Source organism: Fukomys damarensis, unplaced genomic scaffold, assembly GCF_012274545.1.
Source record: "Fukomys damarensis isolate Sample0158 unplaced genomic scaffold, DMR_v1.0_HiC HiC_scaffold_16, whole genome shotgun sequence".
Taxonomy (NCBI): domain Eukaryota; kingdom Metazoa; phylum Chordata; class Mammalia; order Rodentia; family Bathyergidae; genus Fukomys; species Fukomys damarensis.
Genome location: NW_022900928.1, coordinates 94,221,270 through 94,290,624, shown reverse-complemented (window position 1 = coordinate 94,290,624; position 69,355 = coordinate 94,221,270). Strand labels below are relative to the sequence as shown.

General features: G+C 44.8%; 4 protein-coding genes across 7 annotated transcripts; 3 read left to right on the top strand and 1 right to left on the bottom strand.

Moving 5' to 3' along the window:
- Positions 1–8,696: 8,696 nt before the first annotated feature.
- Positions 8,697–10,579, top strand: Tmem139 (transmembrane protein 139). 3 transcript variants are annotated; one of them, XM_033764485.1, is made up of 3 exons: positions 8,697–8,835; positions 9,681–9,951; positions 10,160–10,579. In XM_033764485.1, exons 2-3 carry the CDS (start codon positions 9,698–9,700, stop codon positions 10,560–10,562), a joined length of 657 nt encoding a protein of 218 aa, XP_033620376.1. In that variant the 5' UTR covers positions 8,697–8,835; positions 9,681–9,697; the 3' UTR covers positions 10,563–10,579. The 3 variants fall into 3 exon arrangements, with proteins under 3 accessions (XP_033620376.1, XP_010605966.1, XP_033620375.1); XM_010607664.3 differs by having other exon boundaries at positions 8,697–9,199; XM_033764484.1 differs by having other exon boundaries at positions 8,697–9,199; positions 9,666–9,951.
- Positions 10,580–11,474: 895 nt separating this feature from the next.
- Positions 11,475–26,710, top strand: Casp2 (caspase 2). Of its 2 annotated transcripts, XM_010607665.1 has the most exons (11): positions 11,475–11,747; positions 13,896–14,046; positions 14,320–14,487; positions 14,631–14,712; positions 15,298–15,392; positions 15,653–15,829; positions 20,093–20,221; positions 20,345–20,435; positions 24,080–24,229; positions 24,379–24,488; positions 24,630–26,710. In XM_010607665.1, exons 1-11 carry the CDS (start codon positions 11,674–11,676, stop codon positions 24,759–24,761), a joined length of 1,359 nt encoding a protein of 452 aa, XP_010605967.1. In that variant the 5' UTR covers positions 11,475–11,673; the 3' UTR covers positions 24,762–26,710. The 2 variants fall into 2 exon arrangements, with proteins under 2 accessions (XP_010605967.1, XP_010605968.1); XM_010607666.1 differs by lacking the exons at positions 24,379–24,488; positions 24,630–26,710 and adding an exon at positions 20,521–20,581 and having other exon boundaries at positions 24,080–24,157.
- A 5,084-nt stretch (positions 26,711–31,794) lies between these two features.
- Positions 31,795–61,385, top strand: Clcn1 (chloride voltage-gated channel 1). The gene is made up of 23 exons (XM_010607663.2): positions 31,795–31,974; positions 34,390–34,510; positions 34,903–35,034; positions 35,573–35,701; positions 35,881–36,014; positions 37,169–37,246; positions 38,210–38,288; positions 43,618–43,743; positions 44,055–44,139; positions 44,359–44,460; positions 44,766–44,850; positions 45,094–45,243; positions 50,445–50,514; positions 50,712–50,822; positions 52,442–52,655; positions 52,891–53,024; positions 54,799–55,043; positions 55,396–55,507; positions 55,770–55,849; positions 56,054–56,092; positions 59,003–59,107; positions 59,189–59,275; positions 59,816–61,385. The coding sequence occupies exons 1-23, from the start codon at positions 31,795–31,797 to the stop codon at positions 60,188–60,190; spliced, it is 2,973 nt and encodes a 990-aa protein (XP_010605965.1). The 3' UTR covers positions 60,191–61,385.
- Positions 61,386–61,956: 571 nt separating this feature from the next.
- On the bottom strand, positions 61,957–68,889 carry Fam131b (family with sequence similarity 131 member B). The gene is made up of 6 exons (XM_010607661.2): positions 67,828–68,889; positions 67,458–67,493; positions 67,060–67,153; positions 66,589–66,786; positions 65,004–65,147; positions 61,957–64,820 (listed from the first exon to the last, which is right to left on the bottom strand). Exons 1-6 carry the CDS (start codon positions 68,014–68,016, stop codon positions 64,348–64,350), a joined length of 1,134 nt encoding a protein of 377 aa, XP_010605963.2. The 5' UTR covers positions 68,017–68,889; the 3' UTR covers positions 61,957–64,347.
- Between the last annotated feature and the right edge of the window lie 466 nt (positions 68,890–69,355).

Sequence of the window (69,355 nt, the reverse complement as noted above, 5' to 3'; positions counted from 1 at the left end):
CTAAAAAAGTCAAATTTAACATAAGTAAAGAGGAGAATGGTGGTTACCAGGGGAAGAGGTGGGGGCTGGGGCAGGGGATTAGGAAGATGTTGGCCAAAGGGTACAAAGTTTCCATTAATCCTGAGGAGTAAGTTTTTAAGATCTGCTGTACATCATGGTGATCATAGCTAACAATATATTGTATATTTCCAAGTTGGTAACAAAGATAAGAGTGATAAAACTTATTACAGTAAAAGACACATTGCCCAAAAAAATGGGATAAGTGGGTTCAAAATATTTTGAGGGATTAATGGCAATGTGTCTTGTACTGTAATAAATGTTTTACTAAAATATTCATTGCATTTTTGAACACCCCCTTGTTGAATCAAAATGTTTATGGCAATTTCTGTCAAATAAATAGATTACATGGGAAGAAAGTGTTTAAATGTGAAGGGGAAGAAGGGAGGAGAGAGGGAGAAATGATGAATAAACAAGAAAAAAGGTGAAAATAGGAAAAAATGGAAACAAACCTGTTGTACAGACGAGGGGGCTTGAGGGGGAATGGGATAAAATAAAATTTATCAAATAAATAGATTACAGTGTGTCTTTATCCACCTTATTGTCTGGATCTGGCACCATGTGCTTCTGACTCTTCCCCACAGTCAAAGTGACCATGAAAGGGAAATGTTTTGAATCAGTTCAGGACATCAAGACAACCACAACAGCACAACTCAAGACATGAAGGAGGTCTTCCAGAACTGCTTCAGAAACTAGCACAAACGATATACTGAATGTGTTCAAAACAGGAAACATTTTGAGAGAGATCAATGGCAATGTGTGTTTTACTACAATAAAAATTTTAAACATTCAACATATTTTTCATTACACCTTATATATTAAAGGTTCTCGTTACATAAAAGTGATAAGTGAAGTGACGGACATGTTATAAGCTCAGTGGCATTTCCATAACATACGCATATACATGAAAACACTCTGTGCCCATAAACACGATTATGCCAAAGATCAAATGCTAAATTAAAAATAAGTATGACATAAGTACTGTCAGGAAAAGAGGGTCATGAGATTTTAACTGATATTCCACACTTAACACCCTGTCCCCACTCCACTGTGCACACAAGGCCACCTTTATAGGCTTGGAATTACACGTTCACACAGAGCCTCACAACTGACTTACCACTCACTAGCTCTACACTGAAATCCTTTCTAATTACTTGTGGAGCTGCATTTTCATTTTGCAGTGGACTCCACACATCACGTGGACAGGCCAGATCCTTGAGCACAATGTACATTTTGAATAAAGGTTTCTAAGGAAATGGAGCAAATATTCTCCTTCTAGTATCTTCCTGAAAGTGTTAAAGACATCATATTACAGTGACATGTGCATACTGCCAACACATGAAGTAAATAAAAATTAAATACAAATAGAGCAAATGACAAGGTGAGAGAAAATAAAAAGAAACAGCCAGCAAAAAGAAGGCAGAGATAGTAAGAGCAAAAGGAGAACGTCACAAAGTATTTGAAAATTGGAGTGGAGATTCCAGGAAGTGGTGCTGCTGTGAGGGGTACTTGGTAGTTAAGGTGGTAGACAGGAGCATGGGGCCCTTACTTATATTTTCTTTCAACTGCTATTCCCAGGCACAAAAACAAGCAGAAAGAAGCTGCCCCTCAGGCCCTAGGAGAGAGGCCAGGAGGACTGGGAGGCCAGCTAGGTTCTCAGGCACTGCCCACTGCTCTTCAGCCCAGCCCAGGGAGTCCTTTCCAGGTCTTTGGAGGAGAACTAAACCTCCCACCTGCAATCAGACAAATTCCCTTCTGTTTTTTTATTTTTCTATCATTTTAGGTGCTAATTTATACAGTTTGAATTTTGAAAGCAACTTTAAATAACATGTAGTGTAATTCTATTTTCCAGATAAAGATTAATTCATCTATAGATCTAGAGTTACAACTTTAAGATAACAGAGACACATGATATTGATGTATTTACAACAAGAGTAATATAAAGTCTGCAATTAGATCAGAGTATTTGCCAAGGTTATCTATGGTTGGTAGAGCTACACTTTATAACCTTCTTTATAACCTTTTTTTACAGTATACATTTATTACTAATGTTTTTTTTTAATTGAGGACAAATAAAATGAGGCCCAATAAATTATTTTTGTTTGTCTTTGTTTTTTGAGACAGGGTCTCACTGTGTAGCCCAGGCTGGCCTTGAACTCATGTTGATCCACCTGCCTTAGGCTCCCAAAGGCTGGGATTGCAGGTGTGCACTTCACCCAGCTCAGCTCCATAGATTCTTACATGAAAATTATATATCATTTGCATGTAATATTTCACTAAAAAAAGCTAAGAAAATTGAAAAATGTTCTAGTTTTAATTACAGACACAAGCTGGGTGCGGTGGCACACGCCTGTAATCCCAGCACTTGGGAGGCTGAGGCAGGAGGATCAATGTGAGTCGAACCAGCCTGAATGGCATAGTAAATTTAAGGTCAGCCTGAACTAAATAGCAAGACCCTATTTAAAATAATAAATGATAAATAATAGATACAGTGAAACTATAAATAAAATTATTCTTTTCAAGTTAAAATGAAGATATTAATTTATTATAAAAGAGAAACATGGGAATTATTTACATAATGGAAGATTTCCAAACTGCAATGGAAGGGGCCCCTTTATGTGATGCCATTTCAGTAGTGATATATTTCTACACTAAATAAGAAATTTGTATTCATTAATTCTAATACTTATTTGTTGAAATGTGTATTTATTAATTCCAATCCAATGCCTATTTGTTGAATCTTAGTTTGAAATAAATCCCTGATATGTAAATCTACATATTTTCTGAAAATATTACCATCTCTAAAGAAATAACCCTAATTCTTCTCAACCAAATCCTTGCCCTGGGGTGTGGTTGCTTCTAGCTGGCATCATGTTAGAAAAGATCTGGAAAGGGTAAAGGAGGTGGGGAAACAGCTGATGAAGGAGATTCAAGGGGCAGAAGATTGTGAGTCACTAAAACAGTATTCCTTAATTATCAATAAATGATAGCATGAGTACTTATTCCCTAGTCATGCCTATGACTAAGACAGGCATCAAAAAGAGTGCAAATAAACCCTGCTCTCTCCTTGAAGCATTCCAATCCCCACCTACCCTTCCCAGCAGTCACCTCTGAATCCCAGCACACTTTGCCCCTCACTCCCAGCACTTGGCATTTTGTACCCTGTCTTTTAATTCCTTGCAGTGATAATGGCTTTCTGGACTGTAAACTCCTTGCCTCTGAGCTTCATCTCTGATCCATTGTAGCTAGTGTAGGATAAAAAATTTTTGACTTTAAATCACTTACTTGAGCTCAAAGAAACATACCATCAGGTAAGGAGAGTTGGAGTATGAACTGCTACAACTTCTTTGGTGGACAGTTTGGCCATATCTATTAAAAACTTTAGGCCTGGCATGGAGGTGTATGCCTGTAATCCCAGCATTCGGGAGGCTGAGGAAGGAGGATCGCAGTGAGTTCAAGGCCAACCTGGGCTACATAGTTCAGGGACAGTATGAACTACAAAGTGAGACCCTGCCTCAAAAAAAAAAAAAAAAAAAAAATCAGGCACACACCTGCAATCCCAGCACTTGAGAGGCGGAGGGAGGAGGATCACAGTGAGTTCAGTCTGGATTTCAGTCCCTGTTTCAAAAAAACAAACAAACAAAAAAATTTCATTTGGAGGAATTTTTTCCTATTTCAACATGTAAATAAACACAAAGTCATATATAAATAGTAATTGCAAAATCATGAAAACAATATAAATGGTTACTGTTTGGAGAATCATTGAATAGTTGTTCCCTGATATAGAATAAAATCAAATATATATTTCAATACATAAATATACTTAAAACATGGAAAGAAAACAAAGTTTGCCTGTGGAATTGACTGAGAAGGAATATGAGGGTCTTTTCTGGGTGATAGTAATATTTTGTGTTTTAGCTGGTTTTCGAATCATGAAATTGTATGCTTTTGTCAGAACTCAAGGAATAGTACACTTAAAATCTCTGTGTTTAAACAGCAAGCCAGGCTTGAGGAGTAGCTAAGTGCAAAAGCCCTGGACTTAATCACCAATACTGAAGGAAAATATAACCTATGTGTTCATTGTAGGAAGATTTTATTTCAAAGGAAAAAAATTAACAGAAAACAAATATAGAATTGTACTTTTGTGCATGCTGAGGTAGGGAGAAGTGTATTGATGTCTGCAGACTCCTTTGAAATGTACCAAAAAGAAGATGCACTAGTGATAGAGGGATAAAGAGATGACAGACCAGTTATAAAGCAAGTGTAGTATAATGCTAACTGTAAAATTAGGTGGTGGGTTGCCAGAGACTCCTGCAGTAAGTCTCTAGTCTCCACCTGTCCAGTGTGTGACTCAAGGTTGAAGACAAATTTAAGACAGAGTTAAAAAGAAAGTGTGAACTGAGACAACCAATGCTCCTTTGGCAAAAGGCACTGGCGTGCCTCTTCCACTGAATTTTATTATTCATCAATCAGGGTAAAGGTGCAATATGTGTATAGATGTGCAGTATGTGAAACTGCCGTGGAAATAATATAGACAAGGCATTAAAGAGAAGTCAAAGCATTTTCAAATTAGAAGCAAGATGGACAAAATATATGGTTGTAATTGGAGCACTGTCCTTCAAGCTATGAAGGCAGTAATTGTGGGAATGGAATTTGGGTGCAAGTACTCTGACCTCAGCTATAGCTGTTATCTTCTATGGGCCCCACATCTTTATAGGCCATTGCTCTGGTCTTGGCCATGGCCCTTAGCAGGGAGGTCAGTTAACCTGTGCCTTACCGCATTGCTCATGAGATACTTCTGAGAGTCACAGAGCTTCAGTCAGACTCGCTTCTTAAAGTAAAGCCAATCAAGGGATTTAACTCTTTGCAGCCTGCACCACTAACAGCATGTTTCAGGCATAATCAATATTGTGAGTTCTAGCAGTGGGTATAAGGATATTCACTGGAAAGTCTTTCTGCAATATTTTAATACTCAAAAGAAAATAGTCTATACATGCTGATACACTGCTCTACACATATTGATAAAGGATCATCTCCAATATATATTGTTAGGTGGAAAAATCAAAACATAAAGCAATATTATGGCTTGCTTCTGAGGGTATTCAGGAAGTCCATTTGGATGACTCTGGCATATTCAGGACGCTCTGGGTGGGGTGACGGTTTACACAGAAAACCAGAAACTAATTCAGGAGTATACAAGACACTTGCTTTTTACTATTATTCTCTTAACTATTAGCTTTTATACCATAACTATAGATTATTTTTAATTAACTACAATAATTATATTTTAGTAATATATTTAATTTTTATATTTTTAAAATATTGTACCTACACATTGATACTCTCTTACTGTCTCTAATCACTGGGTATTTTATCTCTCCAACCGTATCACAACACCCCGAAGACCAAAATCAAATGTGTCATCTCTCCCGGGTAGATACACTTAGAGGTTAGCACCTGACTAGCACAATGTAAACAATTGATCCACAGTGCAATCAGCCGCAATAACAGGACGGTGCCCCCTGCTGGTGCCACACAGATGTACCCAAAGTCTGGCTGTGACTGCACGCAGTTAAACTGAAGGAGCAGAGTAGGAAAGGGGTGCTAAGGAGGGAACACCAGAGGAATTTCACAGGTGTTTTGTTAAACCATCCTGAGAGGGGAGACAAAGTCTTTGGAGAGGAAATGACACATGGTTAAGAGCAAGGTCTCTGAGCTTGGATAGTGGGTTCACCCATATTCCTTGTTTCTGATATTATATTCATAAAATGGACATAATCAACATAATTACCTATTATATTATGCATATTTTAAGTTACTTAATTTATGTATTAAGCACAGTAAAGCGGTATATAACCAAACACCCCACACAACTATAAGACAAATCCAGATTCAGAAGCATTGAATCACATATGTGGCCATAAAGAAAAGCACACAGTGGGAAACCCCCCAAATCTCACAGTAAGTCTGGTATCACCTGTTTTCTTTATTGCTGTGCCCCCCACTCCTCCCCCATCATCCCCCAAGATGAGGTGGCAAGAGTGGGGAGAGAGGCATGCATCAGCCTCCCACAGGTGTGGCAAGGGCAGGCAAGTAGAAAGTGATTGATTTAAGTGGTTCACTCGGGTTTTATTAAGGACATTAAGTTGATAAAGACAGAAAAGAAATTAAATCCCTTGGGAAACTGCTATCTGTATTCAAAGCAATAGGAGCTTCCATGTTGCTTGTCTCTCAACGATGCTGTATCTTAGAATTCTTCCCCCTCTTAGAATTCATCATTCAATCCAAAAAAGGTATTAGCTGACTCTATAAACAGCTTATTGAATTTATAAGCAGCTTTATCGAGCTATGTTTACCCTTTTAAAGTATACAATTCAGTGGAGTTTGTCCTGCAAGCATCACCACTATGTAATTCCAGAACACCTGGTTAATCCACAAAGAATCCCATCAGCAATTACTCCTCAGTCCTCCCTAACCCAGTCTGGCCTTAACAACCACTGTAACCCACTTTCTGTGTCTTAACAGCAGCATTTTTAATGACCAAGAAAATTAGATGAAATAAGCTCATAAGGATATGCTATATTCAGTCAATAAAAATATTGCGTGGTTCTCAGAAATTACTATAATAGGGTTGGGATGCAAAGGTCAGTAGTAGTGTAGGCTTAGGGTATGCAAAGCATTGGGTTCTATACCCAATACCAAAAAAGGAACAAAAACAAATACTAAAACTTAGGCTATGTCAACAGGTAAAATATATACTGCATAATGTTTAAAACATTTTAAAGATAAAAACCAATGAGTATTCTCTGATCTCAACCAGAAGCAAGGCCCACAAAGAATTGTAAAAAGTTTAAAGGGCCACATTAGAGATAATCACAAATCATTTGTTCTTTAGCTTTTAAACATTTTGTAATATTTTTTAACAAAGGCAAAATTCAGAAATCAATCTAAAATTATTGGGATAGAGAATACATTAAAGGGAATGGCCAGCAGGCAATTCAGCCTGATTTGATCTGCTTTTTATCTCAACTCACAGATCTCTTTATTACACCTTCCTCCAGCAACCAAGAGATTTAAACTACAAAGGTCCCAGCTCTCCAGGACAGCACATTGTGCTGTGCTGCCGACATTCAGGCCAATGCCCTTTTGCCCCTTGCCTCCTAGCCTACCGTCCCCACTCTTTCCTCACTCACTTTTCAACAAGTCTCCCTAGCTTATCACACATGCCATCAGTACTTGGCCATTCTCTTCTTCTCAGATACTAACCAAAGATCAAAATCCTAGCCGGGTGTGTTGGCGCACGCCAGTAATCCCAGCACTTGGAGGCTGAGACAGTTGGATCACTGAGAGTTCCAGACCAGCCTAGGCTACATAGGGAGTTCAGGTCAGTCTCAACTACATAGTAAGACCCTGTCTCCAGAAGAAAAAAAAAAGAAAAAATCAAAATCCTGATTCCAGCCATGCTTTCCCTCATGAGTTGAATAGTAAGGAGATTGGTGGAAACAAAAGAACCACCAGCTAGCTCTTCTCCCACTCATTGCTTCATCCCACTCCATGCTTTGTGTAGTGACATACTTCAAGTAGACACCACAGCCTGTCGTGTCTCTTCCCACTCTGCACGGCAGCCTTCGACAGAGTGTCGTTGCGACACCCCATCACTACCCACAAATGCTGCTACAGACATGTTCATTCTCACTTGCCTCTCACCCTACACACACACACACACACACACACACACACACACACACCAGAAAAAATTTCCACACACTGTTGCAGTGGCCCTGGCTAGGTTCCTATGACTGTCATACTTGGGGACACCGGATTTATGCGCGCATCTGTCTGCACCTCCCCTCAATCTATCCAGTGCTAACACACTGAAAGGAGAGCCCAAACTCATCTGGCCCAAGGACACAGTACACCTCTAGTCACTCTTCACCTCTCAGCACCTCGTTCCACAGCCCCACAACTAAAGAGTAGCTCTGGGACCATGGAAGACAGGAAGACCCCTTCAAGGGTAGCTTCTAATAAAAGCAATGACTCTATTGAGCAGATACTTACCCAGTGTCAGGAAATACATAGGTTTCAGGGATTCTTAGACAACTGAAACCAAACACTTGCCTTGATAATCTCACAGTGGGGAAAAAAAAAGAAGAAAAACAAAAAAAACAGAAAAGTACTATATACCCAGGGACTCACAGAGGAAACTAGGGATGCCAGGAATACACTGGGCAAAAAGACCCTACAACAAGGGCCTTGAAGATGATTTTTGAAGAATGGAGAGTTAACTGAGCCAGAAAGCATAAACAGACACACACACACACACCTCTAACAGATCTGCAGGAAACTGGGACTCCACAGAAATGGCAGCAGAAACAGGACAGACCACTCCCTGCCCACATCATGGTTCACTGTGTGCAAGGCCTGGGTGAGATCTACAGAGATTAAATAAGGCACTTCCTCTGGCCTCTGCTTCCAGTCAGCTGCGAGAGTCAGGTACAAAATAAATTACGCACATTGAAGATTGTGACTAACCTCCAATGCTGAGAAAGGAGAGGGAAAGGTTAATTGGAATTCAAGTCCTAAGTACAAGGATCATTACAAGTGGAGAGAGCCCTCCCACAAGGACAGAGGAGTGAAAATAGAGGTGGGGCAATAGGAGGAGGCCATCCTGGAAGACAGAAATGAGGAAGAGTGGGCAGGACAGGGATTGGGCCAGTAGGGGTTGGGGCCAGTAGGCTCCGCCCCTGCACTCCCCGTGACTGCTTTGGTCTGAACCAGGTGAGCAGGAACTCCTGAGACAGGCAAGGAGCAGGTTGGGAGGTCATGCAAGGCGGGCTGTGTGCCTCGGAGTTGTTGCTGTGTTTCTGAGAAAAGCCTTCCCTTGCCCATGGGCCTCCCAGACTGTGTTGGCTCCTGACAGAAAACTGGAAATCTGAGTTAGTGAATTAGAAGGCACTTGGGTGAGGAGGCACATCTCGCAGACGTAGGGTGTAGAAAAGGTCAGGAGTGATCCGGACCAGGCTTTTGTAAAACCTAGCATAAGTAGTTGTCTTTGAGGCCCTGTTCAGTCGGTAAGCAGTTTGTCGCTCCAGCCAGAGAATGGACTAACTGTAAGGGAATCAGAAGACACAGGGCTCACAGGGTAAGTGACGCTTCAACCCACTTCTCTCTCTTCAACCCCCTTCTTTCTCCCAGGGCCAGTCTGAGGGCCTCCAGAGGGAGAGGTAAAGGGTGGAGGTTCAATCAGAACCATAACAAGGAAAGGGAAGGCCCTCCCCCAGTCCCTGGATTCCAGAGATGCCCGTGTGCGGAGGCCTGAGGCAGGTGACAGGGGCTTGATCTGGGATCCTGGAAGGGAGACTGCAGGGAGAAAGACAGAGGGAGGCAGAGCCCTGACACAGTAAATTCACATAAGGGCTGGTAGTCAGAACTCTGGACTGCTTTCCCAGCTTTTCCACATATACTGATAACCTAGAGTGAATTATGAAGCTGGTCATTTATTTGATTTGATATTGAAGAAACAAAAACCCAAACAGAGGAGTAGAATATGCTTACTTTGGCATCTAGCACAGCTGTGATGTCAACTGCTAGTTTATACACAACAGCAGTGTGTCTTTTTGCAGGCGCCCCGGGAAGGGCCATGGTGCCAAGCCAGTTTTGGGGGAAACTGAAGAAGCCATTTCTCTTCCTGAGCAGCGCCTTCCTCCTCCTGGGCCTGGCTTTGCTGAGCATACGGCCAGACATCACCCCTGTTGCTTATATCTTTCTCATCTTGGCTGGTTTCTTCTTGTTTGGGTGCCTCCTGGGTGCTTTTCTGGAATGGCGCCTCCAATCAATGCAGAGATCAATGCATTCACTTCAGACTGAGAGCCAAGGAACCTCAGGCAGTGGACGGTGAGTTAAGGGTGGGCAGGATGACCTGAATACACTTGGAGCCTGTTATCCCTCTATCTCTCTAGTCTCTCTGTATAGACTCTGCTTTCCTCTGTCACTCCCGTCAGGAGTTAGGGCCAACAAAGGGGTCTTTTGTGGATAGTGTACAGGAAGAAGAAAAAGAAGTCCTTTCAGGAATTCACTAATGACCTTATTTCTCCTCCCTTAGAGACAATGCAGCTTTTGAAGTACCATCCTATGAAGAGGCAGTGGTGAGTTCAGAGTCACAGAACTGCCCCCAAGAAGTGGATCAGCCACCACCTTACTGTAGTGTTGTAATCCCCTCAGGACTGGAGGGGGAACAGGCTCCCCAACCTGAGAGGCCCATGACAGGCAGACTGGAAAATAGTGCGGGCTCTGAGGGGACCGTGACCCAGGGAGGAAACCATGGAAGACCCCTTATTAGCCTTCGGCTTCGGGGACCACGTGTTGCATCCACTGCTCCTGATCTGCAGAGCTTGAGAGGGCCCCCCAAATTGGAGCCACTTACTCCACCCCCTACTTATGATGACTGCTTTGTTCATCCTAATGATGATAACGTTTTCTATGAAGACAGCTGCACACGCTCCTAAGCAACTCTCTCAGGACTTCCATCTCTCCACAGTAGATCCACTGACTCATTTGACCAGCATTTCCCACTGTCAGGAACATTACTATGTGTCAAGAACTGCATTTCCACCTGAACATCACAAATGGAGGCTTGAACCCAGAGAGGAATCAGGCTATGTGGGTGGCACAATTTGTCTTCTGGCAACACTGACTGACCTGTCCATGTCCAGTATTTCCAGAGTTAGAGCTAGGTGATATGGAAAGGTGATCCAGGAAGCTGGAAAAAGAAGAAAAGAAGTAACTTGTGAGCGACAGCTGTGTTATCTCTGCTCTGGACGCTGTTAGATCCCTTAGGCTTTCAGCCTTGTGAGGCATTACCCTTTTTGGAAAATGAGGAAGGACCCAAGGATCAGAGGATTTGGATAACTTGCACAAGGATACACTGTTAGTAAATAACATAAAAAAAAAAAAAAAAAACTTGAATGGACTCTTGATTCTGAAGCCTATTGCGTTATCAATACAAGGTAACAAACGGGTATCCAGGCCACCCACCCTTCTCATAATCTTGTCTTGGGACCACTGCTGGTGAGGGTTGGAAGACTAAATAGAGCGGGGGACCAGCTATACCTATAAGCAGGGTGGGCTGAACAACACCAGGAAAATCTCCAGCCTCCCAGAAGAGCGCCCTCTAGTACACCAAGGCCCCTCCGGCCCCAGGTGATCAACTCCAAACCAGCGAAAAGTCCGGCCAAGAAGGTCTCTGTTAAGTAACTGCAATAGGCGGAGCAGGAGGAGTGGGAGGGGTCCGGGGGAGGAGCTGCGGTTTTCCGCGGGAATCAAGAGCCAATGAGATCCTCTTGAAAGCGAGGCTTTTATTCTTTCCCCGCCTCTTCCACTTCCGTTTCCCCATTGCTCTGGCCCCATTGGACGGCATGGCTCCCGCGGCAACGCTGCGCTTGCGCACGCACCGACCGCGACGGGGGCGACACCTGCTTGTGTTGGGGAGGCGCTAAGAATAGCAGGGCGCAGGCGCGGGGTGCGACGGAGGCGGGAGGGGGGGATGCGGAGGAAGCGGGGGGCCTCGGGTTTGTTTGGGTTGTGGGCGGTCCGTGCACAGCCCGGGAAAAGTGGGAAATGGCGGCGCCTAACGCGACAACCCGGCCCTCTGTGCAACAAAAGGGGACAATGGCTGCCGACCGGAGGCGTAGGTGAGTGGGGAAGGGTACCAGGGGGCTTAGTGAGGCCGAGGAAAAAGGGACGAGGTCCCAGGCGTGCGACTCTGCAGTCCCCTCCTCACGGAGCCCTTGGAAGTGGCCGCGTCCCGCACTTGCCTAGGACGTGGGGTCCTACCCAGCCCTCGGGGCACCCGGAACCTCACTTCGCGCTGGCTCTCGGCCTGTGCCCTGTGAACGAAAGTACTCAGCCTCCTTTTGTCTCTCTCACGGGGCCTTTACCTAAGAGCAGCTCTGCCGGGCCCCACAAATTGCAGTTTCTCCTAGACAATTCTCCATCCTTTCCTCAGCTTTCCTTAGAAACTATACTGTGATCTCTTAAAAACCGATAAGACCTGCAGATTTAAGTGTTCGGCCTGGTATGCATTTGATTTGGATTACCTATATCATGACCTGCATTGTTCTACGTATAATGACAGTATTTTTTTTTTTTTTCAAAGAATGCAGCACAGGCTTTGGGGGTTGAGTAGGTTCCTGTAATTCAGGTGTACTTCTGTCCCGGTCTTCCCGATTGGATGCAGTCAGTCCACCCAGGAGAACTTATTTTAATAAGACCATGGTTAACATGGGACCTTGAAGCAGGAACCTTCAGAAGGACACAGAATCAAAACTTTAAACCTGCTTTGGTGTCCCTTTTCTCTGCCTGCCACCACTTCAAAAGCGTCCTGAAATTGACAGTGATTTCAAACTTTGGGAAAGCTTACATTTAGGACTATCCCTGTGGTATGAAATAGAGGAAAGAGCAGTTGTACAGAGAGCACTTGATACTTCAAATGAAAAGTAATGAGTTGTTGGATGAAAATTCAAGTCTGGGACTTTCAAGAAGGTTCAGAACTAGTTGTCAGCGAGTTGTCAGTATGGATGAGATTACCTAGGAAAAGATAATTTGTGGGAGAGTTCTAATGCCCATCAGCATTTAAGGAAAGATCCAAAGTCCTACAAAGGAAACAAGTGTAGTAGGCAGAGAGAGGAGATAGAAAGGATGATGTTATGAAAACTAATGGAAAAGAAAGCTTTAAGAAGTAAGTGTTTACTAAAGGAAGAAATCTGCTCCATCATTGTTTTAAGATCTTAAGTGAGGTCTTTGATTTGTATAGTCTGTTGTAGTTTTTAACAAAGATTTGGAGTAGCAGGTGTGTTCTTGATACCTCTACTGCTTTAGGATCCCACTTGCTGTCTTGGGTCTCTGCGTTCCACCTTATTTTCCATCTAACTAAACCTCTAGACCACGGACATCTTTATGTAAAGTATTTCCATCCTGAATGCATATTTCACTGATTTGAAGGTTCATTTTCCTTGAGCATTTTATCATCTTTAAAATCGAGTTGCATTTTAAAATAGGTTTTAAGCTAGAAAGTGAATCTGTTACATTCCTTTCTCAGGACCTTAACATTGTCATATATTTGAAAGCTAAGGCTGGAGAGTTGTTGATTTATATAAATTAGGCACTTAGATGATATATAGTGAAAATGGGACTCCTTTAGTTCGAAAGTAGAAGCTAATCCCTTTCCAAACCCACAGTGTAAGGAAATCTTTGAATTGACAGTATCCATAGTAGTAAACCAAATCACCAAAATAATTTAACCTTCATTGTACTGTGATTCCAAGTCATGTTTTTTTTTCCCAAGTCATGTTGATTGTGTTCATCGTTGATATTTTTATGACTTTCATACTTTTTTTTACTTAGCCACATCTTAGAGGATTCTGGTTTTTAGTGTTATTTTGTTGCAGAAATTTAAAAGTTTGAGAAGACAATTTGTATAAGTAATCTAGAGAGAATATGCCTGCTTTACCTGGCCATTGTTTATTCCTCATCTAAGAACATTTTAAAAATTAGTTTTAGATGACAAATACAAAATGCTTTCTGGAATTACTCTCTTAATTAGTCTGTCAGAGGAATGCTCTTGAATGGGTGTGTATATTACTTTGATCACAATAGATTTCCCTCATGTGGTCTGACTGTTCATCTCAGATGGTCCCACTTGAACATGCTTCATAAAGAATTTTGCATTATTTCCTTAAGATCAGTATGTTACTGCTTAATACATCTTTGAATTTGTTCTTATCCACACCTCTTCCGCTCCACTCTTACTTGACCACCTTTCCATCTCCCTCTTCCTACAGGATAATAGGAGTATGTGGCATGCATCCTGACCATCAGGAAACTCTAAAAAGGAACCGAGTGGTGCTGGCCAAGCAGCTGTTGCTGAGCGAACTGTTGGAACATCTCCTGGAGAAGGACATCATTACTTTGGAAATGAGAGAACTGATCCAGGTATGTGGAGGCAAGAGAGGGCGGGGCCAAGAAGATAAATTGGAACAGCAGATAGAGTGTGGAAAAGATGTTGTGTCTGACTGAGGAAATGCCTCAGGAATTTGACAGGAAAGATACATATTTCAAGGTTAATGGGAGGGACTTCAGCTTTACATACTTTTCTTTTTAAAATAAATTCTTAATTTACAATGACAGTACTAGGAAGGAAGCTCATATGGAAAACTAGGATTAAAACTAGACTAAATGTGATACCATGTTTCATCTGTTTCTTAGGCCAAAGTGGGCAGTTTCAGCCAGAATGTGGAACTCCTCAACTTGTTGCCCAAGAGGGGTCCTGAGGCTTTTGATGCTTTCTGTGTGGCACTGAGGGAGACCAAGCAGGGTCATCTAGAGGATCTGTTGCTTACAACCCTCTCTGGTCTTCAGCATGTACTCCCACCGGTATGAAACCCTAGAAATGTGGGATCCTGGGAAGGGTTAATTTGGCTGGAAAGGATTTCTATGGGATAGGGTAGGGAAGAGATTTTTATTTGGACTGGACCATCTCCTTAAGGTTTGTCATGGTGTGTCCTGATCTCTTACAGTTGAGCTGTGACTATGACATGAGTCTCTCTTTCCCAGTGTGTGAGTCCTGTTCTCCTCACAAGCAGCTCCGCCTGTCAACAGGTGAGAATTGATGCAGAAAAAAAGGGATCTCACAGATTGATTTCTTTAATTTTGACTGTCATCTGGCTTCTCCCTTACATGAGACACATTTCATGTTGGGTGCAGTTCCTTGATATATTTTTTAGAGCCTAGCAGGACAGTTTTTATAAGGCACTAGTTGGTCCCTTTTCCCTTACCTTACAAATAACATTCATTGGGATAATTGGCCCTTTGAAAGTTTATACAGGTGGGAAGTTCCTACACATGATCAGCTGGTCCTGCCTTGAAAGCTGAATGAGAAGCCTACTTTTAGGGCCATCAGCCCTACTGACTGGTAGCCTAGAGATAAGAATCAGGATTTTATCAGATACCCCTTCCTTTCAGCCATTCAGTGAGTTGGTCTCCTGCATACAAGCCAAGTGCAGAGGACCTAGTGGTAAGCTAAAGTTAACACGGGCTATACTTTCATAGAGCTTATAGATCAGAAAGTGAGTGAGAACAATATTTATCAAGGCCAGCTCAAAGAGATGCCTAAAGTTTCCATGAGGTACTGGAGTGGGTGTTTTAATTGTCTACTAGTTTGGAGGATTTTTGTTTTAACTGCAGATGTAGTGGAACACTCCCTAGATAATGGAGACGGTCCTCCCTGCCTCCAGGTGAAGCCTTGCACTGCCGAGTTTTATCAAACACACCACCAGCAGGTGAGTCTTGCATAATAGCAAGTAGAGTTGAGCAAAGAGATACCTTTGTGGGACATCTCAGCCTAGTTTGTGTACACTCCCTTACCACCTTATTTGTCAGAAAGTTCCTGTTGACTGAATGTCTTCTGTGGGGATTTCTCTGTACCTGGTGTGGTTAGGAAGATTACAGTATTGTCTTTGATTTTTTTGGGAAGTGGCTTATTTTCATCATAATTAGTGTTATCAAAAATCCGATGGTCTAACTGGCCTCCTTTCTCTAGGCCTATAGGTTGCAGTCCCGGCCTCGAGGCCTAGCACTGGTTCTGAGCAATGTGCACTTCACTGGAGAGAAAGACCTGGAATTGCGCTCTGGAGGGGAGGTGGACCAGAGCACTCTAGTTGCTCTCTTCAAGCTTCTGGGCTATGAAGTCCATGTCCTGCATGACCAGACTGCACAGGTACCCCAGGCTGGGAAGACTGACACGTAGATCAGAGGATGGGGCTATACTTTGAGGCTGGACATATCTGCTGCTCCTTTGTTTGCTAGATGTGTCTTGTAAGTCACTGGCCTTACGTTCCCACTCTGTTGTGCTTCTTTCCTTGCAGTCTAGTAAAAAGGAATCGAAGCCTGCTAGCTATTTAAATGTTTGATGTCTGGAGGTAGCTGTACTTTCAGGGAATAATAGTAGTCCAGGGTTAAGTTCTTTTTACAAGTTCAGAAACTCAAGAAGTGATGAAACTGTAAGATTCATGCTAACCAATTCAGAGAAGATATTTATGAGCCAGACTGCACAGGACATTTACTTCTTGGTTGCTGTCCATACTTAGGAACCCAGTTATTGCTGTAGTGATTAATTTGGCAGAGAAAATTCCTTCAAATGGAAGCTTATAAATACTGCTTAGTGACCATCTAATGAATATGGGGAAATTCCTTATCGTTACCAGTAGTGTGGGCCATAAGTCTTAGGATAGATTGTTTCTGAACTAGATTCTTAACAAGTCTTAAACATTTTCATTATGGGTTACTTAGTCCTTGTTAACCTAAAATACTGAGCTGCACTATTGATTTTGTATTATTCGATATTTATGACCTATTTGTAAATTTATTAACTCTGGATAACTGTAGCGATAATCATTTCTTGCCTTTGGAGTTACCAGTGGTGAAATTAAAGTTTTTAGAAGATTTACATGAACCTGTTGAGGTACAGGATCTTGATTTTGTGTTCTGCACATGTTGTGTGGTTTTTCATCATTTTCTCAGTTCTACTACTATGAGAATTGCATGTTGGCTGTGCATTGAGTACAACCAGGTTCATCATAACGTTCCTAGGTGTCATCTTTTACATGCTATTTTTGCTGGCTTCCTGTAGCAGCCCCATGCAACATAATAAACAAAGCCATGGCTAGAACACTATCTCTAATCATCAATTAATAAAGTAGACTATGCACTTCCTGAGAAATCCACTGGGTATGAATGGAGCAAGAGTAGCTTATCACCACAATTGTTACATGTCTTAGGTACTTCTCTCCATGCTGAGACAAAATACCCAACACCCAAAGTTAAAGGAGGAAAGATTTATAGTATTTCAGCTTAGTTTTTAGAGGTTTCATTCTATGTTGGGCCAGCTCCAAAGCAGAGTGGTGTGGCAGAGGGGCATCACAGAGAAGAAATAGTCCATGGCAGGCAGAAGACACCAAAAGCAAGCAAGTGACAAGCCACACTAGCAGCTTTTTTCTGTCCTTTTTATATTCTGTCTAGGCTGTCTGGCTTAGGGCAGGTAGCACTCACACCCAGAACTATGACAAAACAAATCAGTGAACTAGCTTAGTAATCATACACCCTTTAATTCCAGCACCACACATTCTAGGTCTAGCTATCTCTGGAAAAGCCCCTCTATGATTGCATGAGGATTTGGGGGAACATCTCAGTACAAGTCATAACAGCTACAGAAAAAGGAATCTGTTGAAAAAAAAAGAAAAAGGAATCTGTTGGAAGGTCGCTTAACAAAATGTATGGTATGCATGTCTTCCTAGAGATTTTGATCTAGCTGTTCCTTTTATAGGAATCTAGTATGTCATTATATTCAAAATCATATGCCATTGACAAGGGCATGCTGGATAATTACAGATACCATACCAAGTCAGCTGTATATACTCCTGTTTTTTTTGTACCATTCCATAGATTTGATGAGCCCATCAGCTCAGTTCATAAATGCTATTTCCATTTATGGTAAACCAAATGCAGCTTCAAGGTCCTATTGAATTCTCATTCTCTGCTTACATTTCTCTATAACTACAATTACAATAAACTTCAATTTTGAGCATCTTACAGGGGGACTGTGTTAGCTACCATAAACATTAAAAACATGGGCCTTGAATTCCAGGGATCTCTTATCAATGAGGGAGTCTTGAATATCAGCAGAAAGAAAATGTGACCCCTTACTATTCCAACGACTGGGGGAGATTAGAGTCACAGGCTTCTGTAAGAGCTCAGAGGAAGTACTTTCTGGGTCAGTGTGGTCAGCAGGGTGAAAGGAGCAGTGGGACTTACAGAGGCTACTGAAGCAGAGCAGAGTGGCAAAGTCATCCTAGGCAGGGAAAACAGTATGTAAACGAGATTTGTGTGCCCCAGACTGGGCAGTTGCTATGAGTATCATAACTTGTGCATTGAGCATTTGCACAGAATACTATCTTCCTGGTAGACCAGAAACAAAACCAAATAGATTGAAGATCTCCCTTTTTCTTTCTCAAACATATTGGACTTTATAGACAAATTTCATTTGGATACAATAAATAGTGGGCCAGGTATGATGGCGCACACCTGTAATCCCACCACTCAGGAGGCTGAGGCAGGAGGATCAGCACAATTTCAAGGCTAGCCTAGACTTCATAGCAAGACACTGTCTCAAGAAAAAAAAAATGTATAACCCTAGAGCATCCTTGTCTGTTGATAGCACTGGTGAGAACACTGCTTTGGACTTTGTTGCCCTCTACTGACTAAACTAGTAATCCCACTGAGTTTGAATACTCAAAAGTAGATGCCTAAGTATATCTGTAATTTTTATTATAATATTGGGGCAAAATTTAACTTTACATATATATATACCCCGCCTCATGATGAATGTAATCATGAATGTACTGCAAACACTCAATAAAATTGTTTAAGTTAAATTTTTAAAAATTTGGGTGGGTCCTGAGAAACATTAACAATTAGGATTCTCTTAAAATTATATATTCTATAAACAAGTGAAATTTGGTAGTCTTTATTATTTTAAGATTTCCATTATGGTGTTGTTTACCTGAGAAATACACATATTTTTTCCAAAAAAGTAGTTTCTCTATTTCCAGTTAAATTGCAGTGTTTCACATCTTTTATATATTTACATAAATGAAATATTCCAAATAAGTGGATTAGTAAACCTTAAATTTTAAAATAACAGAATCAGCTGGAAAGTTTGTTTAAATTGATTTTGTGGCCCAGGAATTCGTATTTTTCAGAAATTCTTAGGCAGTATGCTGGGGTTGCTTTAGGGACTACCCTTTGAAAACCACTGCAATATATTGTACAAGTGTACTTTTTATTGGGAGTGGGTAAATGTTAAGTCTGCCTAGGTCGCGTGTTCATCTTTATTATTCTCTGTTGAATGAACTGGATTCTTAAGGTGGTATTTGTGAGTGGTAACTTAGTATGTGATAAGTAAGATGAAGTTGGATTACAGGTCTGATCATTAATGGGTTTCTTTAAAAAAGTGATAAGATTGTTACTGTATTAGACATGCACATTATAACAGGTCTTTTTAGTATGTCTGAGATACTGTGATTACATAATTTCTGCAAAATCTCACTTAATCTTCAAAAATAAAGAGAAAATGTACGTGTAATTATATAAAATGGAAATCAGGACCTTAAAGGACTAAGCTCCTTGTTCCAGTTTATGGGCCCAGGGTTCAAATCTAGATCAGTCTGATCCCATAATCTGTGTTTCTAATCTGCGCCAAATAGATTGGTCCACCATTGTACTCTCCATTCCATAAAACAAAACATTCCATAAAGGTGTCATCTTTGCTTGGATGCTTACCACCCCACATGGAAAATAGCAACCAAGTAATGCTATTCTCAGCTATCGTGGCTCTTAGCCCTCCTCACAGAGCAGTTCATTTTCTCATAGCTGAGTAGGTGTAGTCTCTCATGCCATTTACATAGAGGGCACTTGCCTCTAATAAAGGGTCTGGTTGATGATCAGGAATCAATCAGAGTTGACTAGCTTGTAATTAGTTCCATAAGTAAGTTGGTTTAATTGTGCTCTTAAGTTACCTTGGTGAGTCTGTAAATCTATATTCAGAATTCTATCTGACATTGTGTGGTATTTTTTTTTTTTTATGGTTAATGCAGTTTTATTTAGCCTCTCAGAGGCTCTCTGACTTCTCTTGTCATTGACCACAGGAGTACAGTGGTACTTCCTTTCATGAGTATAATTCTTTCCATTATTCTGGCCACTAACCTAATCAAATTCAATGGTTAGGTTCAATGTTGACCTTAAGCGGAAATTTGATTCAGGGTACGACCAGAATCATGGAAAAAATTAAGTTCATGAACCAGCATACCACTATATACCAAAAAACGTCTCTTCTGATAGCATAAGGTTTCAAACAGAAACCAGAGACCAGTGCTAGCATTGGTGCTGAGTGCATTGGCAACACTGAAAGATGTCTTTCTTCTAGGCAATGCAAGAGAAACTCCAAAGTTTTGCACAGTTACCTGCACACCGGGTCACAGACTCATGCATTGTGGTGATCCTCTCGCATGGTGTGGAGGGCAGCGTCTACGGTGTGGATGGCAAACTGCTGCAGGTGCGTGACCTGCCATGGAAGCTATTGTAACCACTCCTTTGCCTGTCTTTCAATGGATGACTACTGTAGCCCTACAGAAGTCTCAGTGACCTCTTAACCTCCCTTCCTCATTTCTTTCGGCAGCTCCAAAAGATTTTTCGGCTTTTTGACAATGCCAACTGCCCAAGTCTACAGAACAAGCCAAAGATGTTCTTCATCCAGGCCTGCCGTGGAGGTGAGTGCCCTGGCAGACCAGCAGCTGGGTGATGGCTCCTGGACAGCCCCCCACCAGCTCTCACTTTCCTGTTTGCTCCTCTCAGGTGCTATCGGATCCCTTGGGCACCTCCTTCTGTTCCCTGCTGCCACCGCCTCTCTTGCTCTGTAAGTGTCTCCCAATGCATGGGGTGTGCTGGGACTTGGGCAGCCCATGGCTCTCAGGCTGGTCAGCTCTCCGTGCACCACCATATCCTGTTCTCAGGATTCTCTTGTCAGTGTCTTTGCCTTTTTTTCTGAGTACTTGGACTCTTTGCTATGCTTATCCATGCAGATGCACTTTTTTTTGTTGTTATTCTTTCTGGTTAGGGATTTTCTGTTTGTCTCTTCTCCTTCCTATTTGTCTCACTTTATCTCTTTCCTCTTTTTCTTTTCCTCCTTTCTTCCCCCTTTCCACTTTCTTCTTAGGCTTCTCTGTTCACCTAGTTCACCTAGCTTCCACTTTTGCTGTCTTCTCTTTTTCATTCCTGGACCTTGCAGGATAGCAGTGCAGAAACCATGTCAGCCCTGGACTCTTTCCTAAGCTGCTTCTGTCCCTCTTCTTTCTTGCTTGCAGTCTGCAGTTACTCTACCCCTGTAAGAGCCAGGCCTGCATCACAAGGATCAGAAGATACACAGGCTGCTTCTCCTGGAGGAAAACAGTAGTAATTAAGAGTTCTAAATCTGGAGTCAAATTCTCACTCCACTACTTAGTAATTATAAGAAGTTAGAGGCATTACTTGATATTTGTGCACCCTGCTTTCCTTTATGTAAAATGTGGATTGTCGCTGTATCGACTTGATAAGGCTGTAATGGTGATTAAAGGGAGTTATGCATATAAGAGCTCACCTAGCACAGTACCTAACTAGTGGCACATTCACAAAGAAAGCCAGCTGTGGCTATTACAACATGATCAGTGTCCTCAAAGGTCTTATAGTTTTGGTTCAAGTTCATTTTATCCAAACATTCAAATGATTTTTTTAAATCTATTGTGTAATAGTTAATATTTTTCTCATCTAATATTATCATGGAATGTGATACTGCATTACTAAAACTATACTAGGTAATACCACAAAAGCAAAAGAAAATGTGGCTTAAGAAGCCTGTGAGATTGCTTGTGAAACTAAAGCATGAAGTAGCTTGAAACTGGTTCTCTAGCAAAGGTAAAATTATTGAGATGGAAACTGTACTTAGGAAGAAATATGCAGTAAGAGTAGATGATTTTAAGTGAGGTTAGTTCAGAGAGACTTTATGGAAAGGGTAGAGCTTAACTTGGACCCAGGACATAGGATTTGCAGAGGTGTGGGGAGACAGTCTTTCCCAGGAGAAGGAGCAGAGCAGGCTAACAGGCACACCAGGATTCAGAGTATGTTGTGCCCCCATCTCTCCCCAATCCTGTGGTTGGATCTAATTAAAAAGCTGAGCATCTGTGTATGTTAGTGAAATGTTGCTTATCACAGGAAGTAGATCCAGATAATTAGAAACCCTTAGTCATAGCTGAGATTTTGGACTTCAAAAGATAATAGTACAGAGATGTTGAGAGCTTAAGTAAGAAATAAGATGATGATTTTTTCCTTGGCAAGGTCACCAGGGAAAAATCGGCAGGGAGATACACTAAGGGAAGAGCTTGTGAGGGGCAGGAACATAGTTTTTCATTCACTGCTGTCTTTCCAAAGTCAGAGTACTTCCTGACACACAGTGACATTTATATAATATACTGAATGAATGAATGGAAATTTATCTGCTCAAAAAAATCAGTGAGGCCAGGGATTTAGCCCAGTGGTACCATGCCTCCTTTGCAAGTGCAAGGTCCTGCGTTTGATCCCTGATACAAAAAAAAAAAAGTATGAATATTAAAAAATCATAATGATAATATGGAAAACGGATAAGCAGTGTTGTAAAGAAAGAACCAGTTCCTTGCAAGCTCAAGGACCCGAGTTCAATCCCTGATACTAAAAACAAAAACAAACAAACAGAACCAGTGTGCAATATGAAAGCAAGAAAAGTTTATCTCATAAATTACATTCTTAGCTTGACCTATTTCCTTTAAGAGCCTTTACCAGTAAAATAAAGACATTAGTGGTCATTTTCTTCTAAATTCGGAGATACATACAATACTACATCTGAGTGGGGAGAAATTGCCCTCTTCTGGAATAATCTGAATTTTTAGTTCTGCCTCTCCAACTCCTCTGTAAAAGTAAACCCTTAAAGCTATGACTGGGCCAGGGATTTAGCTCAGTGGTTCCATCACCTGCCTCTCAAGCACAAGGACCCGAGTTCGATCCCCGGTACCAAAACAAACAAAAAAAGGTTTGACCAATATCCCATTGTTCCTTTGAGGATTTGAACTCACCATCTCCCTACTATAGTGCTATTGTTAACATCTGAAAAAAAGTACCGCCCTTGACCCAACTGACTGACTCCTAAATTGGAGTGCAAGCTTGACAAAGGCAGTGACTTTCTTCACTGTGTCCTGAGGGCTTAGGGACAATGCCATACAACATGGCAGTTGCTCATTAAGTTTTTAGTAAATCAATGAATCTTGGTCCTTTTCCCCACAGTTCTTCAAGTATTCCGCTTCCTTGCTGGGCTCCCTTGAATGTTGGATGGAGTGGGAGTACCAAAAAAGAGAGTACACTCTTACTTTTGCTGTGTTGATCTGAACATCCTCCCATCTCCCTTTCCTTCAGACAGCATCCCTGCCTGCCTCCATAGTAAAAGAGAAACAACAGAAGTAGGGATCTGTCTTAGAATAGGAAAGGCCTGAGTAAGGAGTCCAGCATGTACATGTTCAGGATATGCTGAGAAACTACCACTGAAATTGAATAGTGGTGTTCTAAGTTCTTTCTCTTTTAAACTTCTCTCATATCTTGGCTGCCTGCTATACCTTGTCTTATGAGATAAGTAGTAAATGCTTTCAAAATACCAAAAAAAGCCTGGTGTGGCGTAATCCCAGCTCTTGAGAGGCTGAGGCTACAAATTCAAGGCCAGCTGGGACTACAGATGGAGACCCTGTCTCAAAACATTTAAAAAAAAAAAAAAAATACTAAAACCACTTTGGAAACTGATCATGCGTAGTTTTACAGTTTTTTTTGTTTTTTTGTTTTTTTTTTTCTGATAACATAGTTTGCGGTTCTGAGTTTTATATGGCATATATGTTTTGACAACCATGTGGCAACCATAGTTTTGGCTTATTGCTTTTGGCTTATATAGTAAAACTGAGTATCAGTATTTTATTGTATACTGCAATAAAGCCAATAAAAAACACTCATATATTTCAGTTATTTTGCTATCTGAACAAGTGAATCATAGACCTACATGATTTTTAGTTCCATTTACCAAGAGTATTTGCCCTGGCCACTTTTTAAGCAGAATGGGATATGTTCCAACCATGTATATGCGCATGTGCTTGAGTGTGGTGCCTGGTCTAGTAGGCACTCGCAGAGTAATGGATGCATGCTAAGAAAATAATGATGCTTTTGCTTTCATTCATCAGCTACAGGTTGGAGGCAACAGCTGCAAATGACTTCCCAGTCAAGGTTATTGCAAACTTGGGCATGCTTATGACAAACCTACAAGAGATGGTAGAAAGTAATATGTTTGTCCATTCTGTCTGCCTTGCTACAGATGAGACTGATCGTGGGGTTGACCAGCTAGATGGAAAAAACCACGCAAGTTCCCCTGGGTGTGAGGAGAGTGACGCTGGTAAAGAGGAGTTGCTGAAGATGAGATTGCCTACTCAGTCGGATATGATATGTGGCTATGCCTGCCTGAAAGGTATTTTGAGTTCTAAAGAGTAATCCAGAAGACTATATTTTCCTAGTCAAGGGTTTGTGATACTGGGCTCTCCTGACTGGGAGGGTTCGAGGTGCCATGAAGTCCAGTTGTGTGAGGTTTCTCCGTGACTTTCACACTTCTGGTTGCAGGAACTGCTGCCATGCGAAACACCAAACGGGGCTCCTGGTACATTGAGGCACTCGCTCAAGTGTTCTCTGAGAGGGCTTGTGACATGCATGTGGCCGACATGCTAGTTAAGGTAAGTCGGCTCAGGCTTACAACTCCAGTGTTTTCCCTTCCCCTTCCTTTAAGCTGTTTTTTCTAGTCTCTCTGTCCTTCCCTTTGGGCTGCTATCATGGAAATGCAATCTGACTTTGGACTCCTGGTTCTGCCTTTGCAGGTGAATGCTCTTATCAAGGAGCGTGAGGGCTATGCCCCTGGCACAGAGTTCCACCGATGCAAGGAGATGTCAGAGTACTGTAGCACTCTGTGCCGACCACTCTATATGTTCCCAGGATACTCTCCCACGTGATGCCACCTCCCTGTCATCCATGCTGTTGGAGGGCCCTGGACTGCCAGAGGATGCTAGAGCCTTTTCTCTTCAGGACACATGGTTTCTGATCTGCCCCCTCAGGGATATGGGACTTTTGCAGGTGTGTTTCCTGTGCCCATCATCTCCACCTTTGTGAATGGGACTCTAGACCAGCACCAGCTCCTGTGTGAAGCTCTTACCGGCTGTGGCTGAACTCCTTGCCAGAAGTGTTTGAGCTGCGGTCAAAGAGTCTGGCAAGTGATGTTTTGAACACAGTATCATCATGGAGAGAGGACATGGGGGTTTCCCCAGTATCTGTTATTTCTGCCCTCAGGGCTTTTGTAGGAAGCACTTTGGTTATCACTTGTATTACATTAGTTGAGATGTCTTGGAGATCACCTCCTATCTGTTCTCTCTTTCATTTCCCTGGCCCCATTGTCCCAGTGACAGTTTGGGAGGTGTCCCAATTTAGTATAGACATTTCCGTTTGGCTTTGAAGAGGCAAGCATGACTAAGATAATACCCTGCTGTCATGAGCAAAAGTGCCTGTGATTCCTTCAGGACTGCCAGCCCCCAGGGAAAGAACCTTTGCTCCTCCACCTTCAGCTCCTTTGGGAGCTCTTAGCAGAGCTAGGGTCTGCATGCCTCGACCGGAAGTCTTAAAGGGCTTCCTTAGTCACTCCCTGAGCTTTTCCTGAAAGGAGACTTGTGGGGAGTGTTGGCAGAAGGCTAGGAAGGAGGACATGCTCCTCACCCCTGACCTTTCTCCTTCCTGCAAGGTCTCCCTTTTTCCTTTTCTCACTTCCATGCAGTCAGACTTTACCTTGTATCTGGATTTCTAGAAGAGCTTTCTAGGTGTTACCACCCTGCTTCATGTCTCTCCCTTTTACCGTCATTTTCATCCTGTGCATTTCTTCCACCAAGCCTGTCTGAAATACTCCTGCACTGGGTCATTTTTCCGCTCAATAGTATAATGTACTACTTTGTTCCTACCTTCTGCTTCAGAATCAGACTCTCCTTTGATTTTATGTGGTCGTAACTCCTCTATTTCTGCTTCAGTGAACCTTTACTTATTCTCAAAGGCATTCTTGCCCCTTTTGGTCTATGCTTTACATAACAGTTTTTGGCTTTTAAATATAAATGTCACTCTCCTGCTTGGAACTCTGGGCTTCCCTCTATACCTAGTATAAAATACAAAATCCTTGCCCTGGTTCGTGAGATCTGGCTTTGCCTTCTCCTCCAATCTGTTCCAGCCCTAATAGCCTCTACTCATACTTCTTTGACATTTTGAGCTCTTCATTCTTATTGCACTTGGCTGGAGAAGCGTCTTATTCTTTGTTTTGTGGAGCCTTTCCAGGCCATTCTGACTAAATAGTCTCCTCCCTTTATTACTGCATCCTGGTTAATTCCTTCATTGCACTTACGCGATTTGTAACTACATATTTGTTTATTTTACTTACTCAGTTTTTCTCCCCTACTAGGCTACAAGCTTTAAGAGGGCAGAAACCTGGCTCTCTTGCTAGTATGTACCAGTACCTGACACTTACTGTTCCTCCATAAATGTTTGTTTATAAAGGAAGGAAGCAGCCAACCGTAGGTAAACTCCTTTTTGATAAAATTTCCCATTTGACAATATATAGAGTTTAGTATTTGTACTCATGTTTTTCCAGGTGTTTTTGTTTTTATCCACTGGTATTTTGAGCTCCTTGAAGAGGTGTCACATGTGAGCCAACTTCCATCACATCTCATAGTGCCTAGCAAAGTGCTAGGCCTGTAGCAGTCAAGGTGCTTGATAAACGTTTATTCTGTGAGCCAGACGGTTTGAAGACTTGGTGTCAAATCCTGCCTTTCGCTCATATAGGATGTATGTATTTTAATGATACAACTTTCCCACTTATCACTGCCAAGATTTTTTGTATCAGGTGCCAAATAAATGTTCATATTTGTTGCTGGGGTATGCATATTGTCTGTGTTTCTGTGGTTACTTAATCTTCTCAAGTCCACATATCTTCATTCCCTTAGCTCCTTGTCATTCCTCCCTCCCTACAAGACATACCTAGACATACCTAAATCCCTCTTATTTGCTGCCACGGGCTTGTCTGAGTTGTCACAGCCTACAGTTTCTCTTGGTCAGATGAGATGGAGGAGTGATAAGTCGACGGTGTTTGTTCTGGGTTATGGGACGGAGGCTGGAGTCATAGACTGGGCTAGCATAGAAGGGGTGTAGGATTCCATTTCTCATATGATCCAAGTGAGACACAAGGTTTTCTAGGGTGACAAAGATTGTAAGAGAATTCTAGGGCATTATGGAAGAGATCCGTGCAGTGGGATCTTAAGTGGAGCTGTACAGTTGGAGCCTGGGAATGCAATTGCTGGTTCAGTTGAGCTACACGGGTACAGCAGGAGATAGGAAGTTATGTAGGAGCATTTGTGTAAGAAACCTGGACTCAGGGAAGTCACTTAGGAATACAGATGAGAGGATGACTGTCTAGGAAGAGCAAAGGGGCATCGAGTTGAGCTGAAGCGTATCACCAGCAGAGGGGAATTCAGTGCAGAAAAACAGGCCAAAAGGACATGAAAGATGGACTGAAACCACTTGATTTGCAAGAACAGCTGCAAAGGAGTGAGGGCTATAAAAACCCTGGAGGTTTTGTTACAGAAATCCATTAAAAGTACCCATTTTCAGGACAGGAAAGCCTTTTGAAGGTGTGTGTTTGGGAGTTACCAAGCAGTATCTGAGCTGGAGTCTGTGCCCTTCCCCTCCCTGTCCTTGAATAGGGTGTCAGGTTGAATTTCACAGCTCTCTTCCCTTCCCCCACTTACCTCTGCCAGGGGATTCTCTTCTAAAATTATCCCCCTCTGAGCTGGGGGCTGCCCTCTACTGCCCTTCCCCATCCTGTTTCCTTAGATGGGAAAAGGAAAACAGGAAGAAATGAAATGAATGGGTATCAGACCAAAGCTGTGGTGTTAAGAAGGGAACGGGAGATGTCTAAAAGGCAGACAGTAATAACAGCTACAACTAAGCTAGTGTTCAGCCTGTTATACTCGGGGGAGCTTTCAGTTCCATCTTCCCTATAGTCTCAGGAAAGTCATTTTCCACTTTTTTTCAGAGGAAAATTAGTCTTAGAAGTTTTGAAGTATACAAAGAATAAAGGCATGGACTCTAAATTTTCTAACTCTGATTTTGAGTGTTACCTCTACCTTTAAAGATGTTGGAGACCTTGGCCAAGTTAGCTAATAATGAGTCAGTTGCCTTTTATCTAAAAATGAAAGTTGTTTTTTTTTAGGCGGGGGTTGAGACGGTCTCACTGTAGTTGAGACTGACCTAGAACTCACTGTGTAGCCCAGGCTGGTCTCGAACTCACAGCGGTCCTGCCTCTGGGTTTATAGGCTAATGAAAGCTAATGAAAGTTGTTTCTGCTTTGAAAGGTTCCTGAGGATTAAATGTGATGATGCATGGAAAGTATCCTGTTTGAAAAGAGGAAGGTAGAGAAAGATCTGTTGAGTGTTGCAGGGAAAGCCTAAACTGCAGGGCACGGGAGAGACCCAAGGTTCTTCAAGATAAAGCAAGGCCCAATAAAGAGTAGAGAAGAGGGGCTGGGGATTTAGTCCCACACCCGCTTTACAAGCACAAGGTCCTGAGTTTAATCTCTGGCACCTAAAAGTGAGTACCAATAAGATCTGCTACAAAATATCTTCAGCTACAAAGCTATGGTTGCTTTGCTAGAATTTCAGAAAGTAGGTGGGGCGGCAACTGCTACCTGGATATGCAGAAGGAAACTGATGTCTGCAAACACTGTTAAAGAGTATGCTGTTCATATTTATTGCCCCATAAATTAGGAAGATCAGACTGGAAGATATTGGAGTTGGAAAACATAACCCAGAAATTCCAACTGAAATTTATTGGGGTTTAAAGGGCTACCCAACCTCCTGTACATGCAACAAGCTTCCCCTCTGCTTTATCCTGTGTGGCCACTTTGTACAGCCTTCCTTCAAAGAGTGGTTTCCATTATGTATGTAGATTTTAACCTTTTACAATCATAGGCTTTGGAGAATCTTTAACACCTCAGAGGAGTGAATAACATGTTTGTCTATTCTTTTGAATTTGCTTTCAACTTTAGGAACTTCCCAGAAACCTTCCTTTGGTACCCCAAATAAGAACCCTAAGCTCTAGGCCACTTTTCGAGTGAGGTAGGAGTGTGGTTTACATTTTGTTTTCTAGTTCTGTTGTGGGATGATAATCCTTGTGGTTTCAACTCTTCCCAATTTCAAACCAGATACTCTCATGGCCTTGGCCTCCAGCAGGAGGATCCTGCAGGTGATCTTGGTCCTTGAAAATCCAGCTCTTAGATTGGCAGTTGGTGCTTTCCTTCTAGACCACATCCTCCCACTTGGCTTGGCCAGGCATGATGGTTTCCTTAGCTCTTCTGAGCTCTGCCTTCAAGGATGAGTCTATGACTATGCTGCTCTGTTTTAGGGACCTGTGTTGTAAGAATACTGTGGAAGTATCTGGGCATAGTAGCACATGCCTGTAATCCCAGCTTTCAAAAGGCTGAGGGAGGATAGCTGCAATTTCGAGGCCAGCGTGAACTACAAACTACATGGTTAGACCCTGTCTCAAAAACAAAAAACAAACAAACAAAAAAAAAACCCTCTGGAAGCAATAATTGAAGCTGATAATAGTTTCTCCATTTCCTATGTGAACTGGTCACTTCCAGGAGAGCCAGACTTCACAAACAGATACAAAAAATTTTATAAAGCCCTCTAAGAATATTATCTTACTTTGGCACTGTATTTTCTTTAGAAAGTATTACTTTGATTTCACACCAATCCCTTATATTTCTCCTTAGTTTCCATCTGTAGAAAAGTGAGGTACTGTGTATCACAGAACATCACATATCCATTATCTTTGTGGATAGAATATTATAGGCCTTAAGGGTAACAGGACTGGAGCTAGAAAAGTTTTTTCCCCCAACTTTTTGGTATGCCGTTGACAAATAGAAATTGTACATATTTATAGTATATAATTTGATACATTGGGAAAAAGACACATCATGAAGTGATCACTACAAAGTCGTTAACCATGACTGTACACGTGTGTGTGTGTGTGTGTGTGTGTGTGTGTGGTTAGAACACCTAAAGTCTATTCTCTAAGCAAATTTCAGATATACGATATAATATTAACTGTTGTCACCATGTCATCCTGCATAACTGAAACTTTGTACCTTGATGGACATTTCTGGTAGCCATTCCCCTAGTGACCTATCACCTACTCTGTTTCTGAGTCCTACTACTTTAGTTTCTGCATATAATGTACACTCATGCAGCATTTGTCTTCCTATGCCTGGCATATTTTATATAGTATATGTCCTGTTGTCACAGCTGGCAGCTGTGTTTCCTTGTTTTTTGTGGATGAATACTATTCTGTTGTGCATATATACCACATTTTCTTTATCCATTCATCTGTTGACAGACGTTTAAGTTGTTCTTATATCTTGGCTGCTGTAGATGTTGCCACAGTGAACAAGGGAGTCCAGATGTTGGTGGCATACTGATTTCATTTCCTTTAGGTGTATGTATATTATATATATATATATATATATATCCATAAGTGGTGTTGCTGGATTATAGTTCTATTTCCAATTGATAAATTTCCATACTTCTGTGAGGACTGTTCCAGTTTACCTTTCATCAGCAGTGTACAAGGGTTCTCTTTTCTCTGCCTCTTGGACACTTAGTGCTTGTCTTTTTTGTACTAGCCATCTTAATAGGTATGAGGTGATATCTCATTGTGGTTTTGATTTGCATTTCCCTTTAATGATTTGAGCACCTAGAAAAGCTGCTTTTAATGATATCCATCTTCCCACTTGCTTTGAGCAGTTCCATGTAGCTTAGCTCAAAAATTACATTGTAGACCAGATCATTTCATGTCTCCACCTTCCAGTTACTGAACTGGGACTGTCCTAGGAAGGAGCCTCACTTGGCAATATCCTAAACTTCACTTTACCTCAATTTATAGCTTTTCCTCCATGATGACAAGTTTACAGGGAAAGAATGTCTTTGGAAAATTGATGAAAAAACACCATGCCAGATGCAGTAGTTTGACCTTGGTGGAAAGTATTTATTGACTTCAAAAGGGAAGACTGGTGAGATTACTTCCCCATCATCTGTTATTTGTTGGGCTCATCATAAGAAACACTCCCTCCTTTCCCACCACCACCACCTTCCTGATGGCTCTGGTCTACTTCCCTTTCTTTCCCAGTCTACATGGAAGCCCAGTCCCTCCCCAGAGTTCTGGCTGGGAGTGCAGCTAATACATGTGAGTGTGGGAAATGGGTAAGATTCCAGAACCCAAGGCTATTACCCCCACTTCCCACAGTGCTGCACTCCCCACTGGTTGATAAGGGCAGGGTCGAGGGGAAGGCAGTGTTATAAGCAGTTTCTGGCAGGCAGAAGGGCAGAGACCTGGAGGAGAAAACTAGAAACCCGATGGGTGGGCAGAGCTGTCCAGACAGTTCAGCATCCAGATGAGCACAAAACCTGGCAAAGATCCGGAGCTGGGGACAACCCACCTGGGAGAGATGGCAGAGCGGCACCGCTTGCTGTCCCAGGTGAGTGACCTGGCTAGTGTCTTTCACTCCCACCGTCCACATCCTGAAGATGTGGACGCACACAGCATCCAGAACATACTAAGCACTTTCCTGTCTTGGCCTGAACGATATTTATAGAGAGAACTGGGGCTGGATGCCTACTACTGACTAGGGAGGGACAGTGCTGCTGGCCGGAGGGAATTCCCTGTGGGGCTGTCCTGCAGGTTCTCATCCCAACCCCACCCCCACACTGCACTCACACCTGCTTCGACCCCAAGCAGATCAGATGTGGCAGTGGGGGGTCATGTGATGGAGAGGCAGCTATAAATAGCTGGAGGTGGGCATGCTGCCCCAGACGCCTTGGGGACAGGCGAGTACAAAGGCCTAAGGAGCTACACTGGGGGGAAGATAGGGGCAAGCAGGCCAGAGCTGGGGGAGGACGCATGGAGAGACCCCCATCCCAGCGGCATGGGGGTGAACAGAGCTGGTGGGGAAGTGCCCCCCAGTACCAGTACATGCCCTTTGAGCACTGCACCAGCTATGGACTGCCCTCCGAGAACGGGGGCATTCAGCACCGGCCCCAAAAGGATGCAGGCCCCCGGCACAACGTCCACCCCACACAGGTAAAGTCATGAAGGGAGGGGAACAGTGGACAGGGACACTGGGGCCAGAGGATTGGTAAAAGTGAGGGGCTAGGTGACAAGAGAGCAGTGTTTATTTTTTAATAACTTTTTTAAGAGTCCATGGTAATGTGTTCGAAATATAAAAATCACTCAAAAGTCTGGGCTTGCCTAAGTGTGCACTTGGAGAGATACCCTTACACACTCATAGGGCCTTTACTAACAGAATAACCAAAGCCTGGGGAACCCAACAGAGCCACATGTGCACCAAGAGCCAGCACTTACATAAGCTCTAGGGAGTGACTTGCACAGGGCCCACACTGCTGCTTGCTGCTAGCCTCCCACACCCTCAGCCACAGCAGACACTGCAGAGTTTCTGCCACACAGCCGCCGTAGAGCACACATGCAAAGGAGCCCCTCTGCAGAAACCAGAAGCAAAGAGTTGGGACAGAGTGGATGGCTTATCAGTGATCAGAGAGCTACCAGGATGGAAAAGAGCAGAGCAATGTAATCCTGCTACAGCACTTCTTGCCTGGCATGGGTGAAGCCCCACGTTTGACCTGCAGCACCACACACACACACACACACACACACACACACACACACACACTAAACTTTTAGATGACCACATGGATCAAGTACAAATATATGCATTGTGAGATGCTTGGAAAGGTGCAGAGATGTGGTCCCAGCGAGGAGCTGGCAGACTAGTTCAGGTGTCCAGGAATACTTAGCTTGCAGGGGTGGGGATTGGTGGACTATGGACATTGAGGAGAGGGGAAATGAGGGCAGGCACGAGAAAAGGAAAGGTTGTGAGACAGCTTTGGAGAATTTACAGGCCACAATTAGTAAGAAAGTGTGATTCTCACTGCCAAGAACGCAGTGATCGAGGGAGGATGGAAGATGTCTGGAGGGGCAGGAGATCAGACTTAAAAAGGGTTTCTGCTTGCCAGGAGCCCACAGCTCCTACAGGTACTGAGCAACGAACCTGAGGGGTGAGCTACACAGGGGTAGTGCTGGGGGTCATTCCCTGATCCAGCCCGAAGTGGAGTGGTTGGAGGTGGCATGGGGAACTCACTGGGGGATTGGACCAGCATAGGCCCAATCCTGAGACTGGGGAGGCTTCCTGGGAACCCAGGCCTTAGGATGCTGTATGGGGCTAGACAGATACCCCCCCCCAACCCAGCCCTGTGTTCACTCTCACCCAGGTGCTAGTCATTCCAAAGTATGACAGGACAACAGCACAATTAGGGCACTTTCTGGTGACAGTGAAGACACTGGCCAAGTGAGCATGAAGCGAAATGTAGGAAAGATTGGCAAGTTAGTTTGGGGACTAAGGCAGCCCCAGTTCTCTGATCTTCACTCAGGGTATTTTCTATCTGTGGGTCTCAAGTAGGGCTTAGAGGGAAACACTGCCTCCCTTAGTCATTGACTTCATCCCAGGGATTGAAACAGCTATGAATGGGAAATTAGTGTGTGCCTATTTGGGTCCAAGGCATAAAGCACTAGTCTTTTTTTTTTTTTTTTTGGTACCGGGGATTGAATTCAGGACCTTGCACTTATGAGGTAGGCAGCATCTACTCCTTTTTATTATGAAATCAGATCTCATCTACTCAGGCTCTCAGAATCAGCAACACGGCCTGGCGTAACCCTGGTCCCAGAGAGCTCTTGCACACTTCCCTTGTTGCACATGCTACTGTCAGGAGGGGATGGGGGCTTGCAGATCTGACAGGGGCTGCCCCTCCCTCCTCACATGTTGGTGGGGCCCAGTTACCAGGCTTTGGGAAGAAGTGGAATGACTTGCCTTGTCAGGACTAGTAACATTTTGTGCAGAAAAGCCCTGGAAGATGGATAGACAGGTTTTATCCAAGCTTTACAGACGACCCAATGCCTCAAGGAAGGCAAAATACACAAAGGCAAAGTGCAACTAAGTCATCCTCCCCTCAAAAGATGTACATGTTTTATGAGTCAACTTGAAAGAAAGTCATCCAAATTCACTCTGTCTACATTAGGATCCCAGTACAGTGTCCATGCAGGGGGTGGGCCTTAGGAAACTGTAGTCAAACCGAAAGCATAATGACACACGAAATGCCTAACTGATAAAGATTCCCAATTTTGTGTCTCTACTTCATAGGAGACATTGGTCTCCTTGATGATAGCTACCGTGGACCAAGATGAGGACATGTTGATAAATGGATGGGAAGAGGGTAGAGATGGATGAATGAAGGCAAAGAGTGGGAAGTGTGAGAATGGAGAGCAGAGAGTTGAAGGCAGCGATGACTACCAAGTGCTTTGCATGCAACTCTTAAGGCCCAGGGTTCAAAATAGCTAATTCCCTTGTCTCCAGAAGTCCTATCCTCTATCTATTCTTTTTGACTTTTCATCAAGACAGATTTTGATCACTCTCCTTCCTCCCAGATTTATGGCCATCACAAAGAGCAATTTTTGGACAAGGAGCAGGATATAAGGATCCCCAAGAATATGGGCTCCAGTTCCAGCTTGGACAGCAAGAATGAGGACCACTATTCTAAATGTCAAGGTGATGGGGACTGAGGAATAAAGGAATCTGGAATAGGAGGTACAGGGATTATGAGAATAATTTGGATGCCCCAGTGCCACCGTGCACACGTAAAAGCCTGCCTCTGAACATTAACTTCGCCTTGTTCCCTACTGTCCCTCTCCCCACCCCACAAGAAACCACCCCCCAACAGTTGTAGAGGGGAATTCACATATTCTTGGGAAATGGACTTGGTGTCCTCTGAAAGCACAGGGGCAGCAGTCGGCAGAAGTGTAAGGATAAATCTGGTGACCATGTTCAGACAAGAGCCTGTGGTCCAATCCCTTCCCTCGAGTCTTCAGCCATGCATCCAAAGTAGTGATGGGTTAGCTGCTTCCCTCTTTTTTTTTTTTTTTATCCTTTTTTCTTCTTAGGTTGTATCCACCGCCTGGAGTGCATGGTGAGAAGGAAGTTAGGCGAAGACTGGATCTTTCTGGTACTCCTGGGCCTGCTGATGGCTCTGGTCAGCTGGTGCATGGACTATGTTAGTGCCAAAAGCCTTCAGGGTATGTTCTTGGACTACTACCCTCAGCCTTTCCCCACACAACAGAGACTGTTTCTGGGGTTTCCACCTAGGACAGGCTAGATGTGTCTGGGTAGGAGATGCTGCACGGGGGGTCAGGTGCCACTCTGGTGCCAAGGAAGACCGAGATCTGCTCCTCATGCCTCTTCTCCCTACAGCCAAGCTGTGAGTGCCCTTCTAATGCGGTCACTCACTTGTTCCAGTTTCTCTGGGATCTCATCAGTTCCAGCACTGGATGTTCCAGTTCTGGCCAAGCTGGGTGGTTGGTCACTCCATAGCCTTGTATTCAGTGTCTTGCAGAGAGCCACCAGCTGCCTCTACCATAGGAAATTTCAACAGGCATGTTGCCTCCTACATGTAAAATAACAGTGGCTCCCCCAGGAAGGGGAAACAAGATGCCCTGGCCTAGGGGAACAGCTGGCCCACTGGTGGGCACTGTGCACTGGAGATTTGCTGTGACAGCACGATCACTGCCTGCCCCTCCTCCATCCTCTGTCTGACCTCACTGTGTGTCCCTGCAGCCTACAAGTGGACCTACGCCCAGGTGCAGCCCAACCTTCCTCTGCAATACCTGGTCTGGGTCACCTTCCCGCTCGTCCTCATCCTCTTCAGCGCACTCTTCTGCCACCTCATCTCTCCCCAGGCTGTTGGTGAGAAGTTTCTCCTCAACGCCACACAATCTGCTTACCTTAGACCAGGCCCCTCTGATGTCCTCCTGTCCATCCTCCAGCCCCACTTGCAGCCTTTTGGGGGTCTCACAAGTCTCCTCCCCCTCCCCATTTCCATTTTCATCCCTCCATTAAATCCAGTCCTTTTTTGATCCTTTTAGGATCTGGAATACCTGAAATGAAGACAATCCTTCGTGGTGTTGTCCTGAAGGAATATCTCACGCTCAAGGCCTTTGTGGCGAAGGTGGTGGCCCTGACTGCAGGGCTGGGCAGTGGCATCCCTGTGGGGAAAGAGGTGGGTCTGTAGTGACTGATGGAGAATGAGAGAGAGAGAGAGAGAGAGAGAGAGCGAGAGAGAGAGAGAGAGAGAGTTCGTGTGTGTCAGTGAGTCAAGATTAGAGGATGCACTTGGAGCAGAAATGGACCAAGGGGAAAGAGACTAAAGCCATGGTCAAAGCGCATTAGAAATCCCTTTGGAATCCCTTGGAAGGTCCTCTCCTGGTCTGAATGACAAACACCAGAGTCTCTCAGCCCAAGCACTGTTGACAGTGTGTGTCCGCGTGGGGGGGGTGTGCTATCCTGTGCATGGTGGAATGTCAGCAGCATCCCCGGGCTCTCACCTGAGATCCCAGCAGTAACACCTATCACAAGCACTAGAAATCTCCGACATTGCCACATGTCCCACAGGGGCCAAAATTCTCCGCTGTTTGAGCCACTGCCTCAGTGATAATTCAAACCAATCCCCTAGTTTTTATTTGAGAAGCAGAGAGCTAGAAACAGCTGCACTTCACTCAGGGGAAGTCTTGGGGCTCCCTCAGCCCATCCCTATGCACACCCTATGCCCTGTGGTGCATGCTTCACGCATCAGCTAGACTCATCTTTAAAAACAAAATAGGTCACATCTGTCTTCTGCTCAAGAACTTTGTAACAGCTTCCCATTCACGTTTGCCTGGGCTGAACAGCCGCCTCTCGTGTATTCACCCTCCAGCCTCCCAGCCTGCTAGCAGCCTTCCCTGTGCTCAGTCCTCAAGGCTTTCTTCCCACCTCTCACCCACCCCAAGCTTGTCCCCCTCAGGACCCTGTACGGAGCTTTTTTCCTGACACTCTCCTGGCTCACCAGCTCACTGCATTCACTGCTTGGTTTTCAGCAGCCAAGGAGGCCTCCCAAGACCACTTTGAGCACATGTCCGCATCCCACCTACCTCTCTCTTATCTTTTTCTCCTCACCCTCCCTCATTTGCTTCCTAGCCCTTGGCATTATCTGAAAAGATAACACACTGGTTTATCATCCTCCTGCCTCTCTGAGATGAAAAGGAAAACTCCTGCCTGACTTCTGTATTTCCAGCAGCTTGTCCAGGACCTGGAGATGAAAATATCAATTTAACGAAGCCAGGAAGCCTACCCTCCAGACTGCCCTCCCTGAACCCTAGGTCTCCTCCTCTCTTCCAGGGCCCTTTCGTCCACATTGCCAGCATCTGCGCTGCTATCCTCAGCAAGTTCATGGCCATGTTCTGCGGAGTCTATGAGGTAAGGTTGAGGCCAGGCAAAGCAGCAGGGGCCGGCTGTGGAAGAAAACTTCTGTGTGCCTGTGCACAGGGAGCCAAGCTGGGGAGGGCCGCCTGCTCCAGCTGGCCATAGTGCTGAAGGGGCATTGCACTAACCTGCGCTCCCATTCTCTACCTCTGTTCAGCCAGTGCCTGTCCCCTTCCTGATCTGTGTCCCTCCACAGTGGCCTTCATGTTCCCCTGCTAATCCACATCCCCCTTCTGTGTCAGTTCCCCTCCCCTTCCTCCTGTGCTGCCCTCGTCCCTTTTCATTTCCCCACATCTGCCTGCCTGCCCCACCCTGCCACCCCCTCGTCTGTCTGGCATGCTTTTCTGTTGCAGACCCTGCCTTGGCAGCTTGACCTCCTGGTGCCGGCCTGCGCAGTGGGCGTGGGATGCTGCTTTGCAGCCCCTATTGGAGGCAAGTTTCACTTCCTCCCTACCGGGGTTGCCTGGAGGTGGTGCGGGCTGCCATAGCTTTGGGGTGGACGAAGTGGTGTTCACTGATGGTTGGGCATCCAGGAAGTGACCGTAGATCACAGTCCCCATTTCCCATTTTTCCACCAAAGGGCTATGTGTCTCTTGAGATCAGTTGTTGTTTCCTGCTCCCTTTATTGATACTTTTCTGTCTGGAGTCCTCATCTGTCTCTTCTGCTACTACCATTTCTCACTATGAATGCCCCCATCTCCAGCCCAGTGTACCTGCCTGACACCTATTCACCTAACTTTTATTTCATTTTCTATTGGCCTTAAGCTGGAAGGTCACTTCCTGTTTGCTGAACTCACTGAGTTTCTCCTGGTCTGGGAGTCACAGGGGCAACAAGATCACAGTGATTCCCTGTGACATAGGCCTCTAACTTCACCTTGTTCCCATCCCTGATTGTTCTCCCTCTACGCCCCTGTCCTCTTCCCATCTGTCTGCCGTCTGTCTGTCTCTCCCTAGTAGCAGCCGTACTATTACACTGACATGCTGACAGTGGGCTGTGCCGTGGGGGTCGGCTGCTGCTTTGGAACACCACTTGGAGGCAAGTGTACCTTCCACATCAGCCTCCCTGCCTGGTTTCACCCACCAAATGGCTTTGGTCGCCCTCACCAAGTGCTAGACTTAGCCACTTTCTTACAACAAGAACAGCTAAGTTCTAGTGAGCCCTTACTCTGTGCCTGGGAGTGTTCGTTGTAAGCACTTGGCGTTGATTCCTGCTGAATGCTATCTGAGTGAGATATTGGAGAAGACAGAACTGAACCGCAGAGAAGGAAAGTGACCTGGGGGAGGTCATTCTGTGGCAGATCCAGGAATTAGAAGCAAGGCAGTCTTCATGGTTCCCCTAGTTACATTACAACCTGTTTGTATTGTGGGCTACTTTGGTCCCCCTGTGGTGTATTTTATAACCAGAGATTCTATGTACTTTTTTCTCTGAGGAAAAAAGTTATTATTTTGTTGTGTTTTTCATTACTGCAATTTTTATTAGTACATATTTGCAGTATACAATGGTGACATTCATCATAGAGCATTAGTACCTGTACATAACACATCTGAATTGTTTCATTCCCTTCCCCCACCCCATTTTCCTTCCTCCCTCCATCTCTTGGTCACCTCCTTTCTCCAAAGGATCTAGCTCCCTGATAGAACATGAGTGCTTTAGTGGACCTTCCTTAGATTTCTAGTAAGATTTAAAGAGGGTGTCCTTATAGGAGTTCTAAAGGAGAATAGTTCCTTGATAACAATTTACAGTCAGGTTTAGCTCTTTCTATTCATATAAGGTTAATGGCAGTCTTTTAGATTATTTTTCTTATCATGGATGACTAACAGCTGGACTTTTCCAGAGAAGGCTCCTCTATTTATTCACCAAAATCAATTATAGCTAGACTAACAGGGTAGGGATTATCTGGAACATTCAATGGATTCATTGATGACTTAAGAAAAAGTTACCAAGTTGATAATTGAAGGAACAAAACTGCAGGAAGGTCACATGCTTTTTAAATGACCACTTGCTAAAGTTATGAAAATGTAATCAGTCTTTTTATAGAGGCGTCTTCCAAGTAGCTAAAATGCCTCAGCTCCAGAATGATGTATGAGTAAGAATTCAAAGTTAATGAAAATGCACTGTGCCACCTTGTGCTAATGCCACGCCAGGCAGCCAGAGACCCATTGAGCACCAGCATCCAGGTGACACTTCTGTGATCAGCTGCATTCATTAAAGTCATTAGTCCCGGTCAGTGTGAAAGTTCATGCTGCCATTTATGTCCACATTCACCTATATTTACTCTTTAGCCTTCCAAGTTAAGAAAGTCTAAAGAATATTTTAGATGGGAAGAATTTTGTGGTTGTGTTGTTTTGTACTAGCCAGATTCTTTTAAAGTGAAGATAATCTGCATTATCTTGCTAAAATTGGAATTTCTTTTCTTTTATACTGGGGATTGAGTTCAGGACCTTGCTCTTATGAGGCAGGCAGCAGAACCATTGAGCTAAATCTCCAGCCCTAAAAGTGGAATTTCTGAAATGCATGAGAAAGATTCTTCTTGGTCCCATGTAGAGTATGGGAAAGGCATAGCCCTGAGGAAAGTTACAAAAAGAACATTGCCCTTACACAAGAAACCATTGAGCACTTGGAAGTTAAGGTATCTGCTCATGTTGCCTAGATTAAGAGGCAAACGATACACGTACCTGCAGAGGGAATTATCTGATTTATTTTATGATGACTATGCAATCATTCTGAAAGAAAAAAAATTAGCATTAAGATCATTTATTCATGGGGTAGGCAACTCTTAATTCCTTTCATAGATGAAGGAAATACGTTTCAACATTCTATTGACAGGACAAATGTCTATTTGCTGCTATTGTGGGCTGAGCACTGGCTCAATCCTGTGTTCCCAGGGTGCTCACAGTTAAATGTGGAGCACACATATCATCACAGCCCAGATGAGTGGCCCGATGGCAGCCTGGGCAAAGTGCAATGGGAACCTTCTTCCAGGCTGCCTGGGAAAGCCTGTGAGGCTTTACAAAAGAGGTAGTGTTTGCTATGAGGCTTAGTTAATAGGAACTTGCAAGGAAGGCAGTGAGGCAGGGGATAAAGGACAGAAGAAACAGCACCCAAAGAGCAGGAAGATTATCTTTACAATAGGTATTACAAGAGGAAATGGGAAGGGTGTAAGAATGAGTCTGAACAGGTAAATGGGGCTGAAGCAGGAATGCAGGTCTTACTCTTTAGGATAGGATTTCCCCAAGTATGATTTATGCAACATGGTATTATAGATGTAATGTGTAAAAATGGTTTCAACATCAAATCAGTTGGAAAATGCTTGGTTAACCAAATAGGTGTTTTGGGGGTTGTTTTGTTTTTGTTTTTTTGGACCTTGGCTTGAGAACGAAGTTTTTTTTAAAAACTGGAAAAGTTTTCAAAATGTTTGATACACTGACATAATTATGAGTACCCAAAATGTGGCTGTAAGCTGCATTTCCCACAGAGCCCCTTCTGCAGGGACTGTCTCACAGAATGTGTAGTATCTCATGTACCTGAGCTTGGGAAGTGCTGTTGTGAGCGAAGTGAAACCACAGAAAGATTTTGAACAAGGAAGTGACACCTCCAGCTCTGTCTGTCCATCCAATCCCTTTGGCAAACATGCGCAGGACAGAACTGGCCCATGGATTAACAGAATTAATCTAAGATTAACCAGAAGACTATTGTTGTAGTCTTGATTCTGGATGATGAGAGGCTGAGCCAGGCAGAGGCAGGAAAGATCGAGAACAGGTGGATAAATGTGAGCAGCAGACAGTAAAATCCATATGGCCTATTGGTTTTATGCAAAGATAGGAGGGATAAGAGAGAAAGAGACATCTAGACTAACACCCAGGCTTCCAGCAAAGGCAACTGGATGGATAGTGGTGTTGGTAACCAGGGTGGAGGATAGGGGAATTGAAACAGGGCTGGGGAGTTGATAAATTTTACTTTGAGTGTTCCGAGGTTGAAGTTCCTGTGGCAGATCCAAGGGTTCTGAGTAGGTGGCTGAATCTGAAACCCAGGAATTGGGCTGAAGACATATTTTTTATGACCAGTAGCATGTAGGTGTAGCTGACACCATGAGCATAAGGGAAATTGAAGGAGAAAATGTGCCTGTGAGCAACAAGTGTGGAAGACCAAGGATGTCACCCTGGATTAGACACAGGAGACAGCAGAGAAAACCAAGAAGGAAGCCGGAACAGGAGAAGAGCAGTATTCCAGACCAAAGAAATAAGAATTCCCAAATGCTGTTTGTGTATTCAAAGCTTTGTTTCCTTTTAGCAGCACATTCTTTTGTTTGGCTGAGGCTAATATTAAAATTAGTTCTCTTTCCTGAGCATACATGTAGTGACAGACTGTGAGGGAAAGTGTCCCAGATCTACTTCGTGGGAAAGAAAACCTAGCCCAGGGTTTCAAACAAACAAACAAAAAAGTTGTTGTAAAATATTCATAAGTTGGATAGTTTTACCCAGAATATCAAAGCTGTCTTTACTTTTGTTATGAGCAAAAAAGGAGAAAGGCCCACTCCACCCACTGGGTCAAAGCTTCCTTTTAGGCAGCAAGTCAGCCTGCCTTCCAAGTGGAATTTGAAAAGCAGGACAGGATGAGTGGCTAGGAAACCACTGCCCCAGGGCCCCCCTGCTTAGTTCCAGTTTGGATATTCCATTCATTCTGTTCTCATCTATCCTTTCTCTTTACTCAGTTGTATCCTGTCTTCCGCTCATCCCCAGCACAGGCATTCAGCACTGACCATGTGCCAGACACAAATTAGGTGTTGGTTTCTATGAATTTACAGTCTTAGAAGGAATTGAAAAATGTGCACAAATAACTAGATCTGAAAGTGGCAACTGATCTAATAATCCAAAACCCTGAGAGAATAAAATAAAGGATGGATGGTTTCTACCTGAAGAGGGAGACTGGGGATGGCTCCCCAGAGAGAGTGACATCAGGGTTGTGGGGGTACTCACCAAGCCATTGTCCACCTGGTGCTCAGGACTCAATGACAGCTGACTATTCCCTGTAGGAGAGAAGGTAGAGGTCTTGAGGAATTTTAGAGATGTGACTCGTGAATACAAATTAGGGAGAAGAAAATTCCCAGAAAGTGAGATGCTGCCTTAAAGAGGAGGCAGTGGGCAGATCCTGGGAAAACCAACAGCTGTTCGCATTGGAGACAAAGAAGGAGGCAAACCTTGCTGTGTTTCTGTTTTATTTTGCAGCCAGGCTTATCTCCAGTCATCTCATTAGGTAGTGCATTTCCTTGGTTTTCTTTCCTTTTTTTTTTTTTTTTTTTTATAAAACTTAGGCAGGTTTTAGGTAGTTTTGTTATCAACTTTTACTTTGCATTGAATCAAAATCCAATCCCTTTATTCTTAGTAGTGGGGTGGGAGTTGGGACAGCGTATCCCGTTGCAGTTGAAGCTGCCCTTGAGCTCACTATGTAGTCCAAGCTGGCCTTGAACTTGAAATGGTCCTCCTGCCTCAGTCCTCCAAGTGGTAGGATAGAAGATGTGCCTGGGCCACCATGCTTGGCTACATTCTTCTTGTTTAAAGAGTACACACACACACACTCACACACACACACACACACACACACACAATCTCTTGAATGCTGTTTATTAGAACTTTGTCAGCACTCCTGTCTTTGTTCCCACACCTTCATTTTGTCGTAGATCTTCCTCCTCATTTTCTCTCAGAAACAGTGCTGGTGAGAAATTCTAGTTGGCTTTCCTTTCACCTCACCAACCCTTCTTAAATATAATTGCTTTTATCTTCTAGCCTTGGTTTCCCCTTTTGCTTTAGTTCATTTAAGTCTGGTTTTCTATATCATTTTAATTTGAATAACTCCTCTCTTTCATGTCACATGCAATAATGATTACTGTACCATCTTTCTTATTTCTAATGAGGGTAGCCAGGTTGGAGGAGGCTGTCCAGAGTCCCAGCAAATTCTGAGCTCTGCATGTCAACTCTGCTGGGTACCTGCTCTGGAAGCTTACTCTCTTTCAGCTTGTCTGCAGAATTTTTCCACTTCCTTTAAATCTCCACAGACACCTGAGAGTTGTGAACCCCAGTCAGTCCTAGTGGAGGGTATAGCCAATGGAACCTTATGTTTTGGGTTTGGTGCTTTAAGGCCCATCCATTTCTTTTCTCTGTGTCTTACTGAACCACATCCCTGGTCTGATTTTTTTAAAAAAAGATAAAATTTAGTCTGAGTAGTATGTGGCTTATAGCATGGAAGACCAAGAGATCGTACTTTCCACTGCTACTTCCCCCAGACTGGAGTTGCAGCAAAAGCTCCTCAGGTCCACGTGATGGGGTGGAGGGTGACAGCTCCTGACCCGGCTTCCCTGTCCCCACAGGAGTGCTCTTCAGCATTGAGGTCACCTCTACCTACTTTGCTGTGCGGAACTACTGGCGAGGGTTCTTTGCAGCCACATTCAGTGCTTTTGTGTTCCGCGTGCTGGCGGTGTGGAACAAGGATGCTGGTAACAGGGTGGGCCAAGGGAGGAGGTGTGACTTGGTGATGCTGGTGAAGAAGGGGTGAGGAGGAAGGCTCTAGGGAGCATGTCAGAAAAGAAGTGGATGGCAGGACTTGGGAAGTGGAACCAAGCCTAAGGGCATAGAACGAGGATCTAGGTCAAGGTGGGGGGTGTGCACATAGAGAAAAGGAAATTAAGAGAAGAGAAAGTGGGATTGGAGGAAGGGAGGAAGAGATGCTTTAAACTAATGATCTCTTTTCTCTCTCTGTGGCTTTCTGTGATGCTCCCACTGACCTTCTTGCCTTTTCCTCCTGTAGTTACCATCACGGCTCTGTTTCGAACCAATTTCCGAATGGACTTCCCCTTTGACCTGCAGGAACTCCCAGCTTTTGCTGTCATTGGGTCAGTGGGGCCACCTGGTGTGGGTGTGGTGAGCAGGGAATGGGGAGACTGTGGGTTGGAAGGGCAGAGGGTGAGGGGGCACGGGTAAAATGTAAATCAATAGGGGAGTGCTGTAGAAAGGGAAGGTGAGGGCTGGCATGTGTTTCCCTGTAGTCACTGGGTCTGAGGAATATGCATTTCATGTCTGTAAATTTTCAACCCTGTAACTTATACCCTCAGGATTTGCTGTGGGTTCCTGGGAGCTGTATTTGTGTACCTGCATCGCCAAGTCATGCTCGGTGTCCGAAAGCACAAGGCCCTCAGTCAATTTCTTGCTAAGCAGTGAGTCACTGCCCTTCCCTTGCCCTACCTACTTTCTTTCTGGTTTCTTCCAGAGTTCCTCCCTTTTTAATCTTTGTGGAAGATATTAAATTTCTTAAGCTGATATGCATTAAAACAGTAGGGAACGCTGTGGGTAGGGAGCAAGGTGCATTGGCTTCCCTATAAAGATTGTATTTTTTGGCAAGGAGAATGCTCTTTGTTGAAAGAACTATGCCTATGGTTGACTACAGGAAACTTCAGCTTGCCAGAGTTCAGTGCTGGGGTTGGCTAAACCAGGGAGATGGTTAACTCTGTTTCTTTTTCAGCCGCCTGCTATATCCTGGAATTGTTACCTTCGTCATCGCCTCATGCACCTTCCCGCCAGGAATGGGCCAGTTTATGGCTGGAGAGGTCAGCTCAAGTGGAATCAGAGGGTGGGCTGCAGGTCATTGCACCTGACCAGGTTCTGAAGCCAGGAAGAGAGAGGGCAGTTCAGGCTTTCAGCTTCTGTAGTTTTGCCCTTTGATCCACTTTCTCCCCCAGCAAAGGGCAAAAGGGGACCCTTGAATAATGAAGTTGGGGAATGAGTTCTCTAAAAAAGAAAATACAGTAGATCCCTGGAGAACCTGCAACCTCTGCTTCTTCCCCACACAGCTGATGCCCCGTGAAGCCATCAGCACCCTGTTTGACAACAATACGTGGGTAAAACATGAGGGTGACCCCAAAAGCCTGGGTCAGTCAGCTGTGTGGATCCATCCCCGGGTCAGTGTTGTCATCATCATCCTTCTCTTCTTCATCATGAAGGTACCACACCCCACTGTGGGCCCCCAAACCTCTATTTTCAATCTAGCGACCCAGGGTTCGCATGGGGTCAGAGGGAAGAACTTGTCTAGTAAGGAAGTTGCGCATCTCTAGATGTGAGCTATATCTGGGGTAATTGCTCCATTCACATCAACTCAGTGATGTTGGCATAATTATAATAACCCTTCTAGGGCCAGGGAATTTAGCTCAGTGGTGCCACCGCCTGCTTCACAAGTGCAAAGACCTGAGTTCTATTCCTGGTACAAAACAAACAAACAAACCCTTCTAATGGTCCTATTTGTTATCTTTTTTTTTTTGGTGCCAGGGATCGAACTTGGGTCCTTATGCTTGCAAGACAGGCGCTAGAACCACTGAGCTAAATCCCCGGCCCTCCTACTTGTTATCTTATTAAAGCATCACAACAGCCAAGTAAACAAGGCAAGACAGAGTTTAGCAATATAGATAAGTGTGTCAAAACTTTAGATTAATTAGCCAAGTTCCTCCCACGTGTTGGGTAATTAGGTGTTTCATTATCCATGTACTTAATTATTCATTTTCAGGTGATTTGTACACCTCCCCACCCTGTCTGTGAGTAATCTCTTTTCTGGAATTTTGAAAGAGATGAAAACGTTTACATCAATTTTATTAGTGACTCTAAATAATTTTTATACATGTCATTAGTCTCTATTTAGGTAGTGAGGCTATGAGAACTTTTCCTTGCTCAGACTATTTTTTCCTAACTTCAGTTAGGAAACAAAAGCTGACCTTTTTTAAACATCTGTTCTTTTTCTTACCTGTCCTTCAAAGATTATGTATTTATAGTCTTCTCAATTACTGCCTTATACAAAGACATTTTTTACTTCCACCTTGGTTGTGACATCTGTCACAGCTACTGATTGCCTTTTTTATTCTTTTTTGATGATTTCCCTTTTCCTAATAGTATGGCTTACCTAAATAATCCAACATTTTCCTCTGTGTATTTTGGTTCTCATACATGTCTGTCCACACTGAACTTTCATGCTTTTGAATGTCTTGCTGTTAATTTCTTCATTATACCTTTTATGAATCTGCACTTTTCAGCATACGAGTCACTAAGTTATATTATATTATTATTTCAAAATACAGTGGATTAATTTGTTCAATAAATGTTGTTAAGTACGTATGTGTCAAGTACATAATACTTGATCATTGATCTTTGGCTAATCTTATGCTTGCAGCTGAAGAAATTATTTTAAAATCAGGCATAATGGCTCACACCTGTAATTCCACTACTCTGGAAGGTTCAGGCAGGAGTTTGAACCCAGCCTGGACAATTTAGTAACTTAGTAAAACCCTCTTAAAATTATAAATGGCTGGGATGCAGGTCGGTGTGAAGGTTCTGGATTCAATCCACGTACCATAAAAAGATTTTTTTGCTACCCATTTCACACACCAGGCTTTCTTTTTGTTTGTTTGTTTTTTGGTTTTTTTATACCAGGGTTCGAACCTTGTACTTGGGAGGCAGGCAAGGTGTCACTGAGCTAAAGCCCCAGTCCCTTCTTCTTTTTTTCTTTAATTTTGGTACAGGGGATCAAACAAGGCAGGTGCCGTGCCACTGAACTAAATCCCTGGCTCTGTGTGACTTTCTTAAAGCTGTATTTGTGTATGTTCCTCCTGGGCTACTTGAGGTCGGTTCACTGGATTTCTAGCTTCCATATTTTGCACATTTGCTTCAATAATTTATTCCTTATTTATGTCTACCTTCAAAATATTTAACGTTTTTTCGTAAAGAAGTTCTCAGAGTCTTTTAGGGATTTGATTTCTGAACTTTCATTGTGGAGTTCTCACCTTCTCCAATTTATAAATCCTAGTTTCCATACTAGTCATTCACTCTATTGAACCCCTTGTTAAAATGTCAAGATTTTCCAAAGTTTTGTAGAAACAAATAATGTATATTTTCTCCCTTACCTCAATTCATCTTCCCAGATTTCTAGTTATATATCTGCATTCTATTTCATGGATTAAGGCTTATTTTGAGAGTCCTAATTGGATGATATAGAAGGATTCAACTGTATATTGCTATGATTAATTTCTCACTGAAAAGCTATACTTCCTGGGCTACATTTCAGGCTTAGCAGTTTGCAGTAGGTCTATAATGTTCTATAGTATTTAAAACCATAAAAGCATCTATTGCTACAAATACATATTACTACTTATTACTGTTTCCTTGCATTTTCACTATCTAGCCATTGAATTCGCAATCACACCTTTATTTTTCCCAAGTGTGAGAAATAGAACACAGAGCCAAATTAAAATATAAAAGTGAATATATTAGTCTATTCTTTGTTACAATGATAAAGTATCCAAGGCAGTCTACTTTATAAGAAATAGGTTTATTTTGGCTTACAGTTTTGGACATCCAAGGTTGAGGGGCCACATCCAGAAATGGCCCTCTCGCCAGCAGGTCTTGAGGCAGAACATTACATCTGTGTCAGGAGACACAGCACACACGTGTGTCTACATATGTCTCTTCTGTTCTCTCCTTCTTGTAAAGCCACCAGGAAAGTCCATCAGGAGGACTCTACCCTAACAACCTAATCTAATCCTAACTGGTTTCCAAAGGCCCCATTTCTAAATCCCACAGTCAGATTAAGTTTTCAATCCTACTTACCTCACAAAGGGGATTAAATTTCAAAACACGAAGCCTTGCGGGTACATTTGCACCATATCCAAACCATTGCAGAGCCTAAAACTATTTTCCACAACTAGATTTAAAATTCAGTCCCTGAGGTTTTCTGGCAGTCAGGGTGGCTGGTGAGATTCTCACTTCAACTCCTTCATAATATTGATGAAGGGAACTTCTTTCTTCCTTTAGCTCAAGACATGGCAAGTATCACTGTGTTATAAGTCAAGCTATTTACAATGAATACAAATATAATTCCAGCCTCTCCACTTCCCCTTTAGAAGTCTAATGTTCAACTGAGTATCAATTCTCAGCACAGCCTGATGCTCCATAGAATTCTTTCTACTGGTCTTCCTATCACTCTTCTTGTGAGGGGCATAAGTCTATATTTAGAATCTGTGATAATTGGTCTCTAGTTTCCCATTTCTCTAGAATGAGGTGTTCAGGAGTTTGTTTTTTTTCCACATTGCTACTGGGTCCGTTCTTTCATGTGCCAATAGCAGAAAGAGTTCACTTATCTCATGTGCCATTCTTTGTGCTGAAGGAGTGGATGACTACAATGCCCTTTGATCTGGACTCTGTTTGCACACGTATCGGAGGATAATCTAGTTCTTCCTCTGAAATCACACCCATTGGTCACCTACAGTCTATAGTACTGGAGTTTCAGATTAACCCGAGCCTATAGAATCTCTTGTGGTTTTTATCTCACAAAGAGATGGTTTCTGATCATTCAAGGGGTCTCAAACTGTTAAATGTCACAATCACTTAAGAAGCTTAAACTACATGTTCTTAGAATCATGTCTCCAGATAGCCTGATGCTGTCGCCTTCTGGGAGGTCTTGTCTTCATTTCAAACTCGTTCCCTGGGTTGAGTATTACTGTTGGGTATTTTAGTAACTATTCGCTCTGAGTAGCTTTTTCTACTCTGTATGAATACTATTTGACCAGTCTGTGATCCATCTTCCTTCTCTCCCTCCTTCCCTCTTGTATTGTACCAACATTTACTGAGCATTGACCAGTGCAGAAAAAGCAGAAATCACAAGGTACATTCTCTCCCTTGAAATCTGAGGATATGAAGCCAGGCGTGGTGGTGCATGCCTGTAATCCCAGCACTGGGGAGGCTGAGGCAAGAAGATTGCTGAGAGTTCGAGACCAGCCTGGGCTACATAGTGAGTTCCAGGTCAGTCTCAACTACATAGTGAGACCCTGTCTCAAAAAACAAACAAACAAAACAAAACAAAAACAGAAATCTGAGGATATGTTCTCATCTTGCACATTTAATATTGCATACTTAATCTTTGAAATAGTCATATTTCTGATATGAAGAAGTATGATTTGCCTCATTTGAGTACTTCTGGATTGAAGCTTTCTGAAAATCTTTATTACTACCTCATGAGTTCAGCTTTGGCTGAGGAGAATTAGATAATTAAGAAATTTATTTCCCATTAGTTTATAGTGCAACTGGAGCAACTTAAGAATTGTGAATATTTTAATCTTTTCAGTTTGTTTGAACTTCTATTACCATCTTGTTCCTAATTAGAGATCCTTTTCTAACTTTCATTTATTTGTTTTAGAAGTACACATGTATGTGAAACTGTTGCTGAGTTTATTTGTTATGTGTCATACTTTCATTTCTTTGCAAATATTTCAAAATGTCAATTACTATTGTTTTCCATTGCATTTTTTCAAGTCTTTCGTATTCTTTGCCTGAGAATGTACATCCTGCATTTGCTACAACTCAGTTTCTATTAAGATACTGCCTGATGAAACTGGCCTTAGAAATATGTTGTATTATATTAGCTGACTAATCCAGCTCTTGCTTGGCCCTCTCAGTACATCAAGGAGAGATTTGTGTATGGGGAAGCTGCTGGGGATGGAACCCAGGGCCTAGCATATGCCAGGCAGGTATTCTGCCACTGAGTTATACTCCTTGTTCCACATTTAATTTTTGAACTTCATTAAAGATGATTTAATGTGATAGCAAATGAAACAGGCAGCACACTCTTCCCTCAAGCTTCCCCTGTGAGGTTTGCTACATTGGTGACTTTATAAAGTCATGCAGTAAGTCACTAGGACTTTAGTGTCTGCCACTTAGAGCTGGGTGTTCCTTTTCAAAAACATTATTTAACAAAGGGAGGGACTCCTCCAGCTTCAAGAGTGTCAGGCTACTCTCAGAGGGAAACTTTCTGGATTAAGTAAGTACAGTGAACTGGGATCTTCTTGGGGCAGTAAAAGAGAAATCTTTTGGGGGCCCTATTCCTTTTTCTGAGAGTGCCAAAAAGAAAACACAGTCACCCAAAGTAGGAGGGATTTGTGTTAGATTTTATAATCCTGTTGTCTTTGATGATCTCTCAGCCTAAGAGTGTAATGTTTTTTGGTTCTGAAGAAAAGGAGACAGCCAGAATGGGTTGCAAAAGGATTAGCCATCCCAGTACTTCTGTGGTAACTCCTAAAGTGGGAAGGAGGAGGGCAGCAAGAAGGGAGTGCATTGGTGTATGTTGGGCGAGTAAAGAGGATGTTCTAATGCTTCTTTTCTATCTCAGTTTTGGATGTCTATCGTGGCCACCACTATGCCCATACCCTGTGGAGGCTTCATGCCTGTGTTTGTGTTGGGTAAGTTCTGATGGTGTTTTACTAGTAGCTTCAATCTAGAGTACTGGGAAAGCAAGGAGACATCTGGAATGCTGGGAATTTGCATGTGGTCGAAACACTCAATAGAGATTATCATGGAAACATAGAGAATGAGGAACTTTACAGGATTTTTTTTTTTTTTTTTTTTTTTTTTTTTTTTGTTCTTATATTCCCTCTAGGAGCTGCATTTGGAAGGCTGGTGGGAGAAATCATGGCCATGCTATTCCCAGAGGGTATCTTATTTGATGACATCATCTACAAAATTCTCCCTGGGGGCTATGCAGTAATTGGTGAGACACATTCCCACCCTCAAGTAACCAAACTTCAAGAATACCAAATCCTGGCTGGGGATTTAGCTCAGTGGTGCCGCTGCCTGCCTTGTGAGCCCAAGGTCCTGAGTCTGATCCCCGGTACCAAAAAAAAAAGAATCCCAAATCCCACAATCAGAGTCTCTCAATACATCTTAAATCCAGAGTACACAAAGTAGTTTTGATTTAATGCTGTTGAACTCACCTTTTATTCAAATATTCAACCCTTTGCTCTGGTTTTCAAGTTTTCTTATTCAACTTCTTTGAACCTTGGTTTTCCCATGTGGAAAAGGAATAATGGGGGTATTACATGAGGAAATAAGAATAAAAACACCTTGAACTGAGTCTGAATGTCTAGTAAGGGTTTTCTTCTCCTCCCTAAGAATTGTGGAACCAACAAGGCAGGTGACTGCTCAGGTGCACTCACTCTGAGATGCACTAATATTGACAGGGACTAAAAAGTGTTCAGAGCTGAGGAACAAGACTGGGCTTTCTCTGCCAATTGTTGCCGGGCTGACCATGGAGCGAGTCAGCTGCCTTTCTGAGCCTTAGTTTCTTCATTCTAATGTGACTCCTGAAATGGATTTGTTCTAAGTGTGACCACTGTAACCCTCAGAATTACTCTGCCTCCTCCCTGTTTCCCATCTTTGCAGAAATCCATGATGTCTAAGGTCATGCCTCCATTGGATGAGAACCAATAAACCAGCTGTATAGCTCAAATGGCACCTATCCCTTATCATCCTTTATAAGACCTGCTGTTAACAGTTAGCATCTACTCTTATTCCCCCACTTCATACCTCTCAGGTGCCCATCGGCATCTTCCCTGATCTGCATGTTCCCATGCACACATCCTATGATAGTGTGTGTTCTGATATATTTTGCATGCAACATTCAGCAGTGTTGTTCCTTTCACTATTTTCCTTTTGTAACTTTTTCTTGTTACATTTTCGCATATGCCTACTCTGATATTTTCCCCACAGGATATCTACCTCATATTTGGTGATGAGAAAATAACTGAAAAATAAACAAGATAGATGCTATCTTCAGTGAGCTTATAGGATCATAAACTGTTAGATCTGTAAGGGCTATAGAATTCATTTAATGACCACTTTGCTCTACAGATAACAGCAGGGATTCCAGAGCAATTAAATTCTATTTATATGGTTAAAACACAGACTCAAGATCTGGTGCAGGTCTCCTTGCTCCAAGTGCACATCATGGTTCTTGGGTTTTCACTCTATTCACTCATTAATTGTTGTCATCAACACTTAGGGCCCAAGGTAAAATGCCATAGTGGGGTTTCAAAATGTTCATTAAATGATACAAACCTTCTAAAACAAAGAATGGATAAGACATGGCTATCTTCATATTACAAAAGAGCATTTTGGCACGTGCAAAGATTCTGTGATTTACTGAATGTTATAATGTGGTCAAAAGCATAATTTTCTAGCAGGTCGCAAGCTAGTCCCTTGTCTTGACAGATGTGCTGGCCCTGACCAAGATCCTGCCTCCCATTCTGTGTCATTTCCACCACTTCCACAGGTATCCTTCATGCCAGGATTGTAGCCTTAACCTCTTGACATATTCCTGTGTCGTTCTAGGAGCAGCAGCCCTGACGGGTGCCGTGTCCCACACAGTCTCCACAGCTGTGATTTGCTTTGAATTAACGGGTCAGATTGCTCACATCCTACCGATGATGGTGGCTGTTATCTTGGCCAACATGGTGGCTCAGAGCCTGCAGCCTTCCCTCTATGACAGCATCATCCAGGTCAAGAAGCTGCCCTACTTGCCTGACCTGGGTTGGAACCAGCTCAGGTCAGTGCCATTAGCTGGAATTAGCTCAGACTTGCTGGGGGATGGGAGGTTCTGAGGTTGAGGTTGAGGTCAGGGTCAATGTTGGGAAGCACTGTTTTTCATTCGTTTCCTGTTTCCACGTGCGTAACTACTGTGAGTGAAGAAATGCACGTCTGACCTCATGGGAGGAATAGAAGGGACAGCAAAGGCACAGGCATATGGTGGGACTAATCCACTGTGCTTTCTCCCTCCATAGCAAATTTACAATCGTTGTTGAGGACATCATGGTACGCGATGTGAAGTTTGTTTCAGCTTCATGCACATATGGGGAACTGCGAAATCTGCTCCAAGCCACCACAGTCAAGACTTTACCATTGGTTGATTCAAAAGGTCAGTGGGAAGGAAGGAAATGGATTCCTGAGCTGCTGACTTCAACAAGGATTACATAGAGGTAGAGGACACTGGTGTGGGCTTGTCTTTAGGGACCGACCAACCTTCTATGGGAGACCCATGGTGTACTCCTCAGGGACAAATTCAGATATATCACATGCACAAGAAAACAGTTAAAAATGTAACCAAAGAAACACAATTGATTGTCAGTAGTGAAGGCATCTGAATTCCATAAAGTCACCATGAACATGGAGTTACTACTGGACACTATATCAGACAGTTACTTCTAGGGGAAACACAGGGATTAAGCCTTTTATCACACTGTTTTCATCAACTAATCAATACATAATCTCATTTATGTGTGTGTTTAAAATGCCTTATTCCATAGATACTGCTGTTGTGTTAACGTGGGGCTCACAGTCAGCCGCACATAATCATAATACCTGAAAGGAGCTCACCTACCATACATATTTTAGTGAGGTCCAGCACAGCCTCCATATGCTCAGGAACACCAGGCAGCACTTCAGCATTGCATTTGGGCTGTTTTAATCAACAAAAGCACCAACACAAAGCACAAAGATGTGAAAAGCCTAGCATTAAATAGCCTGCAAAAAGAACTCTCTTTTACAGTACTCAAGCTGAAAAAGAGGGCTGGGTACTGTTTTGTTCCATTCCAGTTGGGAACATGAGCATCAGGCAACTCAATTTTTTTGTCGCTTTGCACATGTCTGGTATTGATTTTGGGTTCCAAATGTGTATTTTGGTGAGTAGATGAGTTCACCAATAGGGAACACATGAGGGGGACAAGCTGTCCGTCTCATGGCCCTTGACGTCTTAACTAAATCACACCTGTTCTCAATGCCCAACTTAAACGAGACAGGAAGCTGTTGCCTATAAAGGAGTGGATGACGTGAGTAAGGATGACTCCACATTTCTCTCTCTTCATCCTTCCTTTGGCACTTCATACTGCTTTTTATTATTTCTTACTGTGCTTTGTACATGTGTTATCTTGTTTCCACCACTAAACTGAATATTCCTTGAAGGTAGAGACAATAACTTCTATATTTACAGAGTATTTTGTTCTAAGTATTTACTGGATAGTAAATAAATACTTCTGGTCAGGTATAGTGGTGCACACCTGTAATCCCAGCACTCGGGAGGCTGATGTGGGTGGATCACACTGAGTTTAAGGCCATCCTGAGGTACAGCATGAGTTCAAGACCAGGCTGAACTACATAGTGAGACCCTGTCTCAAATACATACATACATACATACATACTTCCCTAGTGTTTGAATTAGTGCAATAGCTAAAAATCATGTAGCATTATTTGGAGGCATTAAGATTGCCAGTTCTGATATCAGGTAATCAGAGCATCCAAAATTTTCAAATTACTTTAACTCAAATATTTCCTCTAAGCTCAGACAACTTCTAAGTACCTCCTACAATGGCTCTTTGCTGGCATTCCTTGTTTCATTCTATATGGATAGCATTGATCAGCTTATTTTAATATCAAGGTCATTCATTGCCTGTATAAGGTCAGTATCCAAATGTCAGCATCAATTAGTATGCTACCAGTTGGGTCTGTAAGTGCTAAATGGGTGAAATAAAAGAGCCAGTGAGGTGAACCCTGGAGGATTTTTGAAATGCTTTTTTGGGAAGACAAGGGCAAGCACTGGAAAAGGGAGATGCTCGGGACTTCACTGCCTCTGGCAGATCGTCCGGAGCGTGGCACGGTGTGGGTGGGGGCTGGGGCTGATCATGGATCTCCCCCAGATTCCAGGATCCTGCTGGGCTCTGTGGAGCGCTCAGAGCTGCAGTCCCTCCTCCAGCGCCACCTGTGTCCGGAGCGGAGGTTGCAGGAAGCCCGGGACCTGGCACTGAAGTTGTCAGAGCTGCCCTACGACGGCAAGGTGCGGCTATCCGGGGACCGGTTCCTGGACGGTGCGCCAAGGGGCCGACCCGAGTCCTTCGCCTTTGTAGATGAGGATGAAGATGAGGACCTCTCCAGCAAGACCGAGGTGACCAGGCTGAGAAGGACCAGGGAGCCCGAGCGAGGGGGGAAAGGAAAGAAAGACATCAGAAGAGCCGCCAGCACCATAAGTATTTGGTGATGCTTGGGCTGGGCTGGGACAAGTGCAAGGAGAGATGGGACACCCTGGCAAGTGAAAAAGACACAATTCAGGGTCGGGTGCTGGAGAGACTAGTGCCTTTGATTTAAGGAGATAATGTCAACTTGTGTATCTATGAGAATTCAAAGAGTTCTAGGGATTCTGAGCCCAGGTGGAATAGAGTTAAGATGCCAACTGGAAGGGGAGTGAAGCCTCAAGCAACCTCTTTCCCAATACCAAGAACTTCTGCTGTTTCTTTCAGTTGCCTCCTCCTCCTCCTCTTCCAAACTTTGCTAGTGTTCCATCGTCCTCCGAAGAGCCCAATGGGCCCCTGACTGGCCACAAACAGTCGCCTGAAGCCCCAGAACCTGCAGGTGAAGACCTCCTGCATGCCACCTCACTCACTCATGCCTTGGAGGTTGCCTCTGTGCCACCTCCACTCATGTGTGAGGCTAGGGGGTGGCAGGGAGTGGCCTGCATGGGCTGATTCTCCATATTACTGTTCCAGGAAATGGGAGTAGAAGTAGTAGAGAGGTGTCTGTGGGCTTAAGGCACCTGGAAAGTGCAGTTATTTAAGGGACCCTAGGGAGTTCCTGGCCACTCCCTCCATTTGGTCACTTCCACCACTCCTTTCAGGTCAAAGATCCTCTATCTTTCAGTGCCTGCTGCACTGCCTGCTGGGCCGAGCTCACCCCCCAAAGAAGAAAACAACCCAGGTGAAGTGATGTGCTTGAAGAGGGATGAGGGAGGGGCTCACCTTTGAGGGATGAGAAATTATGGTCTTTACTATGCAGAGCAGAGATCCTCAAAGAATGAAGTCTTGGGAAGAAGGCTCCCGTGGTCCTGGCCAGGGAGAGATGAGAATGTAGCTAGCTTGGGAGAAAGGGGAAAGAACTTTGTCCTGTGTCTTTCTTCTCTAGGATTCAATGGATTTAGTGGATAACATGTCGCCTGAAGAGGTAAGTAAGAGAAAGAGCACCTGGGATGAAATTGTTCTACCCCATGAAGACATTGCTATTTTTTCCCTTCTTTCTCTATTCCGTTATTGTAATAAAAGGTAGATGGGAAAGTATTTTGCAGGATTGGAAAAAGGCATGGTTATGGAGAAAGTAACAGGCATGTGATGGCATGAACACATTATGTTCTCAGAGGGACAGAGTCCTTGCAGAAGAGGACACTTCTGAACTTCATGTGCAGATGGGACCATTATGCTCTAGACCTGGAAGTGGATGATCCTGACCAGGCAGAGGCTATTCAAGAAGGATGGCATTTACCTGTCGTGAAATAACCAGGGGCCTGCACTAAACCGTAACAGTGGGGAGAATCACATCTAGACTCTAATGGGTAACCTGGTAACCTTCCCTGGTGGAGGTTACTGTACTGGGTAACAGTACAGTATCAGGTCCTAGGACAGGGGACCACTGGAAAATGTCTGTCCTGAGGCTACAAAGAACTACAAATGGGAGGAAACTAATGACAGTGTTGTCTCATGAGGACAGATGCCTCTTTCTTAATAGAAGTCATTATTAAGACCACAGAGAAAAAGGAATCCTGAATATGCTTGGATGTGAGGCGTGGACAGAATATGGAACAGTGATCAGAAGGAAGTGATCGGTGATCAGAAGCAGTGATTAGAAATCCTGATCAGAACAGTCCCCAGGAGTCATGGAAAAACAGAGAAAATCCATTAGCAGCTATTGCTTGTATTAAAGGGAATGCAAATTGGCTTCTAAGATAGAGCTTTGGAAGTATGCGGCTGACATAAAGCCATGGTGGAAACTATTTTTAAATAAATATCTTCCTGGACATCCAGAATAAATGTGTGCTGAAGATTTGAAATGCTACAAGTTTACAGGAGGGGTTTGGAATAGAAAAGAAGGAAAAAAGGAAGAAATGAAACTGCCTCCCTTGCTACCCCTTCATAAATGGGGGGGGTCTTCTGCTACAAGCAGGAATCAGATGAACCATACTGCAGTAAAGTAGTTCTTTGTTTAATTGTTAACATGTATTTTATTTAACATGCACCAAAAAGAGTGAAAACCAGTGAGTTTATCATTGTGGAGCTCCTCACTTCATGTTCCTCAGTTTTTTGTGCCATTGATGGAACATTTCAATCAAGACACAAGGTACAGCCAGGTATAAAAAGAAGATAAATTATATGGAACACTTTAAGATGCTACCAACTCCCATGTGACCCATTGAGCTATTTTGAAAGGATAAAATCTAATAGGAGTCAAAATTCAGGATATTTTGAGCACAGTCCTTGGATCAAATGAGATGACAACTTGATGTCAACCAAGATATTGATACTGACAAAACAGTATGGGGAGTAGCATGGAAAGAAGTCAACATTGAAAGGATTTCCCCCAAAGTCTTTACTATGGTTTGTTTAACTCTGAATATTTTGTTCAGAGTATCCACAGCTAGGACTCTGGTTTCTAATTGGTGCTCAGACCAACAGTGGCATCTTCCTCCCCTTGGACAAGCTGAGGCTGAAGCCAGAACATGGTTAGCCCATAAGGCCAGACACCCAGTTCCTCAAGTCGTGGCCTGTGGAGTCCTGGGCAGTCTCTGTAACTCAATGTGCCTCTGCTTCCTCACCTGTAAAATGAAGATGAAGACAGAGTTATTGGGAAGCTTCAATGAGCTAAGACATGAAAAGCAGAGTAATGCTTTGTACAAAGGAAGAGCTTGGTAAATGTTCACTAAAAATGCTGCTGCTGCTTTGTTCCTAGGGAAAAAGCAAAAATGAAAGCTGAGAAGTCAGAATGGTTGAAGAATGGACCAACCCATACACACAAAGTCTCTCTGTGACATACCCGCCAAGGGGTCATCTGTACTTTGCTACGACCTGGTGAATCCCCCTGTGAACCATTACTCAGCAGGAAGAGAATTTAAAGGAGGTGTGATGGGGTCCAGAAATATCAGGAAAGGACAGATGGAGGGAGCCTTCTGTGGACACACACCTGACCCTTTTGTTCATATTCTCTGAACCTTAAAGGTATAAAACCGGACAAACAGGAAAAGTAAATAAGCAAAGTACTACATCATTCAGAAGATGCCAACCAGAGAATAATTTTAGAAAATCTTAGATCCAGTTATGAAAGCCAGAGGCATAAGGGCTTCTTTGCAATCCTGGGGGTTTCCATTTGCATATCTGGAGTAGCAACAACAGCTGGCCTAAGTTCCTTAATGTTTCTGTCATAGACAGAGACAAAAACAAACCCCAAATGGCTTTGGTGAAGTCAACTAAGTCATGTGATCCAGTAAGTCTGCTCAAATCAACAACTGTTCCCTGAGATGTATTTTCTAAGAGGTGGCAGTGCTAGTTTTCTCGTAATGCCTAGTACCCTCAGGAGGTCACTTTCTATGAGCAGAGGTAAGGCCAGTGCCATACAGGGTTGACTGTGACCAGTGCCATTTCTGAGAAGGAAAGACTTGCAGAGTACATAGGAATTTAAAGACGGGGAAAGCATGTCCAACTGGGGCACCAGGAAAGTCACACAGTAGGGGAATAGAACAGGTACATGAAGTCAAGGTAGAGAGAACAACAAAGACCAAAGGAAAGACCAGAAAGCAGGCTGGTTTAACTGGAGAAGTGGGCACACAGGAGTAGAAGAAAATAAGGCTGGAAATATAAGATGGGGGCCCAAGGGTGAAAGTCTTGAGGAAAGGGGCCATTCTGGGTGCCCCAAGGGTGAAGATGGATTGGGGGCCTGATGAGGGAGGATGGGGCAATGTCGTGCTCTGGGAAGAAGGGGAGCACTCTGGTCAAGTGGATCTGTGATGGGTGTGTTTGGGTTGGTTAAAGCCAGGCATCTGAGGTTAGAAAGGCCCTGATACTGGTGACTTTCCCACCTGCCCCTCAGATTGAGGCCTGGGAGCAGGAGCAGCTGAGCCAGCCTGTCTGCTTTGATTGCTGCTGCATCGACCCATCTCCCTTCCAGCTAGTGGAGCAGACCACCCTGCATAAGGCAAGCCTTGCTGGCTGCTGAGGGCTGTAGGGAGGGCTGGGCAGACGCAGGGTGTATGCTAACCTGTGCTCTCTCCATCAGACACACACTCTCTTCTCGCTCCTTGGCCTCCATCTCGCCTATGTGACCAACATGGGGAAACTCAGGGGCGTCCTGGCACTGGAGGAGGTAACAAGAATAGGTCCCACTTGAGCAGGGGAGGAGGGAAGGGCATAGGACAAGAGCGGGAAGGGATATGCTCCCCTTTGTGTTTCTTACGTGGAGTTTGGGGGAAGCGGGGGAGCAGGAAGTGAGAGGTGGAGACTGCGATGCCTATTTTGGCCACAGTCCTGAAGGGTACACAGTTGTTCACCCCATGTGGGATGTTGTGTGATCCTCACAGGTTTAGAACAGGAATTCAGGGTGTCACGGGACTGTGCTGCTGGGGGGGTGGCTGGGGAGGCCGAGGAGGTCATTGAGAGGGAAGGGGTTCACAGGGCGCCTGGTAGTCACTGCTAGCAGGCGGAAGTTTCTGTCACACCCTTGTGTCTTCTTTCTGTCTTCTTCCTCTGACCATTCACTGTTGTCTCTCTCCAATTCTCCCTTTCTTGCCAATCTCTTTCCCATTCCTCTTTTTGTTTTTCTTTCTTGTCTGTTTTTCCTCCCTCTGTCCCCATATTTTTTCTCTTCCCTATTTTGTACCTCTCCTCTTCTCCCACTCCTCCCCAGCTACAGAAAGCTATCGAGGGTCACACCAAATCTGGGGTGCAGCTCCGCCCTCCCCTTGCCAGCTTCCGGAACACAAACACCTCTCTGAAGAGCCCAGGTGGCCCACCCCCTCTGGCAGAGGGCTGGGGCCTGCCTGAGGATGCTGCAGGCCTCCCTGGAACAGGGGACCTGACTCCTGCCTCCCCAGAGACACCAGTACCACCACCGTCCCCAGATGCCACTCTGGCCCTTGCCCTGGCCAAGGCAGGGGGTGAACTGGAGGAGCTGGAGTTAGTGGAGAGCCCAGGGCTAGAAGAGGAGTTGGCTGACATCCTGCAGGGCCCCAGTTTGCGATCCACTGATGAAGAGGAGGATGAGGATGAACTGATTCTTTGACCAACCCTGGACCCTGCTCATAAAGACCACTGTTCAGAGGCCCACAACAGCGGATGGAATTGTGTGGGACTGGGGTCCTGAAGTTGGGGTAGTTGCACCTCCCAGGATTTTTTAAATGTGACGAGAATAATCTTGAAGGAGGAGTCAGAATTTAAGGAGGGAGGCGTTTCAGTCAGTTAAACATCTTCCCAATTCCTAGGCAGGCAGGTGTTTGTAACCCTGGGAGGGGCCCTGAATAGTCTGTGGGGCTTCCTAGGTTTTCTTGCTGTTTGTGTGGGATGCTCGCCTCCCCTCATGCCCCACAATTTCCCTATGCTCTTGTTCCAGTGTTTTCCTGCCCTTGCCTGTCTGTCCTTCAGTTCCTAAAGGGGGTAGGTGGGAGAAGCCCAGAATGACAGTGGCCCAAAATGACAGCAGAACGGGAGATGGGACCACCTCCAGGCCTTGTGAACTGGCCACCCCAGAATATGCCTCCAAATCATCCACACCTGCTTCTCTGGGAGCCCCCAGCCTCACACACCAGCCCACAGCCTATCCCCAGGTCCTATCCTGGCTGCTACTACCATCGCCAAGCCAGGGCCATTTCGGACCAACCACATGCCCCTCCTCTGTCCCATGCTTCAAACCATGAGATGTGGATACAAAGACTACCAAGAGCAGCTGCCTGGCAAAGAAAAAGTTGCCAAAGCCTCTGCATGGAAGAGGCAAGTGTCTTATTGTTAAACAGTCATGGCCACAAGGTATGCTCTGACCCCCCTGGCAGAAAGACCTCCTATCTCACATCAGTTCTGTTTCCAGGTGACTCCTAGAAATGCCCCTCCCCGCTGCTGTGATTGATCTGTCCTGCTAAGGGTTGCTGTGCCCTGGAGCTGTGCCAACCCCAACCCCTCTTAATGAGATCCTCTAGTTCTTCCGGGGTGGAGACTTGGCAGGACACCCTCAAGACTGCAGGCGTTAATGCTTCCCATCCTTGGGGCAGTTCCATCCTTACCCTCCCCAAAGGGCAGCAGGTTGTGGTACAGGGCATTCACCTGCCTTCCCTACAAAGGGGGACCAGGGGCTCTGAGCATCCAGAAGCCCTGGCTCCACACTCTGTCCCACCCTCTTTGCCATTCTCCTCCATCCCCCAAATAAGACACTCACAGTCAGAGGGTGCCACCACATTGTTTAGTGTCACTGAACACAGCCTCTGGTCCTCTCCAGCATCAGGTCCCTTCCACCTCCCCAGGCCAAGAAAGACAGATGCCAAGGCCTGGGGAGGGGGGTTGGCAGCGGGCATCAAGCCCCTGCCCATATGTATATAATCTGTAGTATTTATATATATTTATATACAATTCTCTCTGTAATATATGTCATAGAATCCCTCTTGGGCCTGGGGTAGGAATATCACATTAGGAAAACATGCTAAGACTGGCCATAAATATGGGCATTTCTCAGACCTGGAAGACAGATGTGGGGTGTGTGGGTGGGGGCAAAGACAATAATAAACTTACTCCCCAAGATCCTCTCCTCAAGACAAGGATAAGGAAGGCGGGGTGGTAGAGTCAATGGAAGGGGAGGAATGGAAGGTTTGGATTTTCATTTAATAAAGTCATTTGAAAATGAAAGTGCACCTTCCAAAATCATTTAGCAAGAGCAGTTTCATTCACAAGAATATAAAACAGCCCTGCTCCAGAGCTGCTGTAAAACGTGCTGCACGGCCTTTCACCCCAAAAGAAAAGCCCATCCCCACCCCACAGCTTCCTCCTGCACATGCCCCACCCACCCCCCCAAAATAGGCTAAAAGAAATCCCCATGCACCCTGCCCCAGAACCAGAGGCAGTCCCTCTGCCAGAGCGCACCACTGCCCACCAGCACCACAGTCTTCCTCTTCAGAGTGGGGCAGGGCTCCTGGCTAAAGGCAGACACCCCTGACTCTGCCTACAAGGATGTGCCAGCACCTTTGGCACACCAAGTCCCTGCTTCTGCATGAACCTGACTAGGTGCCTTCTGATCTTTATCTACCTCTCATCAGGGACCATTTGGCTTTCCTGGGAAAGGGAGGGGGGAAAGAAAGCTGTTCTAGTCTACCTTTCCCCACTCCCCAGGGTCCTGAGCAAAGGGAACTGTAATGAATGAAACCTACTCCCTGGATTGCAGTCCACTGGGATCTGGGGGAAGAATTGGGGGCACTGGTGAGTTGAGAAAAAAAAGGGAGAAGGTAATGGTGTTGGTAGAGCAGGCTGGGCAAGGGGAGGAAATGGAGCCAGTGGCAGGAAAATAGAGTAAGCATGCAAAATGCCAAGGACCTGGGGCAGGAGTCTGGGGCCAGAGACAGCTGCCAGGTGGACACACTGGCTTTTCCCAGACCTCCTGGAAGTAAGGTCTTGGTATGCTGAGCAACAACAGGTGGATAAACCCGAGGTATCTTTTCATGTACAGGCAGCGCTAGGTGAAGCCAGGGACTGTTCACTTACCTTGGCTTACCATACCTACTCCTATGTCCTACAAGAGCCAAGCTCAACATTGCTAGCCTCCCCTGCTCAGAACCCAGATGCCTGCCACCTCATGAGCGCCTATGCATGGGGTGGGGGGCAGGGTCACAGATGAACAGAAGCACACTAACTCTCAACTGCATTCCAAAGCCAGGGGTGGGGGGATTGCACCCAGGATCTGGGGAAGGACAACAATGCTCCCATCCTGACAGAGAACCAAGCAATAGGTCCCCTGACAGTGCAGGAGGACTCAGCAGCAGGAGCTTACAGGAGAACTAGGAAGCAGGGAACAGGGACAGGAGCCTTAGGCTTCTTCAGTTTAAACTCCACTCATGCCAGGGGCAGGTGTGGGCCACCTCTGGAGTGGCAGGGGTGAGATGCTCCCCATCTTTGCTCCAGTCCCGCTCTTCTGCCCCTTGCAGGTGTCCTGGTTTAATTTGGTGCTCCACGTCCCCATGGTCTCAAAACCCCAGGGGAATCAGTGTGAGTAGGGAAGCTTGTGCCTCCTGGCAAACCCATCCAGGAAGGAAGAACGCACTGGTTCTCCCCTCTTCCTCCAGCAGGTGGCCTAGGGACAGAGGCAGGACACCTGGGAGGCCATCTTGGGAGTCGTGGGAAGAGCTGATGAAGGGGTAGAAGCCAGTGCCCACCCTGGCCCGCAGCCACTAGCCCAGCCCAGCCAGGGCAATGACAGCACCAGACTCCTCCTTCCACCCGGCTCAAACCTGAGTCCCCAAGAAGGTATAAAAATGTAGAAAAGGCAAAGAGAAAAGTGTAAACAGCTCCAGAGAATTAGGGGTGGGTAGGGGGAGACCCAGGCGCATGCTCCCCCCACTGGCAGGAACACTGCCTCCAGGTCAGTGGATCTGAGACTGGTGTCCCCCCATTCTCCTCAGGGCTGGGCTCCTGGAGCAAGGGATGGAAGAAGGCAGGAAGGGAGCCAGAGCTAAAGCAGCCGGCCCCAGGTAAGTGTTTTCTCCCAACCTTAGGATCCTCCTTTTAGCCACAGGACATTCAAGAGCCCAGAACAAGTAGCCATGTTTGTTCTTGGTCTCATCAGTGACCTTCTTGTCTTTGGGCAGACCTTGAGATAAAGAATCACACTTGTGCCCCCAGCTGCCAGACCCACCTCCTGAGATCAGGATCCAAATTCCCCACGGAGGGCAGACTGTCCATCCACCCAGACACAGACGTGCCCTTCAGGTCACTCCCCTGTGCCTCTCAAGCCACATCCAACAGTCCCTGAGGTCTGCTCCTCACAGCCAGAGAAAACAGAGTCAGGAAAAGCAAGAGTGAAATGGAGAAAGGAGGCATTCAAACAGCACAGCCAAGGCTCCTGGAAGACGAAATCAGGGAGTGAAGAACTGAGATCCAGTTCCAGCATGGTCTCTCTGCACTGCTGTTGCCACATGCACATGGGCACAGAACCAGAAGCCCACCTCTGTAGCTCTTCTCCCACAGCTCGCCAGGTTCACTGCCATTCAGCAGCCTGGGTCTCAGTTCAGACTTGTGGTTTCTAGTGTTTGCCTAGATAAAACCCCTTTCTGGTCCTCCACTTGGCGGGCGAGGGCTGGAAGCTCCCAGGTTCCCCACTGTCTTCTGCCCAGCTCAGCTGTGCTGTGGGGCAAAGGAGGGGTACGGTTTGCAGCCATGCCCCTCAGGTAGGAGCAGGAAGTGAGGAAGCTAGTTGTTGGCCTCACCCTCCTCCTCATCAAAGGACTGCACACCTGAGGATGTGACGTCAGACACCTTCCGGCTGAGAGCAGTGGACACCTCAGGATCTTCTCGTGGGGAAAGTGACTCCAGGTCCCGGCATCCAGCATCCTCTTCCTCCTCAGGGGCCAGCGGCCTCTTCTCGTCCTCAGCAGGGCCTCTGGCCAGGTCCACCCCACCACCCCCTGGTGCCCAGTCAGTGTCTCCTCCCAGCAAAGCCGGAGGCTCCTGAGCAGAGTACCCTGAAGCAGGCTGGGGAGGCCCCATGTCATGCAGGCTAGGCTGCGAGTCATCGAATGCAGGGCCAAGATAGGATCCTGTGGCCGGAGAGGCAATGAGGGACTGGTCGCTTGCTTCCCAGGCATCTGATGACCCCAGACAGTACATGCCCTGGGACACATAGGAGTGAGGCCATCCATCCATGGGGGCTTGGGCAAGGGCATCTGTAGAGAGAATGAGGAGGCCTGAGCATCATTCATGGGAACATCACAGGCAGTACAACAGCACAGAGAAGAGCGGGTAAGGCACAGAATCACGGAATAAGGGGACAAAAGCTCTAGGAAAACAGATGAGCCCCAGTGAGGGCTCCTCAGACCCAGGGATTGGGTTCTGAATCCATTACTCACCCTGACTCTCCATCAACTCCTGGTAGTTGTCACTGTAGTTGCAGCCCAGTGGCTCCTGGGCAGAGTTGACACTCATGTCCTCGCCATCCATGGATGACCAGGCCATAAGAGTGGCCTCAGAAATAGCAAACTGTTCCATGACACCTGCAGGAAGAAATAAAGTCACCACACGATTCCTCGGGGACTTGTGCAGACATGGGGGGACTCCCAGTGAGGTGCTGGTCAGTAGGAACAGAATGCAGGCCCCTATATCACTGTAAATTTTCTAGGAGCCACATTTAAGATTAAAAAGAAACAAGTGAAATTAGTTGTAGTAACATATCTCAATATACATAAAAGGACTATCATTTCAGCATATTAACAATATAAAAGTATTAATGAGATACTGTACAATGTTTCACTTATCTAGCCTGTATTTTACAGATTCAGCACCTTTCCAATTGGACGAGCCATGCTACACATTTTCCATGACCACAGGTGGCCAGTGGCTACTGTGTTGAATAGACCAGCCTTGGTAGGTGCTCCAAACCAAGGAAAACATTACAGAGGACTCCCTAGGATGTCAGATATAGGATTCCTGGCAGAAAGGGTTGGGGGTCCTCTGCTGAGGATGTATTACTCTAATGTATTAGAGTTAGGGATTGCCAGAGCTTGTCTTTGGAGCGTTGTTTTGGGGGGCGGGGAACTGAACTCTTTGGTGGTCAAGAGCAGAGGAATCCACCCAGGGGGTAGCTTCCAAGACCCTGAGGGAGAATCAAGGGAATGTGGGTCCATAGTCATATAAAGCTGAAAGTCCTTGGGAATGGAAGGAAAAGGAGGGACATGAGAGTGAGCAGGGGTGCACTTTGTGGAGTTCCTATTCTAGTCAGAGCCAGGAGGGAGCTGAAGCCGGCACTGTTACTACCCGGAGCTATCACCCTATCCCTAAATTTCTGTCTTCTCTCCTTGCTGGTATTTCCTTTACCATCCATACCACCAACACAAAGATTTTTCCCTTCTCTTCCAGACCTGTCCCTTTTGCTGGGCATCTCACTAGCCAATAGGGCTCTGTCTCCTCTGTAGGGATTCTATACACCTTTCATTGTACCTATACTGCTTTCCTCTTCTGTATACCACCACCTACAAGCCAATTCCCTTGAATATCCAGTGGCTGTCACAAATAACGAGTTCAGTAAGTGAATCAGCAACACCAAATGTTGATGGGCAAAGGCTGAGATTCCCCAAAACCTCTTTCACTTCCGAAAAAGTGAGCAGAAGCAGAGCCTTTTAAAACCCAAAGCCCCTACATTTCCTCCTATACTAAAGAAGTATAGGGATAGGACAATCCTATATAATTAAAAGAGAAAGTGCTTTTATGTGGACCCACAAATTCTTAGTTCCTCTCATTTTCTGAGACTGTAAGTAAAGATATATGTGAGGGCACTACAGAATTAACAAGTCAAAGTACTTGCAAGTAGAGCTATTGGAACTGTTAGCCTTTGGCTAAGATATGTATAGAGACAATCCTGTCACAAAGGAGCAGGGTGAAGGATCAGTTGCTGGCCATCCCATAAATGCTTCTCTTGAGGGTTCAGGGTTCAAGTACCTGCTAGGAAACGCGCCTCCTTCTCGCCATCACTGAGGTCGGAGTAGGCATCTGTATCCCTGCGCACTGCCTCATGGCTGTGTTGTGGCTGAATGGTTGGGGTCTTCCCCCAGCCCTGCCACTCAATCATGTGGGCCACTCGTCCTTGACCCATGGCAGTGGGCTTCGTCACATGGTCCTTCATGCTTCTTGAGATTCCTAAGGGGCCAGATATTCCCCACATGCTCCCGAATATCATACAATATCCATATCACCCCCCCTCATCCCACCTGAGTCTTACACAGGATTCCATCCCATTGGGGCAAGTATCCCCCACACCCATATATGAGGAGTAGCCTTGAGGAGGAGAGGGGATGTGGGATGAGAGAGAGATGTGGGAGGAGGGTCCTCATCAAGCCTGAGGAGCATGACATTGAGACCAGGAGCCTATAAGTACTCCACTGAATGCACCTCCCAGGTTGGGAGTCTCACCTGAGAATGATGACTTGGCCAGGGCCCCAATGCCATACGCATTAGAGTTTCGCTTAAGCTTCGGAAGGATGGAGGTGGTGTCTTCCATAGAGAGCTGGGATAGGGAATTTAAGAGGAGGGGCAGAGGGATAAGAAGGTAAAAGTTGCCTCACATATAGAGGAGAGTTTGTAGTTTCCAGGAAGGAGGATATGCACTGAGGCAGGAGACACAGAAAACCATTATCCCTGATTCCCAAGGAGGCACAAGCATCAACCACCCTTGAGGACTGGGAAGTGGGGGAGCATGTGAGGGTTCATAGTGCTGCTGGAGCTGGGCAGTGTTGTCCCATAGAGCGCCAGGAAGATGCAAGGAAGCGGAGTCAGGGTGGGCTGGGGAAGGCTGGGGCAGCTGCACTCACATTGATGCCATCCCAGGAGAAATCAGTTCGTGTTTGCTGTAGAAGACAGGAGAGGAAATGGTAGTCCGGGCATTTGAGGAGTGTGAGTAGTCTCACCTTCCTCAGTGGGACTTCTAGGAGTGTGTAAAGTGAGGCGGGCCTTCCTGAGGTTGCCTCAGGAAAGCAAGATCTCAGTGGGGAACGTTTGCCGTGTATTTTCAGAAGAGCAGGGTGGAATGTTCTGTAAAGTGTCAGTCTGAAGGAGGGTTTGGGATGTTGCCATGGAATTTACGAAGAGAATCCAGAGATCGTGCACTAGAGACTAGGGGCTTTGCTCTTGATGGTCTCTCTGGCCATTTGGCACCGGGGCATCAGAGCTCACAGGACTCACCTCCGTAGAAGGCCGGTGAAGGCTGCTTCCATGCAGTGAGCTGGTGCTGTCCATGTTGATTTGATCCACATCCTTCAGGCCTTTCCAGTCTACTGCAATCACCTCATTCCCTAAAGTGGCCAGAGTGTTAGTTGCTCCCCTTTCCTCTTGGTCCCTCTTTGGTCTTTTCCCATAGAATGCTGGGACCATATACTGGGAACAGCCCTTCCACAAGCCACCCACTAGGCCCAGCAGTCAGTCCTTCTTCTAAATCTCCATTTCCTGCTACATCTCTACTGTTCCCAATTTTTGGTGAGAAAAATACTAATGCTGAGCCAAAACATTCAGTTTTAGCTCAACCAAAAATAGCACACTCGTGGCCTTATTTATTGTTGTTGTTATTGACATGGAGCGTGATGAGGATCAGAGGCTGGGTTTTCACAGGAAAGCAATTCTCCCTTCTGTCTGGAGGAATCTCTGAGCATTTCTATGTAGAATTGGGCTTTTCACCAATTACAAACAAGGACAGAACTTTTCTAGGAGGTCACATCTCTGAATCTTCCTTTGAAGGAGAAGCCTTCATAAGAACCAATGAGTGGGTCTGACAGGAAGAAGATGTGGTGGGGATAGAGGGAAGAGGTAATGACAAGGACTTGAGTGTGTTCTCCCAGCAGCAGAGAGAACAAAGACAAAGGAGGGTGTCCTGGAGACACTGCACCCAACAGTAGGAAGACAGGTGACAGATTCAAGAGGAGGGATGGAGGACAATGTAAGGAGATGAGAAGAGTTTGTAAAATAGGAATGAAAAATACAGGGATTCATGCCCAGAAGATAATGGGTGGTGGACAAGGCTTATAGGGCTGACCGGAAAAGCAAGAGACCAATGAGGGCACCTCCTGGCCTGAGCACAGGGTGATGATACCTGCTGAAATCTGGAGGAAGAACTGCTCAAGTTATTGAAGCCAGGTTCTAGCATCAAATGGCCGCCTGAACCACCTGCCCTCACAGATCCTCCATGCACATGGTTTCCTGACTCTGAACTGAGGGTGCAGGACCCTTCTTAGGAAGGGGTGCACGGAACCAAGTCTTGGGCAGGAGGAGGCATTCAGCATGCAACAACATAGCTGGTGCAAGGAGAGCGATTAGTTCATGGGGCTGAGGGAGGTAGGGTCCCCTGTGAAGTTGGGGCCTTGGGGCGGGGGCGAGATAGGTCAGACCAGTGCTGGTGCTTAGCACTGCTGCTTGGCACGGAGGCGAGCTGCCTGTGAGAGCATAGACAGTGGGAATGGGGCAGGCGAGGAATGGTCTCTGGGAAGGCAGCTGGGGAGGGCAGAGTGGGAGAGAGGGGAGGGTGGGGAGGTGGCCTTTGAGGAAGAAACAGAGCTGAGTCAGAGGCTTGGGGGGGGCAGAGAGGTGGAGGCCAAGAGGAGAGGAGAGGTGGAGGGGGTCTCCCTGGAAATAACTCGGGTCTCAGAGAAAGCAGGCTTTCAGAGAGAGAGTTTGCTTATAATAATAATACGAATTATTCTCTCAGCCTGAGGTCACTGGG

Excerpts from the sequence above, each read along its gene's own strand:
- Clcn1 (XM_010607663.2), top strand. The coding sequence starts at position 31,795 with ATGGAGAGACCCCCATCCCAGCGGCATGGGGGTGAACAGAGCTGGTGG. Across the intron at positions 34,511-34,902 it reads CCACTATTCTAAATGTCAAG|GTTGTATCCACCGCCTGGAG; the intron begins GTGATGGGGACT and ends TTTTCTTCTTAG. Across the intron at positions 36,015-37,168 it reads GCATCCCTGTGGGGAAAGAG|GGCCCTTTCGTCCACATTGC; the intron begins GTGGGTCTGTAG and ends CCTCTCTTCCAG.
- Casp2 (XM_010607665.1), top strand. The coding sequence starts at position 11,674 with ATGGCGGCGCCTAACGCGACAACCCGGCCCTCTGTGCAACAAAAGGGG. Across the intron at positions 14,713-15,297 it reads GCAGCTCCGCCTGTCAACAG|ATGTAGTGGAACACTCCCTA; the intron begins GTGAGAATTGAT and ends TTTTAACTGCAG. Across the intron at positions 20,222-20,344 it reads TGGATGGCAAACTGCTGCAG|CTCCAAAAGATTTTTCGGCT; the intron begins GTGCGTGACCTG and ends TTCTTTCGGCAG.
- Tmem139 (XM_033764485.1), top strand. The coding sequence starts at position 9,698 with ATGGTGCCAAGCCAGTTTTGGGGGAAACTGAAGAAGCCATTTCTCTTC. Across the intron at positions 9,952-10,159 it reads GGAACCTCAGGCAGTGGACG|AGACAATGCAGCTTTTGAAG; the intron begins GTGAGTTAAGGG and ends CTCCTCCCTTAG.
- Fam131b (XM_010607661.2), bottom strand. The coding sequence starts at position 68,016 with ATGGTCCCAGCATTCTATGGGAAAAGACCAAAGAGGGACCAAGAGGAA. Across the intron at positions 65,148-66,588 it reads GGAGGCGCGTTTCCTAGCAG|GTGTCATGGAACAGTTTGCT; the intron begins GTACTTGAACCC and ends TTCTTCCTGCAG. Across the intron at positions 64,821-65,003 it reads GGAGTTGATGGAGAGTCAGG|ATGCCCTTGCCCAAGCCCCC; the intron begins GTGAGTAATGGA and ends TTCTCTCTACAG.